At 47.0% G+C, this 60,948-nt stretch overlaps 2 protein-coding genes across 10 annotated transcripts; both read right to left on the reverse strand.

The window, feature by feature from the left end:
* Nucleotides 1-31,778: 31,778 nt before the first annotated feature.
* On the reverse strand, nt 31,779-54,275 carry LOC125511177 (pentatricopeptide repeat-containing protein At4g21065). 9 transcript variants are annotated; one of them, XM_087522104.1, is made up of 10 exons: nt 51,930-54,159; nt 51,652-51,831; nt 51,265-51,544; nt 50,523-50,797; nt 49,428-50,394; nt 37,595-37,664; nt 36,643-37,464; nt 34,033-34,274; nt 32,165-33,301; nt 31,779-32,082 (listed from the first exon to the last, which is right to left on the reverse strand). In XM_087522104.1, the coding sequence occupies exon 1, from the start codon at nt 54,105-54,107 to the stop codon at nt 52,281-52,283; it is 1,827 nt and encodes a 608-aa protein (XP_087378230.1). In that variant the 5' UTR covers nt 54,108-54,159; the 3' UTR covers nt 31,779-32,082; nt 32,165-33,301; nt 34,033-34,274; nt 36,643-37,464; nt 37,595-37,664; nt 49,428-50,394; nt 50,523-50,797; nt 51,265-51,544; nt 51,652-51,831; nt 51,930-52,280. The 9 variants fall into 9 exon arrangements, with proteins under 9 accessions (XP_087378230.1, XP_087378228.1, XP_087378227.1 ...); XM_087522102.1 differs by having other exon boundaries at nt 37,595-38,771; XM_087522101.1 differs by having other exon boundaries at nt 32,165-32,347; nt 33,048-33,301; nt 36,643-38,771.
* A 140-nt stretch (nt 54,276-54,415) lies between these two features.
* On the reverse strand, nt 54,416-57,623 carry LOC125511178 (Nucleotide-diphospho-sugar transferases superfamily protein). Its single transcript, XM_048676479.2, has 11 exons — nt 57,425-57,623; nt 57,253-57,323; nt 57,107-57,164; nt 56,914-57,020; nt 56,699-56,744; nt 55,710-55,844; nt 55,532-55,621; nt 55,323-55,436; nt 55,146-55,229; nt 54,970-55,034; nt 54,416-54,858 (listed from the first exon to the last, which is right to left on the reverse strand). The coding sequence occupies exons 1-11, from the start codon at nt 57,506-57,508 to the stop codon at nt 54,672-54,674; spliced, it is 1,041 nt and encodes a 346-aa protein (XP_048532436.1). The 5' UTR covers nt 57,509-57,623; the 3' UTR covers nt 54,416-54,671.
* Between the last annotated feature and the right edge of the window lie 3,325 nt (nt 57,624-60,948).

Genomic DNA, 60,948 nt, shown 5'->3' on the forward strand with positions numbered 1-60,948 from the left:
GTTTTGCTTCCTCTGGAATCATCCCAAGTCAGTCATGTATGCGCGAAGTATTCTATGGTTTGATAGGTTTGGCCACCTCCATTCCATATGTAATTCCTAGCACACTAAGCCACTGATTGATTTGTTCAAGATAAAGGAGTTTGTTCTAAGGTTATTACTTTAGACTTCCATGCAGAGACTTCGATATCATTAATGATGGTTCCCTACCAGAACTCGGTAGTATTTTGTTGTAAGACTACCATGTGATCATGCTTGTCTGGGACAACGTGTTCACATGGGTGTGGCAGAACCCGCTCATGTTTTGGGGCTTGCTATCGTAGTTCATCTCCCGAGAATCTTGCAACGTCATCTCGTCGATTTGTGTTGCAAAATTTCATTTTTCTCTCTAGACTTGATGAGTCTGGAATATCCTGACACCAGCCAAATCTGAATCTCAGGCGGATATGATGGTTGGAACGTGTCCCAAGAACTATAATATTGGTTTCTCTGTAACACGGTAAAGTGGATGTCGTGGCCAACACACCCAGCCGGAAGACCTATTATTGTAGTATCTTGATTGAGGAAGTTGGCCACCTCCCAATAAGGATCTCATAGGGTATACTCCAGAAGTTGCTCCTTATGGATTCTTGTGTTCCCGAAGTCTGACCTTTTACTTGATGTCCTAGCTAGATACCAAACCATATCAATAAATGGGTTATGCTAGCACATCAAGGAGAACATTAGAAGCAGAGTGCTAAATGTCTCTCGGTCGATCATCCAGATTCTGTTTCCTTGGCCTCGTTAAGGTGAAATCTGAGAAGGTGTTAGCTTCCTTTGCATCTGCATCATCCATCACCATTCATCATGGTAGTATGTTGTGTTGCCAGGATCCTTGACACAGATATTGGTAAAACCTTGATGAATATGGAAATGCTCAAGTTCTTGAGACCACGCGCAAGCACTAGCTTTTATCGTTGGTATTAATTGGGATTTGCTCCCAGTTTCCTTGGTTGTGTTATAACCTTTTCAAACATTGGACTCACTCTCTACTGTTGGGTTCCTCCCCGGTTACCAGAATCATTCCCAGCATTTGCATTTTATTCCCATCTTGCACCGCCATTGTGCCATCCTACCACGGGTTCCATCCATTTCCGATGATAGGCAAAAATCATCCATTGCGTTGTCTTCAACAAGGTAGTCCACATCATCCATCCTAGTCTGAGTATGTCATTTCTTCAAACTCTCCGAAACGATCAATTGTAATTTTCCTTAGGCTGGTATGAAGAGTTTCAATGATCTAGATATCAAAATTAATTCTTTTTGCCACTTAGGGGAATAATTTTACGAGTCACACCTCCTCGAAGGTGCCCTAGTATGGGATCATGGCAATTATTTCCTCGCTACTTTGAAACCTTGCACCATCTTACTCAAGCGTGGAATTGTTTCCTACCAACTTGAATCTTCGCCATCTAACTTCCATCACCCTGATGTGAGTGTTGTGTCTCAGCTCAAGAGATGTTCAACGTCTCATTCCGTGAGTTGATCGATCTTTAAGAAGATCGATTCCAATAGAGTTTTTTCCATCATCATCATGTTGGACAAAGATCTCGAAGGCAAAGACGTCAAGATCAATATGATGCAAAGAATCAATATCTTCAAGAATGCAATGGATTTTGGAGTTTGTGCCAGTTCCATGTCCCATCTGTCTTCTTACCTTACATCTTGAATCTTAGGGCGAGATTCTTGTTTAGTAGGAGTGAGTTGTCACAGCCCTAGCTTCAGCCTTGTTGTGGACTAGTCTTGGTTGTTGCATCATGTTTAAATTTTCTTAAACCTGAAATGGGGATGTTCAAACCCTAGCACCAAATGAAATGCAACTAGGATCAAAATAAAAATATTTTCTATGGATCCAAAATGCCCTTAAAAATGTTCATTATTTATGGAAAGAGGTTAAAACCTTTACCATAGGCCATGCACATTTTTCCAAGGCATTTATGGTCTTTGAATTAAATCATATTGTATTTGAAGTGGAGCTATAAATTCCTATAAAATATTTGGTAGCTCCAAATATTCTGAAACTTGGTGAGGGCCTCTGGTTTAAATCAGATAGTGGCCACAAAAGTTTTCATGATTTTATAAAGTGATTTAATATTTTTACTAAATCAGAAACAAGTTACAGAAAATAGAAAAAGAGAAATATTAGAGAGGGAGAGAGAACTTAACTGGCGCCCACCAACCGGCCCAGCACTGTAGCTGTCCAGCCCGGCCCACTAGCACACCCCTTGTCATCTTCCTCCTCTGCCAGAAGGACTGGGCCCGTGGTCGCCCCCCGCGCGCACGCTCTCCGTCAGCTCCTACTTGCCGTTTCCCCCGGGATGCCCTGGAGACGCCACACACCCCCTGACCCCCTCACTCACTCTCTTCCATCCTCATCTCCGCCTCTGTCGCTCTCTCTCTTTCGAAACCGAACGTCGCCGTCGCCGCCGTTCGCTGGCCACGCGCTCCCCGCCGTCCCCTCGATCGCCTGTCGTGTTTGAGAGCTCCGCCATGTCGTCTTCTTCGTCCTCGACGAGCCACGTGAGCCGGGAGGGCCTAGAACGTCACCACTGCCATCGTCTTCATCGTCGGCCGCCCGAGATCGCCGCCGTCATTTCGTCGTCACCAAGCCATCCCCGAACCCACTGAGACTGCCGTCAATGCCACCGTGAGCTCCTCTTCGATTCCCCTCTCTCCCCGCGCGTTTTTGCTCGCTCTAGACACTCCAATCGCCGGAGCCGTGAGCTTCCGGCCGCCGTCCATGTCACCGCCGCAGCCACAGTAGCTGGTGCTCGCATTCGAGCATGTCACCACACTCAGAGCGCCACCAGGAACCCGCAGACACCACCAGCTCGCCCGGAGACGCCCCGTAGCGTCGTTTCCGTCAAGTTCCGAACTCCGGCCGCTGCGGAACTCGACGTCGTCGACGTATCCGGCCACCCCACGACTAACTTATGGCACCTTTGGTTGCGGCGCACTGCCAGCAACCCATAGCCGCAAACGACGCTCGAAACCGTCCCCTGTAGCGCCTTCCCGCGGCGTCTCCATCGTCGGTTTTGGTCGCCGCCGGCCGAACTCCGGCGATGTCGATGTGGCCCATCATTAGCCACTAATTACCCTGCTAATTAACCCCCTGATCCACTTACATATGGGTCCCATGCCCTTAATTAACCATAGTTTAGTTTCTGATTAGTTTTAATTAATCACAGTGGCCCCACAAGTCAGAGTTGACCGTGTTGACATTGACGTTGACCGGACCCACCTGTCCATGACACTAATGACGCCGGGTCATTGACCACTGGTCAGCTTGGACCTGGGCTGGCGCTGTTGACCTGATGATGCCAGCATGATGTCATGCTGACACAGCTTTGATTTCCTGGATTTAAAATAATTCAAAAAATTCAGAAAATATCCCAAACTTCTAAAAAAAATGAATTAAAATAACTCCAAATGAAATAATTTATATATGAAAAATGATCAGAAAAATCCAAAGAATCTGTTTATGCCATGTTCATGCATGTTTGAGCAAGTTAACCTCACTGTTTAGGATGAAACATGATTAGGGCAAGTTTCATAATAGGCTTGGAGTTGGAATTTGATGTAGTTTTGAATTCCACTTCAATTAAAATGACTTTCTGTTGCATTAGTCCAAATCACAGCATATTGCCATGTCATATTCATGCATCATATTGTTGCATTGCATTGATTGTGTTCCTTCTCTATTGCCGATGGTTGTCCCTCTCGATAGACGTGTTCCGACAATGAGTTCGATGACACCGATGAAGAGCTATACTATCTTCAGAAGTGCCAGGCAAGCAAAACCCCCTTGTTCATTCCGATACAATCCCATTCTCTTGCTCCTACTCTCTTTTACTGCATTAGGACAACAACGATTCAACTGTTACATGCTGCGGTAGTTGAACCCCTTTCCTCTGCATGACCTGTCATTGCCACAGTAAATAGATGAAACCCACTAGCATGAGTAGGAGTTGTTTGAGCCCTGATGTGCCTACTCATCCATGTTTGTTTGTCATGCCTGCTACTGCTTAGAGTTGAGTCAGGTCTGATTCATCGGGGATGAATTGGAGGTGTGTGAACATGTCCTACTGTTGAGAGCTAAGTGTGTGAACACGATTTGGTAAAGGTATCGATGAGAGGCCATGTAGGAGTACATGGTGGGTTGTTTCATTGAAGCCATCCTTAGGAACTGAGTTCTGTGTTTGTGATCCATGAACAACTACTACCACGCATTGCGCCCGAAACCAATGGACCCTCTCGACTTATTAACCACCCTTGCCCTCTGTCCAGGAGTTGCAACTAGTTTTTGGTGTTTGTAGGATATGTGTTGGAGGCCGTGCGTAGCGCTGACCCTAGGGGTGGGCTATGATGCGGTAGATACACCGTGGCCGGGTATGCCGGGCGCCCGTTTGGTGTCGCGGAACCCTGTACACAACGTTTGGGGCTATGAGCGAAACCCCGGCCAGATCTCCTCGCGGATGGAAACCGAATAGGTGATAAACCTGGACTAGAGACTTGTGTGGTTAGTCAGGTCGTGGCCAACTCCCTCGCCAGGCTTCCTCTTGAAGGTTGCCGAGATACATGACGTGTACATGGTGGTAAGTGGTGAGAGCGTGTGTGAAGAAGTACACCCCTACAGGGTTAACATCATCTATTCGAATAGCCGTGTCTGCGGTAAAGGACTTCTAGGTTGCCTGTACAGTTCATAGACAAGCGGAAGTGGATACTCTAAAAAGCACAAGATAAGCGTGAGTGCTATGGATGGCGTTCTCGTAGGGAGACGGGAGCGGATCCATAGTGGTGTATTGATATGGTGAATATGTGGACTCGTGTGCGCCACCTCAAAAGAGTTACTTGCAGTCGTAGTTCAAGATAGCCACTGAGTCAAAGCTGGCTTGCTACTGTTAAACTCCACCACCCCCTTTGTTGATACCGATGCATATGTAGCTAGTTCTGGTGTAAGTCTTGCTGGGTACATCTGTACTCACGTTTGCTTAATTTATGTTTTTGCAGAGAGACTTCAGTCTCGCTAGTAGTTCCGTGTGGACTTCGATGTTTAGCTTGTTACCTCAGCTACGATCTTGTGCCCTCGGCAGGGTCTTGTAGATAGTCAAGCTTCTCGTCCTTTCCATTTGTAGTTGTCTGTACTCAGACAAGTTAAGCTTCCGCATGTGCTTGTTGCTTGTATGCTCTGTATGTTGGGTCATGAGACCCATTGAGGGAGTCCTGGATTAGGGGGTCTCCGGACAGCCGGACTATCTCCATTGGCCGGACTGTTAGACTATGAAGATACAAGATTGAAGACTTCGTCTCGTGTCCGGATGGGACTCTACTTGGCGTGGAAGGCAAGCTAGGCAGTACGGATATGGATATCTCCTCCTTTGTAACCGACCTTGTGTAACCCTAACCCTCTCCGGTGTCTATATAAACCTAAGGGTTCTAGTCCGTAGGACAACAAGCATAATATACAATCATACCATAGGCTGTGCCGTCGTCACCAGGAAGGATGTCTCGTCCCGTCTTTAAAGACGGCACTATCGCTGAGGGAGCTTTGGCTATCGGCCAAACTCTCTGGCTAGGGGGTTTTCTTATGACCGCCTGTTCGACCGCTACGCCGACGATGACTTCTCGGGTCATCGAAAGCAATCTTCACGTCAACTCGGCACTCGCCGAGCAGTTAGATCCAATGGAGCTCTCTTCCCTGAACGAGCTCTTGGATCGCATCGCCGCCCTGGGAGTCGCTACAGACTACGATCAGATTGGGCCTAAACCCGATCTGAGAGAGATTAACTCTCCCCAGGTCACCCATCATGTTGTAGTGGTGGAGGAACAATGCGGCAACCCTTCATCTATCTTAAGGACTAGCTATGTCCGGATTCTCGATCCCTCCAAGCCGGATACCTACGGAGGGGAGGACGTCACTCAAGGCCTGAACCTAGAATCAGGCAGCGGGCTAGATTTATTGGAAAACATCCAAGAATCCAAACTTTCGAGTTTGGAAACTCCTTGGCCCCTGAGTCTCAGATCGGGTGAGGATTCGGATTCAATTCCACCCACCCACCCAAACATATGCGATCTATCCCAAATTAGGCAAGAGCCCCAAGAAACAGTACACCATTACTGGGCCAGATTCCTCCTAGTCATGAATAGGATAAAGGACTGCTGCGAGGAAGACGCAATTTCATTCTTCTGCAATAATTGCACGGACAAGGGAATCCTCAATGCCATAAGTCGCCACAAAATTACACGCTTTGCCGATTTGGTGTACATAGTACGAAAGTACTGTGCGATGGAAAGCGCCTGGAAAACCGAAATAAAATTTTGGGTTAATCCGGCCCTGAATACAAACCCAGTCTGAAATAAAAGGGTGCATTATCACAATACACATGGGTTAACTACCAAAAAGCAAAAGCCCTCTACGGGGCAAGGAACCGTACTGGAGGGATGGCTCAACGGACCCTGCAAAATTCATAGTACAGCGGATGATACCAACGCACAGCCTTAGAGCATGTTGGATATCCGGCAGGTGGCCAAAAGTGGTGAGGATCTACTCCTCCCAAAAACCACAGCACCATCCTGTGGACAACAATACGGTGTTAACGGTCTTTGAGACCTTCGCGTCAAATACTAGACGCAAGCGAACACTCTGCAGCATGGCCGAAATCTGCCACATAGCAGAAATAAATCCTTGGAGTGACACGGCTATTACCTTCAATGCCAGTGACGAACCCAAATTCCGAACAGCCCGAGCACCAGCCGCACTGGTCCTCAGTCCAATCGTGGACGGCTTTCGACTCACCAAGGTACTCATGGACGGCGGCAGCGGATTAAACCTCATCTATGAGGAAACTCTTCAAAAGATGGAAATAGACAGGAGCCGCATTGAGCAAAGTAGCACAACCTTTAGAGGAATCATCCCCAGTCGGGAAGCACGTTGTGCTGGGAAAATCACACTAGATGTGGTATTCGGCACGCCGGATAATTACAGGTCCGAAGAAATTACATTCCAAGTGGCCCCGTTCAGCAGCGGATACCATGCTCTACTAGGGCGGGAGGCGTTTACAATCTTCCAAGCCATACCCCATTACGGGTATATGAAGCTGAAAATGCCCGGGCCCAACGGAATCATCACTCTTGCTAGTGATCCGGACATAGCACTCCACGCCGAAAATAAGACAGCCGCACTGGCCCTCGAGGCACTATCCGAAGCCCTAGCGGCCGAGGAACTAACTGCGCTGCGCTCCATGGTGAACAGGGACGATGTGATACTCGATAAAAGATCCAAGTCCACCTCCTTTAAACCGGCGGACGAAATAGTCAAATTCCAAGTCCATCCAACGGACCCTACAAAACAGCTTCCATCGGGGCACAATTAAACCCTGATGTCGACGCCGCACTGCGAGAGTTCCTACGCGAGAACTGGGACATTTTTGCCTGGCACCCTTCAGACATGCCAGGAATCCCATGCAGGCTGGCTGAGCACAGCCTAAATATCCTAAAAGGATTCAAGCCAGTCAAGCAGGCTCTTCGACGTTTCTCCGAGCCTAAGAGACAAGCCATGGGAGAGGAACTAGCCAAGCTATTGGAGGCCGGATTCATCAGAGACATAAAACATCGGAACTGGCTAGCAAACCTGGTGATGGTACCAAAGAAGGACAAATCCTAGCGCTTGTGCGTCGATTTTAAGGACCTTAACAAGGCCTGCCCAAAGGATCCCTTCCCCCTCCCCCGCATCGATAAAATCATCGATGCTACCGCAGGACACGATTCATTGTGTTTCCTCGACGCATACTCCGGCTACCATCAAATTAAAATGGCGGAGCCAGACCAAGCCGCAACGGCATTCATCACACCATACGACCCATTCTGCTTCAACACAATGCCCTTCGGGCTCAAAAACGCCAGCGCAACATATCAGCGCATGATTCAGACATGTCTAGCAAACCAGATCAGAAAAATAGTGGAGGCATACGTGGATGACGTGGTCGTTAAAACCAAGCATGTCGAAACTCTAGTAGACGACTTGAGGCTCACATTCGACAACCTCCGAACATATGACATCAAGCTCAATCCGAAAAAATGCGTTTTCGGCGTACCAGCCGGAAAGCTCCTGGGATTCACTGTCTCCAGTAGAGGTATTGAAGCTAATCCGGCCAAAATCCGAGCGTTGTCACAGTTGGCTACCCCAAAAGACCTCAAACAAATACAAAAATTGACTGGATGCGTGGCGGCTCTAAGCCGCTTATCTCCCGCTTGGGAGAAAAGGCATTACCCCTTTATCGCCTCCTCCGGCGCACCAAACACTTCGAGTGGACGGATGCCGCCTCGGCCGGACTCAACAAAATAAAAGCCATATTGGCAACAAACCTAGTCCTGGCCGCGCCAAACATTGGTGAACCAATGCTATTATACATTGCGGCAACTCATCAAGTAGTAAGCGCAGTGCTCGTCGTCGAGCGAGAAGCGGACGGACACAAATTCCCCCTTCAAAAGCCGGTTTACTATGTGTCCACTATCCTTACTCCATGCAAATCACGGTACCCGCATTATCAAAATATAGCGTACGCGGTATTTATGGCATCCCAGAAGCTGCGACACTACTTTCAAGAGTGTTCGATAACGGTAGCCTCGGAAGTAGCACTTAACGATATTATAAACAACCGCGACGCGACGGGCCGGATTGCCAAATGGGCCATTGAGCTCCCCCCGTTCGACATAACTTACAAGCCACGTTGAGCTATCAAGTTGCAAGTTTTGGCTGACTTCGTCGCTGAGTGGACGGAAGCCGAACTCCCTAAAGAGTACGACACATATTCAAACTGGATCACGCACTTCGACGGCTCCAAAATGTTGGCTGGTCTGGGGGCTGGCGTCGTTTTGACGTCCCCAACAGGAGATACTATTCAATACATACTACAGATAATGTATACGGACTCCAACAACGCAGCCGAATATGAGACCCTTCTACATGGTCTCCGGATGGCAATATCCATGGGCATTCAACGCCTAGAGGTGCGCGGGGATTCGAACCTCGCGATATCCCAGATAAATGGAGACTTCGATGCCAAGGATCCAAAAATGGCAGCTTATCACAATGCCGTCCTAAAAATGTCAGCTCGGTTCGAGGGGCTCGAATTTCACCATGTGGCTCGGGAAAACAATCAGGCGGTGGATATCCTCGCCCGCATCGGCGCAAAACGCGACGCGGTCCCGCCCAACATATTTCTGGAACGGCTCTTCAAGCCATCCATAGCATGGGAAGGGGACACCGGTAACAACAGTCCGGACTCGGCCAAAATACCCGATACCAAACTCTCTGACACAATCAGAGGCTCTGCCACCAAAATAACACAATCAGCCCACGAAATAATGGCCATTATTGCCCCGTGGACAGAACCATTCCTGGCCTACCTAACTAGACAGGAACTTCCGGAGGACCAAAATGAGGCACGCTGCATAGTGCGGCGATCCAAGGCCTACAGGGTCCATGAGGGAGAATTGTACAAAAAAAGCGCTACCGGAGTCCTTCAAAGGTGCATCTCCGAAGAGGAAGGGCGGAACCTTTTGGTAGAAATTCACGCCGGACTCAGCGGTCTACTGCCCGGGCTCTTGTAAGCAAGGCCTTCCGTACAGGATTCTATTGGCCAATGGCCCGGGCATATGCACAGGACTTGGTCCAACGTTGCGCCGGTTGCCAGCTCTTTGCAAATCAAAGCCACATGCCACCCACCGCCCTCCAAACAATCCCCATTACATGGCCCTTCGTGGTCTGGGGGCTTGACATGGTTGGACCCCTTAAAGGGGGAACCCACAAGAAAAAATACTTATTGGTCATGGTGGATAAATTCACCAAATGGATAGAGGCTAAACCTGTTAAAACAGTCGAATCCGGACCGGTGATAGATTTCATATCCGGGGTTGTACACCATTACAGCGTCCCCCACAGCATCATCACTGATAACGGCACGAACTTCACGGCCGACGAGGTAAAGCTCTGGTGTAGCAAAATGGGCATCAAGCTCGATTATGCTTCAGTTTATCACCCATAAACCAACGGTCAAGTCGAACGAGCAAATGGTCTTATAATGAGCGGCATTAAACCCAGATTAGTGCGCTCCTTAACGGAGTCTGACACGCACTGGGTAGAGGAGCTCGACTCCGTACTCTGGGGGCTGCGGACCATGCCGAATCGTAGTACCGGATATACACCGTTTTTTATGGTGTACGGCGCAGAGGCGGTCCTGCCCTGTGACATAATTCATGACTCACCTCGAGTGCGCATGTACGAAGAAAGAGAAGCCGAGATCGATCGGCAGGACAGTCTGGACACCTTGGAGGAAGAGCGCGACGTAGCCAAAGCCCGTTCCGCATTTTACCAGCAACAGGCTCGCAGATACCAAAGCAGAGAAGTACGGGCCAAAACTTATAACGTTGGTGAACTAGTTCTACGGCTACCGGATAAGAAAAAGAACAAACTTGAGCCCAAATGGGAAGGTCCCTTCATTATCGACCAAGTTCTGACCGGTGGAGCGTACCGACTGCGGGATGCATCGACTAGTCGACTCGAGCCGAACCCATGGAACGCAGCAAGGCTCCGAAGATTCTACGCCTAGCACCGGACTTTATGTTAGTCCCCTCCCTTTGTCCATTTTCTGCATATGCATCATTTGTCTTGTTTCCCTTTCTTTGTTTTATTTCTCTAGGCGTTCAAGGGTCACCTTGTGCCTCACTCATACATCACAGATGCGCTAGCCGCACTCTTCATACCTGGGGGCTTCTTTCACAGAAGCTTTAATTATTTCCCTGGGCCTCACGCCCAACACATGTGTTATACTTCCGCATGTACCTTTTTTCACCATTATATGCATCGATATGACTTAAGTTTTGGCCAAGCTGGGTTGCCTGGCTCTTGTATTTATGCCCTATGTTCCCATTAATTCTGCTAGGGCATAAGGGGAGCACCTCCGCGATTGTTACCGCCGGGTCAGCCGGACGTGTACCTCAGACTGGGTGAAGCCGAAAGCTAGCGTTCTTAAGGGAATATTCGGTCGGTGAACAAAAGATGACTTTTATTATTCATATCTGCCCCTAGATGATTTTTTTGCGCTTCTTATCGCAGTCCGGACATGCACTTTAGGGCATGCTTACCCAGGGAAAGGAACCGTTAACGGAACTATTCTCCCTGGAAGATGTTTCTTACTACCCATGTAATATAACATAACTAGTTGGGCACTTGTCTGATAAAGCACTAATGACCCCTACGCCTGGTCTCCACGCATGCCCCAGTTCCTACATAAGTGAGAGGGTATTCGGATACACTCCGGACTGTCGGGTCCCGAGGTTGAAGCGAAAAGGTCCGCCATGACAAACGATCTACAATCTGGCTAGAAGGTATTATACATGTCACTTTAAAATTACATAGTCAATTTGACTGGTTGAATTCCTCTTCAATACCATCTAATAGGCTGTCTAGTCTACAGTCCTGTTGGGAATACTTTGCGGCCAATTCTACTTGGCTGTACACTAAGCTCACAGGGATATCCTTCCCATCAGGCCCCACTGGTCCGACTTCGGCCATGTGGTTCGGGTCAGCCTTCGTGTACCGTGTCTTCACCATTGCCCAGGCTTCCCTGGCGCCCTGACGACAGGCCGATATCTTCCATAATCGGAAGCGCCGCCGTGCTCCCTTCAGCTTTTTTGCAAGCTCTCCAAGGCCTTCGGGTATGGAGACGGATGGCCAAAAGGCATGGGCGACGCCTTGCATCACCTTCCGAACTCGTTCATGCAGCTGTGAGAGCTCGGGAAGAAGATCACCCGTTGAACCGGGCATCTCCTTGGCAGGACGACCTGTTAGCATACCTACAGACATAACTTTGTCAGCCAGCTTCCTTGCCGAACTCTTTTTCAAAGTTCGTTCAAGCACTTACTAAATATGCCGCATCGAAGCCGCCGATTCTCCTTAACAGAGTCCGACAGTTGGGCCCGAACATCTTTTAGTTCCACGCCCAGCTTGGTGTTGGCATCTAGGAGATCATTCTTCTCCTGCCTCACCCTCGTAAGCACGCTCTCACCGGCCTTCAGCTGACGTATGAGCTGTTGCTTATCCGGATTCACTCCAGCGTCATCTGCAATTTTATCGTCAGATCTGCATATACGCCGCATTCTAATATGATACTTATCATTCGAAGGATATGTTACCAGGAGGGGTCTCTTTGGGCTCCCCTGTTGTGGCCAGTGCGGCCTGAAGTTGGGCTTTGCACTCTTCCAGCTCCTGGGATAGTTGAGTATTCTTTTCTGTAAGAACCTGCATAACAAATGATCCTTAAATCAGTTATCCTAACTGTTTCAAGTCTCAAGGGCTACTGATATATATAATCATCAAATTTTCTCACCCGTATGTCTTTTACATACTGCTCCGTGGCTCTGGCTAGACCATTTTGAGCGGCACGGAGGTGCGTGTCTCCCGAATTGAAGGCATCCAATGCCTCTTGGGAGAAACAAGCATCACGAAGAACAGTCCCGCGACGCCTGTGGTTCATGGCACTTTCCACCTCGGAATGGGTGGCGGACAGTTTATCCGCATCCTCTGTCGGAGGAGCACCCGGGGCACGCCTTGTATTCGTTCCCGCCTTTGAATCCGGCCTTGGAGCATGGCTTGTGGAGGCGTGATTGGTAGCCTCTCCGGGTATAGTCCGGTGAGCGCTCATTTTCCTGAAAAGAAGGCATGAGCGTTAATATGCCTCTAAGAATAATGTCTTGCAATAAAGACGGCGCGTCGTATCGCTGCGCCGGTGTCTCAATCCGGACTGCGGATCTTTTCAGCCTGCCTGGCCTCGCGGCCCCTTGTTGGCTAGTTGCCACAGGCTCGGCCTTCTGCCCCGGGGACCTCCCCTGCAAAACACGGCTGTTATACGGCAATCAAAAAAGCGCAAGGATGGATCCCTTTTTAAGTGTTGGGACTTCGGTCTCAGTCACCTGTGAGGCTGGAACTAGCCCAGGGTAATCGGCCGTAATGGCCACCAAAGCATTGTCATTACTCGATTGGCAAAATACCCCATCGATCAGCTCCACAGATATGTCCGGATCCTCCTGAGAGGTCGGATCAAGGGACCGTCCAGGGTCCTCGGGTTGTGGAGGAGGCCTATTTATCTCCTTTACAGCCTGGCGCAGCTCCTGCGATGAAATCGCTAGAATGAATACTTAACTACGGGAATACGAAATGGCTGGGCGATAAAAAGTTTCCGCTTACCCAGCTTGGAGGGTTGTACATAGAAAAACCACCCTGCGGGTTGACACGAAGGAATTCCTCCTCTTCTCCCTTGTACAAAGTGGATAAGATCTTTATTAGATCAGCAGCCGATCCCGGCCCTTTGCGGCCGTGGCGGGTGGCGTCATCCTCCCCATTGAAATCCCACATGGGGTGGCCTCTATACTGAAGCAGCTGCACCCCCCGCATGATACATGTGGCCATGACCTCGATCATGGTCAATCCAGATCGAGCTAAAAAACTTATCCGGCTCATCAGGTAAAGAATGTCCCTGTCATCTTACTCCAGGGGGCTCCGTGGATGCCAGCTCCGGCGCTTCTTCAAAGGGGCGTTGTCGAACTTAGGAAGGCCGATCCAAATAGGATCCGGGAGGGGGCGTCTTCTATATAAAACCATTCTGAAGGCTAGTCTTCGGACGTCTTCTTTGGGGTTCCGGACAGGTATCCGGTCCCGGCGACACGCCACACTTCGGCTCCGCCCACTTGATATATTGACCCCTTCTAAGAACGGGGCACAAGGCAGAACAACTTCTTCCACAGAGCGAAATGAGCTTCACAGCCCAAAAACAACTCTCAAAGGGCTACGAATCCCGCGATATGCAGCAGGGAGGCAGGCGTAAGATTGTGCAACTGGAGGCCATAGAACTCCAGGAGCCCCGGGAGAAACAGATGAATTGGAAATCCGAGCCCTCTTACCAAATAAGGGACAAGGCAAACCCGCTCTCCCTTGGAGGGATTGGGAAGGCTCTCCGCTTGCTCTCCTCCATTATAGGTGGCAAGCCCGGCTCGAACCGGGACCAGGTACGCTAGGGGAAGAAATCCCTTGGACTGAAGCATCACTAATTTGCTGTGCGGGACGGAACATCTCTCCCAATCTCCAGGCTTGGAGCTAGGGGTGCGAGAGGAGGAGCTGCGTCGACCGGCCATGATGGAATGGATCTCTATCGGGTGCGCTCCGATGAAGGCTCGCCAAGGGAGGATGGTGTGATTTGGATCTGAATCCTCGTCTTTTTAAATAGGCGGCTCATTCACACAGCTAGGGGGGTAAATGTGAAAACACCTTGGCCCTTCACATTCGCTCGACACGTGGAAAGTGGCCATTATTGGGCGTAGAAGCCAAGGAGTACAAACCTTCACAAGAAACCGGACATTATTTCGACAGGTACACAGAATTTGGAGAGGAACCCGCCTTGCAATGCCGAAGATGATACTGCGCGCCAGACTCATCGTCATTGAAGCCTGGTTCGGGGGCTACTGAGGGAGTCCTGGATTAGGGGGTCTCCGGACAGCCAGACTATCTCCATTGGCCGGACTGTTAGACTATGAAGATACAAGATTGAAGACTTCGTCTCGTGTCTGGATGGGACTCTACTTGGCGGGGAAGGCAAGCTAGGTAGTATGGATATGTATATCTCCTCCTTTGTAACCGACCTTGTGTAACCCTAACCCTCTCCGGTGTCTATATAAACCGAAGGGTTCTAGTCCGTAGGAGAACAACCATAACATACAATCATACCATAGGCTAGCTTCTAGGGTTTAGCCTCTCTGATCTCGTGGTAGATCTACTCTTGTACTACCCATATCATCAATATTAATCAAGCAGGACGTAGGGTTTTACCTCCATCAAGAGGGCCCGAACCTGGGTAAAACATCATGTCCCCTGCCTCCTGTTACCATCCGGCCTAGACGCACAGTTCGGGAGCCCCTACCCGAGATCCGCCGGTTTTGACACCGACACCCATGTTTGTAATATTTGGCTCTTCGGAGCCTAATGAATAAATACTTTGAGTTGTAGAGTTTTGTTGTGATGCCATGTTGTATTTACACATATCGGGCATATTGTGTGTATGATTGAAATGCTTGGTATGTGTGGGATTCGACAACCTAGTTGTTTATCCTTGGTAGCTTCTCTTATGGGGAAATGTAGTCTAGTGCTTCCACTTAGCCATGGTAGTCTGCTACAGCCCGGCTTACCGGAGTCCTACTAGCCCAGTTACTACTGCTCCGGAACAGTTAGACTGGCCGGCATGTGATCCACTTCGTTCCTGTGTCTGTCCCTTCGGAGAAATATCGCGCGGTGACTTCCGGAGTCCTGCTAGCCTTCCACAGCCCGGGTTCCCGGAGTCCTGTTAGCCCAGTTGCTACAGCTCGGATTCACACGCTGATGACCGACATGTTCAATGCTGGTTCATGTATGCATGTCCCTGTAAGTTAGTGCCACTTTGGGTTCACGACTAGTCATGTCGGCTCGGATTCTTTGTCATATGGATGCTAGCGACACTATCATATACATAAGCCAAAAGGCGCAAACGGTCCCGGGCCAGGTAAGGTGGCACCCGTGGGAATACCGTGCGTGAGGCCGCAAAGTGATATGATGTGTTACATGCTAGATCGATGTGACTAGGATCGGGTTCTGACATCCGAATTGGACTAGGGAGGGGGCGGCGCCCCCCTCTTTCCCTCCCCCTCTCCCCCCATCTTGGAAAAGGAAGGGGAGTCCAACTAGGATTGGGAATCCTAGTTGGACTCCCCCTATGGCGCGCCCCTCCTTGGCCGGCCTCCTCCTCCCCCCTCCTTTATATACGTGGGCAGGGGGCACCCCAAAGAACAACAGACAATCTCTTAGCCGTGTGCGGTGCCCCCTCCACAGTTTAACATCTCGATCATATCATCGTAGTGCTTAGGCGAAGCCCTGCGGCGGTAACTTCATCATCATCGTCGCCACGCCGCCATGCTAACGGAACTCACCCTCGTCCTCAACTGGATCAAGAGCTTGAGGGACGTCATCGTGTTGAACGTGTGCTAAACACGGAGGTACTATACGTTCGGTACTTGGATCGGTTGGATCATGAAGACGTTTGACTACATCAAATGCGTTACTAAACGCTTCCGGTTTGGATCTACGAGGGTACGTGGACACACTCTCCCGTCTCGTTGCTATGCATCTCATAGATAGATCTTGCGTGATCGTAGAATTTTTTTTGAAATATTGCGTTCCCTAACAAGCAGTGGCTCAAGTGGCTGCCCACGATAGAGTTCTGGTACAATACCACCTATCACTCATCACTAAACACAACACCGTTCCAGGCCCTCTACGGCAAAGAACCCAACCTGGGTGGTCTACCTACTTTGGCCACCAGGTTGCCCGCGGATGCAAGCACCAAGCTGGATTGGGAAACTCACAGTGGCTGGCTCCGTGATCAATTGGTGCGGGCTCAAAACAGGTGCAAGCAAAAGGCTTATCACAATCGTACAGAGCGGTCCTTCGAAGTGGGCGATTCAGTGCTACTCAAGCTTCAGCCATATACTCAGTCGACAGTGGCTAACCGCCCGTGCCCCAAATTGGCGTACAAGTTCTTTGGTCCATTTCAGATTCTGGAACGCATTGGTACTTTGGCTTACAAGCTCCAGTTGCTGGACGACAGTCGCATACACCTAGTCTTTCATGTCTTGCAGCTCAAGCCCTTCATGCCGGACTATAGTCCAGTTTTCTTAGAGCTACCCCATGCACCGGACCTCACAGTGGCACCGCTACAACCTATTGCCATTCTCGAACGTCGCATGGTGAAGAAAGGCAACAGCTCAATCGTGCAGGTCAAAGTTCAATGATCTTCTTTAGCTCTTGAATCCTCGACCTAGGAGGATTATTCAGTGCTCCGTCAGCGCTACCCGGAGGCAAGCTGTTGGGATGAAGACGCCCGCGCTCAAGGTGAGGCAAATGTCACACCTTTTTTTTGAAAAGGGGTTTACCCCAGCCTCTGCATCAGAACGATGCATACGGCTCATATTATTAAAAACATAATCCAGTAGAAAAGTCGCCAAGTATCGAGGTGCGAAAATAAACAAAAAGCTCGAAAGAGCTAAAACCCAAAGCCACAACCGGCTGGCAAACACAATAGGAGCACTACATGCCTATCCTATTACATGACCGCCATCCAAACCGGTTGAAAATATCCCGCGCTACCATCTCCCATCGAGTAGACGCAGTAACCAAACGCTCCCTGGCCTTCGTCGGAGTGAGTAGCGACCACATACGGATGAACACCGTGGCCCTGAAGATAACCTGCAAAAAGTGAATGTTTGTTGATCGGTTAAATACTTAAATGTCACACCTGATACATGAGTATCGGTGGACCTGGAAGGTGAAATAGATAGAAAGGGGTGAGCGTGTGTGTGCCAGTGGGTCACATGTGGCCAGGCGTGTGTGTGTGTGTGTGCAATTATAAGAGACCTACCTGTACTCTGTGGAGACTTATGAAATGAGAAAAGTCTAGTTGCTCTCATCCCCTTTCTCTCCTTCTCACCTACCCTGCTCCCTGCTCCTCTCCTCATCCCCTACCTCCTTCTCACCTACCCTGCTCCCTGCTCCTCTCCTCATCCCCTACCTCCTTCTCACCTACCCTGCTCCCTGCTCCTCTCCTCATCCCCTACCTCTGGCCGTGAGGCTGATCCCCTCTTCGGTCGTCACAATATGATGTTCTTATTGCATGTCTAGACCTGTATGTTTACTCCTGTCAGTGGTGGAGCTTGACATAGATTGTTGAGGGGGGCCAAAAGGACAAATGTTGCTCGGCCACTACTCCTATTTCTGCTTTGCTTCAGTGTAAATATTCCCGGAGTACCGTGGCTAGGTTGAAAATTATTGCTTGTAAGTTATTATTTGTGGGAGGGCAGGCCTCGCGCAGTGGTGAAGCCCTCCCCACTTGTGCCGGCTCCTCTACCGTGCTGTTAAGCACGGCACCCTGCCCTGCCTCCTTATGGCGCTAGTGGACGCAGGCATATGGGCCTTGTGAAAAACCAATGTAGCTACCCAGCCCATCCGTTCAATGCATCATACACCTGAACAGATTAACGAATAACTACCCCTCAAAAAAAAGATTAACGAATTAACTGTAATTAATACAGTACATGACTAACGAAAAGGAACTTGTTTTAAAAAAAGTAGTTTTACAAAATCTCAGTCTTATTTTAGTGGAGCGGAATATGTCATTTTCCTATCTTCTATTTATTATTTTAATCCATTCGATTGGTACTTTTATTTTTGTTTTTGTGTGCTTTTATTTTTACCCGCCGATCACACATAATTTTAGTTGCCTGCCAACCGATCATGCGAAACTGCAGTCGCATGCATGTGCACCGGCGATCTGCCCCTCAAGTTCATGAGGGTGGGAGATCTGTGGAGAGAGCTAGCGAATGAGCCGATGAGGGCGAGCCCTCAGGCGATCCAGAGGCCCGGGGTATTTCTCATGTTAAAGAAAAACATGCACCGGCGTGCATCTACAATTGCATGTCCATCTATCGCCGATGTCTTCGTGCACAGGCGACATCATTGGGAAGAGAACAAGTGTGTGCCTTGGTCGGCTGCATGGCCGCCTCTCTCACGATCTTCGACAAATATATTCATGTATTAAAAACATAAAACTAGAAAAAGAAGAACGAAAGAAAAGTGTGTTATTTAAAATCATATATTTGTAATACATGGATATATTTATTTTTTGCGGGTAATATATTTGTTGAAACTTGTGAGCGAGGCGGCCACACAGCCGAGCAGGAAACTCTAGCCGCAACCCAGTGGCGACCAAAGGGGGAACCGGCTCCTCTACCGTGTTGCCGTGCCTCCTTGGCGCTAGGGGTCGCACGCATATCGGCCTTGTCAAAAACTAAATTAGTTCGGATTTGCTACACTTACAGGATGTTACAGGGAAGAGAGGAAGAGGAGGTTACAGGATGATATTACAGTTTTTAATTGGTCATTAGGAGCAGCACGGACCCACCCACATTAAAATCAGGGAAGGGGGATGTTTAGAAAGTTTGGAAGGAGCCTATAGAACTCCTTTAAAAGCCTGCATGTCTAGCATTTTTGAAAGGACAACGCTAACGTCCACATGTGTGGTGGGAGCGAAACCCGCCCACGCACCCTGTAGTACACAGACTGCGCCACGTCACTGCATGCATGCATGCATGCGAGAATCTTTTTGGATTTCCTGTTTTTAAAATGTTTTATCTCTTAAATAAAAAATCCGATTGAAGATCCGTTTTCATCATTAAATCTCTTGCAATGAGATCTTCGAAACTAGATCTCATATCAATATATTTCGATGAATTTTTTTTGGTTAAAATTTGCCATGTCTATTGCATATGAATTGCCGTGGTGTTTACATTGAAGTTGCCATGATATATTTTAACAATTTTCTTTTACATTTAAAAGTAAATTTTGACATTTATAAAACAGGAAATTAAGAAAGTAAAATTTAACCATAAACTGATATTGCCATGATGCATGCACTTAAAATTGCCATGGTTCATACAAAAAATATTTTTCATGGTCAAAGTACTGCAGTTGCTATCATCAAAATACTAAAATTGCCATGCTCTACAAACTGAAATTGCCACATGGGAACTTTAGTTTAAGCACTATGTCAACTACAGTGAAAACATCATGGCAACTTCTGGGCAAAAAGAATTTTCGTCGAAACATATCAACATGGGGTCTAGTTTTGAAGATCTCGTCGAGACGGATTTAATGGTGAAAACAGATTTTTAATTCGACTTTTTAATTAGGAGATAAAACTTTTTAAGCCGAAAACCAAAAAAAAAATCCTGCTGATGTCATATATTTACATGTGGCAAAATGAGTAGTAAAGGAGACATGTGGGCGATGTGCAATATGCCACACGTGTGGGCGTTAGTTTTTCCGTTTTGAAATTAGTTATCCAGCCCAGCCAATAATGCTAAACATACAAAGAGTTACACGCAATTACACTCCAGCCCAGCCGTTCCATCCATTACACACCTGACACAGACACAGTGCAAGAAACCATCTCAGCACCTCCACCTTTTCTTTAATGGCTTCCGAGGTGACTTCGTTTATCCTGTCGCCTTCATTAGTTGCAGCGAGCCTAGTTTCCATCGTTGCACGTATGGACCTGCATTGTTTTGTACCGGCCGGCCGGCTAATGCCTGCACGAAAACTAAAACGGTAGCAGTTGTTCTGTTCGTAGGCTGTTTGGCCGGACAAACTGTAGACAGGCAAACCATTTTTACAGTAGAGGGCATCCTGTAGAGCACAAGCATCTTTGTTTTTAATGCATTGTCTCATCTTCCTCCATCGCGGCCGGTCCTGTGTAAGTCACCTCATAAATCATTCCCTAGTAGTAGCACGTAGGAAGCCACACCACCACGACATGTTTGACGAGAAGATCTAGCGTGAGCGGTTCGCGCGATCACCAACTCCTTCGGAGCTGAGCCATGGCAGAACATGTGACCTCGGCCGTGACTGGTGAGCTCACCAGCCGAGTGTTCTCAGTGCTGCTCCAGAGTTACGGCAAGGACCCGGCCACCAGCGAGAAGCTGCAGCGGCTGGAGATGCTGCTAATCATGATCAACAGCGCCCTCGAGGCGTCTGAGAAGCTCGCCATGAACCCGTGCCTGCTGCGGTTGCGCGACAAGCTCAAGGAAGCCGCCACACGAGGCCAGGAGGTGCTTGACAGCTTTCCACAGTCTGACAATGATGCCGGTGACACCAGCAACGCCAACGGCAACCAGCAGCAGGCAGGCGAAGCAGCTTCTTCTTCCGCCGCTGCTCCCCCTCCCGCTCCCACAACGGATGTAGGTCCTCTGTCTTTCACCAAGAAATCTCTGTCTGGTATGGTGCAGGGCATCCGCAATGCTGCAAATATGCTCTTCTCACGCGGCGTCAGCGAGGACATGGCAAGGCTGAACACGACATTGGTTAACTTAGAGAAGGGCTCGCCGGACATCCTTTTGTTCGTAAGGTTGCTTCAGATTGAGGTCTTGAAAAAGCCAGGTCGCCGAGCACCTTACAGTAGAGCATTATCACCTCAATTGCTTCCGATAGCAAAGAAGAGGCGAAGGAGGGTTAGCTTGACCACACGTAGTGAACCCTCGACGGTGGCGCCTAGAGTATCCCACAATCTGAAGATATTATCTTCGGTGAAGTTGTACCAACCTAAGCGCTCCCAAAAGCAACAGCGGCTCATAGCCCTGCGTCAAAGGCTGGAGGCAGCATCCGCTGAGATCTCCAAGGCCGTGGAGCTGGCTGACAGCCACAACTTGGAGGACCTGGAGTGGCTAGCATACTGGGCAGGCATCCTCAGGGAGGCCAAGGAACAAGGCCGGGACGTCCTGGGCGCCATCGCGAACGCAAAGTCGTCGATAGTGGAATGCGTCCAAGAAGATGAATTCAGCAGCTTTGTGCATAGGCTCGAGGGGTTAGCTACGGATGTGGAATATTTCGAGAAATTGATGCACGTCTGTTTGAAAGTGTTGTTGCGGAAGAAGTTAGTCATAGGTATTTACTTCATATCACAGTTGTGGTTGTTTTCTCTGCACTCTGCTTAATACTCTCCCTCTGTAAAAAATATAAGAGCGTAATTAATAAATGTAGTTTTTTTTAGCATCAGTACAGAGGAACGTTTCCTCCCATTGTCCACCTAACCAACTCAATCACAGATTGATTCGCTAATAAATGTAGTTGTGTGCATCTATCACATTTGCTATCTTTTCTTTTTCTTTTTTTTTTTGGTGATGGGTGCTAGCTTCTTGTTACATACGATTGTAGTTGAATCAATATGTATTGCCTTGCCTTTTCCTCAAAAAGATTCCGTGTGAACCTGCATGAAACTTCTTTTTTCCTTTTTCAGTTCATACAATTTGTTTTGTCCTATTACGACCATGTTTTCCTGTCTCAATACCAAAAAAAAAAATCCTGTCACTCTGAATCTAATGTAATTAGTGATGATAGTAGGACTGGGTTAATAGTGTCCTCTGCTCTAGGTAAGAGGCAGGATAGGGCTCTAGAGGGTGAGGCTTTGGGTAAGAAAAACTTCTCTGCAACTTATGTTAGCTGGAAGAAGATGTGTAGTGGACAGGGGGAGAGGCAGAACACTGGACAGGAAGGTGGAAAGACGGCTACCGATCCTGGGGCCATCGGTACTCTGACGGGCGTGAGTGACGTCGCTCGTCAGGAGCCATGAGTATCCTAAGCTGGAACTGCCAGGGTTTGAGGCAACCCCGGACAGTTCAAGAACTTGTGGGCTTGGTGCAAGCCCATCGCCCTGGGATCGTTTTCCTGTGTGAAACAAGGCAATGTGAGGAAAAGGTGAAGAGAATAAAATGAAGACTAGGTCTGAAGCACTGCCTTACTCATGATGGTAAGGGCATAGGTGTGGGCATTGCCTTGTACTGGGATGAATCAATAAAAATAAAGTGTTTGTCGTACGATCCCCGTTATTTTGACGTTTTGGTGACTGATGATTCCCATGGCCCTACGTGGCGTGCAACTTTTGTCTATGGCGAGCCAAGAGCGCAGGATAGGCACCATATGTGGTCCTTGTTGAGAAGGATCAAACCAAATGAAAGTGAACCTTGGATGGTTATCGGGGATTTTAACGAGACGATGTGGCAATCTGAACACTTCTCGTTAACTAGAAGATCTGAAGGTCAAATTGCAAGGTTTCGTAGTATGTTAAATTTCTGTAACTTGCATGATCTGGGGTTCAAAGGGAAGCCTTGGACCTATAATAACAAACAACAAGGCGATAAAAATGTCAAGGCTAGGATTGACCGTGTTGTGGCTTCCCCTTGTTGGCAGGATTGTTTCAAACAAGCTACTGTTACCCACATAACCACACAACGATCTGATCATTTTCCGCTTCTGCTAATCTATTATGGTCAGGCAAATGTGTGGGGTGGTCCGAAGCCCTTCATGTACGAGTATATGTGGGAGAGAGATCCTTCTCTGGTGGATGAAATAAAGAATGCCTGGAATAGCAACAATGGTCAGGGCCCTGGGCTGGTTAAGATAGTTCAGAAATTAAAAGGAGTTCAACAACATTTACAAGGATGGAGCAGGAGGAAGTTCAGATCGGTTAGGTACAAAATTAAAAGACTGCGACAGCAACTTGATAAACTTTGGGACTCGGCTCCTTCTTATAGTAGGGATGTTCAAATCCAAGAATGTTCGCGTGAGCTTGACGAATACTTGTACAGGGAGAAGATGCTTTGGCGCCAACGCTCGCGGGTTACTGGTATTCGTGAGGGAGAACAAAATACCTAGTACTTCCAGCGTAAGGCTTCTTGGCGGCAGAAGAAAAACAACATTAGCAAGCTAAAAAATCTAGATGGTCTTTGGGTTCATGATAAGTAGATAGCGTCAATGGCAACAAATTTCTTCAAGAAACTTTACGAGGCTGACAGTAATGTAGAACCAGAAGCCTTGCTCGATCTCTTTGACGAAAAAGTTTCTCTGGAGATTAATGAGGCCTTATGCAGGGAATTTACGGACTGAGAGATAAGTGATGCTTTATTTCAAATTGGTCCCCTAAAAGCACTGGGCAGGGACGGTTTTCCTGCAAGATTTTTCTAGAGGAACTGGGGCGAGCTGAAACAAGACGTGATTGCTGCGGTAAAAAACTTCTTTTCTAATGGCATCTTACCAGAGGGCATAAATGATACAATCATCGTCCTCATCCCAAAAGGAAAATCACCAGAGAAATTACAAGATTTCAGGCCTATTAGCCTCTGCAACGTGATTTATAAAATTATCTCAAAGTGTTTGGCGAATCGTCTCAGACCTTTCCTGGAGGAACTAATCTCGGAATCTCAAAGTGCTTTCATTCCTGGAAGGTTAATCTCGGATAATCCTTCAATTGCTTTTGAGTGTTTCCACAAGATCCAGCAGAGTAAGAATGCCAGGGACAATCATTGTGCTTATAAATTGGACCTGACAAAAGCTTACGACAGAGTGGAATGGAATTTTCTAGAAGGGGTCTTGCTAAAATTTGGTTTCTGCCAAAAATGTGTGTCATGGATTGACGTGTGTCCGTTTTGTTAGATACGCTGTCAAACTGAATGGTGAAATCCTGGAATCCTTCTACCCTTCCAGGGGGTTGAGACAGGGAGATCCTTTGAGCCCTTACCTTTTTTTTGTGGCTGAAGGACTGTCCCGAGCTCTTGAAGCTGACTGTTCTATCTCTAATATTATCCCTCTTAAGGTTGCGAGGGGCGCTCCGGGTATTTCTCATCTTCTGTTTGCGGACGATAGTTTACTGTTTTTCAAGGCTACTGGGGATCAAGCAAAGAGCGTGAAGTCAGCCCTCAATGTTTTCCAGAAAGGTACGGGACAATTGTTGAGCCCAAGCAAATGCTCCATCTTATTCAACAGTGTGTGTCCGATTCAGGTCCAGGAGGAGATTATGCATACCCTGGACCTTACCTCTTCGACCTTTGAGGAAAAGTATCTCGGTCTTCCAACCCCTGAAGGCCGAATGAAAGTTTCTCATTTCCAACCCATTTTCGAGAGGTTCACTAAAAGACTTACGGACTGGGCAGAAAGATACTTGTCCTATGGGGCAAAAGACATTTTGGTCAAATCTATTGCTCAAGCCCTCCCTACGCATACCATGAGCATCTTCAAGATGAGTGCAGGCTTTTGTGAAAAATATGAGAAGCTGGTGCGTGACTTCTGGTGGGGGGGGGGTGAAGAGAACAAAAGAAGAATGCACTGGATGTCATGGGAGAAGATGACTAAACCAAAGCGTGAGGGGAGGCTTGGGTTTCGAGATATGCGTATTTTCAATCAGGCTCTTCTCGCAAAACAAGCATGGCGACTTGTCCAAAGACCTGATAGTCTTTATGCTAGGGTTATAAAAGCTAAATACTACCCAAAAGGAGATTTGTTGGACACGGTCTTCACCTCTGATGGATCTCCTGTGTGGCATGGAATTGAATATGGGCTTGAACTCCTGAAAAAAGGTGTGGTCTGGAGAGTGGGAAATGGTAAGAGTATCCAAATCCTTCGTGACAACTGGATACCTCGGCAATCCGGCCTCTCCATACAATCCATGAAAACTAGAAGCCGGCTTAGATGGGTAAACCAGTTGTTGCTTCCCCATTCTAATGACTGGAACAAGCAGATCATTGCCAAGTTGTTCTACAATTTTGACTCGGAAGAAATATACAAGATCAAGCTTCCCCCAAAGCCAATGGGGAACATTCTAGCTTGGAACTATGAGAAGAACAGTACTTTCTCGGTTAGAAGTGCTTATCATCTTGGAGTTTCTTTGCAGGGGGGATCTAATGAAGGATCCTCAAAAAACCCCAGTATTGCTAGGGAGAGCTTATGGAATCTAGTCTGGAAAGCAAAGGTACCACATAAAGTCCGTATCTTCACCTGGAGGGCTGCCACTGATTCTCTCCCTACGAAGGACAACAAGCACAGGAGGACTCTTGAATTGGATGGTATATGCAACCTATGTGGAGCTACGGTTGAAAACGCACATCATGCTACTGTTGTATGCACAAAACAGAGAGCTCTTCGGGAGGAAATGAGTAAAATTTAGAAACTTCCGGAAGACAAATCAATCATGCCCTTCTCCCCGGATTGGCTTTTGCAAAGCTTGAGTATTTGCCACGGTGACATGAGGGAAAAACTTATGCTAGTTCTTTGGAGGGCTTGGCACCTGAGAGATGATGTCATTCACAACAAAGGTGAAGCTACTATACAAGATTCTGTGATTTTCTTGAGGAATTATTGGGAGTGCCTATCCAGCCCAAATCCGGTTGTCAACAATGTGAAGGGGAAGCAAAAGTTGCATGGAGGTAATTTGCAGTCTCCTAGCCTGCCTCCCCATGTTGAGGTGCTTGGCTGGACTAAGCCGCCTGCGGATCACATAAAGATCAATGTCGACGCTTCTTTCATTGCTGGCACGGGTTTGGCTGCGCTGGAAGAGGTTGGCAGGGACTATTTTGGTGATATTGTCTTCTCAGCTGGTTGCCGTTTTCATGGATGCTCGGATGCAGAGGAAGCCGAAGTCCAGGCCCTTTCTTTTGGCCTTAACCAGGCTCGTAAACTGAATTTGAACAAAGTGCAGATGGAGACGGATGCAGAGGAAGCCGAAATCCAGGCCCTTTCTTTCGGCCTTAACCAGGCTCGTAAACTGAATTTGAACAAAGTGCAGATGGAGACGGATTGCAACGTTGTTGTGACCGCTGTGAATGACGATAATAATGTTAGCAGGGCCAGCTGGTGGGCTTGTTATGAGAGTTCTAAGGATATGATCAAGGAGTTTGGAGCTTGTTCTGTTTCCAAAGTCCATAGGGAGAGCAATGTGGCCGCGCATGAGCTTGCTGTCTATGCTAGAGTGAATGGGGATTTCTTTCTATTAGCTGATGTGCCACAAGCTTCGAAACATGTAATAGCTTCTGATTGTATTTCACACTTATTGATATGAATGAAGCTCTCCCTTTCCTAAAAAAAATGTTTTGTACTTCCTCCGTCCGGTGAAGAGTGTACGTTTGCCTTTAAAACTTGTCCACAAAAGAGTGTACACCAATACACTTTAAAGTAGAAAAAATGCTTCTTTCTCATCACACGGTAATCAAAACCAATAACATTTTACAGATGGTCTCCTTAATTTCTACATGCACTTAGCTCATTGACGGTTGGGTAATTAAAAAGAGAGAGATGGTGGCTTGCCCCTTTTCATTTTACTCCACTCCATAATTTGTTTTAAAATTTCTATATGTATACTTTCACCGGACAGAGGGAGTATGCCCATTTCCTCTGTGAAATAGCACAAGGCCACAAGCTATTCCTCCATTCCGAGGATTCGTCGACATAAACACTTTGGGACATTGATTGCTACCAACCTGGCAAATGAGACTTACAAATAAACAGAGTTTAAAATAGCGTCAGCCTCAAAATACGCTTAATAGGCGCTAAATGGTGCTAAAGCCACTAAATCATACACAATGACGTTTAGCGTGATGCCTCTCCAGATGCTATAGCACCGAGATATATAGTGTGTTATTTAAAACTTTGAAATAAGCGTCAGTATAGCTCTCGAGTTCTTCCATGTCCCATGAGCTTTCACGGCATGTACTATTTTCGAAAGGAGAGACCGAGGCTAGCTCCAAATTTCGTTAAGAAATTGGCCAAGTTCCATGCCACACACTTCAAACAAACAAACAAACAAACAGGGGAATTAAGACAAACTACAAACTCAAAAACACGACCATATTCCTGAAATAATAGCTCTACAGAAGATCAGATAGACTACACTCCTAATAAGCAGCAGATTATACAGCACAAATGATGTGAACTCTTTAGATGTCGACATCACCGGCGGCAAGTCTCTGAGTAACGGGACCCTCACCATGTCGACCTCCAAAGAATTCTTGCACCATTAGAACCATCCTCCTGGCTCCCTGCTGTAGACGTTTTCATAGCCCTCCTTCCTGCAGATACCCGTTGCCCTCTTGGTGTCTTTCATTTTTAAGTTTTTATCCTTCTATATTTAAAGTGTTAATTTCGTTTTTATTACCTTAAAATTTCAGCGTAAAATCACCATACAAATAGCCATTGGAGAGTGATGATGCTACACCTCCAACACAACGCCTTTTGCTTTGAGCTGGCAGATGCCCATAGATATTTTCTTTTAGTAAGTGGAGTTCCACGTCACTTCTTTAGCAATACCAGAATCACTCAATCAGGTGGTTATGCTATATCTGCAGGGGTCAGTTATGGAGATAAATGCACCTGTCGGTGCACGAGGGGTCTAATCCTCAAGAAGTAGATCTTCCGTTGGATCAATGGATTTTTCTAATATGAAGTTCTTGTTAAACCTGGTTATAATGGGGAGTAATTTATACTAGTGCCATGCATATGACACTAGTCTAAATTACTACATTCATAGTGCAAAGTAACATAATAGTAGTGTCATAGATGACTTCATTTATTAGCTTGTAGACTCGTCTTTTCTCGGAAAACGCTTTGTTACAGTAACATATTATGTTACTCTAAACACCTCTCTCCTCATTGACTACATATCACATAAACAAAATTTTCTTAGAGTGTGCTATGTTACTATCTAAGTTACTCCCACTATGACTAGCCTAACATGTTATCTGGACGCTAATGGAACCGAACTCTGTCGTCGCAAGCAGTGGCGATGGTTCTCTGCAGTATATTTTTTTATTTCCAAACTTCTACACAAACAAATGTTTCTTCTACTATTTGACTGTTTCTTCAGGTATTTCCCACAAGGAAAGTGGTATTCACAACATCACAAATGCTAATCTGCAGTCTGCTGCTAAATGAGGACAAATACTTACTACCTCCGTCCCATAATATAAGAGTGTTTTTGGTACTAGTGTAGTGTCAAAAACGTTCTTATATTCTGGGACGGAGGGAGTAGATTTTTTTTAGAAACGAGGCTATCGCCCGGCCTTAGAATAAGGCTCTTAAGATAAGGTTTATAAAATAGACCAGAGGGAAGCTAAAGAAACGATTTAAAAGGCCAACAAAATGCGTGAACTGGATAGGAAGACAAACAAATGAGTACAACAAATTTAATGCACCAATTGTTTCACGTGGAATCTTCCTTTGCGAGGAAAAGGCTGGCAATACACCATATATATTCAACAATAATAACAAGAGGCTAGAATGCAGGGCAGAGGTCTACCAATTTCTTGAAGTATTCTGCATCCCAAACTAACCCCTCTAGTCTATGGACGAAACTGCTGAGTTCATCTTCTTGCTCGCATCGCTCCTGCTTATCTTTTGCATCGACGGTGGCGCCAAGGGCTTCCCGGACTTGTTCCTTCGCCTCCATGAGGATGCCAGCCCAATACGATAGCCACTCCAGGTCTTCGAAGTCGCGTCTGTCAGCCAGCTCGACGGCCTTGGAGATCTCGCCGAATGCTGCCTCAAGCTTGTGACGCAGGAGCACAAACTCTTGCTCCTTCTGGTAAAGTGCTAACTTCTTACACGCCAACTCGAAGATATGCTTGTTGTTGCGCTTCTGGGAGTATTTGTTGTCGAAGATATGCTTGTTGTCGCACTTCTGGGGGTATTTTTCTTCAGGTGACATTTCTTCTGTCTTGTCCGACTTTGTCGATAAACTAAATAAGCTAGGCTCCACTGAGGGATTTCTATGTCTGGTCGAGCTTCTCCTCTTCCTCGTCTTCCATGTCGACAATGATCCACCGTAATGTGTTTGAGCTGCCTTTGGCAAGGCCTCAAGGTGAAGCAAACTTATGAACTCACTGATGTCTGGTGACAGCATTTCTAAACTTCCCAATGTCTTGTTCAGCCTTACCATGTCGCCGCTGCCACTCGAGAACAGAATTGCTCTAGTGTTGCGAATCCCCTGCAACATACCGGACAGAGAATGCTTCCTGAAAGACGGGGGACCTACATCTGTAGCGGGAGCAGAAGCAGAAGAAGAAGCTGCTTCGCCTTGCTGCTGGTTAGGGTTATTGGTGTCGCTAGTCTCTTCAGCATCCTTGACCCGCTGTGTGAAACTGGCAAGAACCTCCATGCCTTGCAAGGCTGGCTTGTCGCGCCACTGGAGCAGCCACGAGTTCTTGATGGTGCGCTTCTGAGACGCCTCAACGGCGCTGTTGATCTTGATTAGCAGCATCTCTAGCCGCTGCAGCTTCTCCCTGGTGGCTGCATCCTTACCGTACCTCTGTATCAGGCCGGAGAACACTCTGCTGGTGAGCTCGCTAGTCACAGCCAAAACCACAGCGTTAACTGCCTCTCCTGCCATGTCTCCAAGGAGTTAGTGATCGCTGGAACTGCTAGATCTTCTCACTGTTGGATGTCAAACATGTCATTGTGCGACTTGCTGCCAGGGAAAGATTTTAGGTGATTAAATGTAACAGGAGTGGAGGAAAATAAGACAGAGCATTAGCAACAAGAATGCTCATGCTCATCGTATGCATCACCCTGATAAGGATGACCTGCAGTGTAAAACAAGGTTTGGCTGTGTACAGTTTGTCAGGTCAGACAGCCTATGAACAGCTGCTACCGGTTTGTTTTCATGCAGGCATAAGCCGGTACAAACAATGAAGGTTCCTATAGCGATAGAAACTAAGCTCGCAGCTCCAAAGGCCACAACACAAAGATAAAGGAGCACATCTTCCTCCTTTTACCCCACCAAATGCTGAAGCTGAACACGGGAATCAAGTAATGGAGCGGAGGGAGATTGATGGAATGCTTGGAGATTTGCTACTCCCTCCGTAAACTAATATAAGAGCATTTAGATCACTATTTTAGTTATCTAAACACTCTTATATTAGTTTACAGAGGGAGTACTTTGTATGGGCACATTGGGCAGGGCCGTCAAGATTCCAAGGGGTGGGGGGAGGGGGGCGAGAGACCCCCCTAACGATCAGGTTTTCTGTGTAGCGATTACCCACGTGCGTGCTGAAACCGTATGAATGTGTACCGTCGCCCCCCCCCCCCCCCCCCCCTATAGGCCGTCGGCTGTTGTTAAAGGCTTTAAAGATGAGCCCAATTGCATAAATAGAAAAATTAGCCAGCTATCTGGGCCTTGTCCAGTCATATTTGTCCCTCGCTGATCGTTATGTAGCCACGCAAGGTACTACAAAGTCACAACCGCGTTTCCCTAAATTTAGTCACAGCCGCCAAACAGATCGATAACTTCTTCTCTCCAAAAAAGGGCAGATCGATAACTTCCGCCCGCCCGCCCGCGTTGAGCTCTTACTCGGCACTTGCGGACGGCGAGTTGCGACGTACACATGCCGCCGGCCAGCCGGCCGGCCTAGAGTAATCGCAAAGGATTTCATCAAGAGGTGCATATACGGTTACCGTTAGTCTTGATTCCTCACTTCTTCTCTCTTAATCTTTAATTTGTTTGATTGATTGAATGTGTGGCTTCAAAACTGTTGAACTAGAAACTGCAATTATAAGAAATCAATCAGCAAATACTTGATTGTCTAATTATATGCTTACAGAGACATCAAGATGAACAGATTAATCGAGAACAATCCAATTGGAACTAGTAGCCATATTTACTTCCGAAAAAGTTGTTGAAACCTCTAATGGCGAGGTTGTATGAGGGCTGATCTTTACCCTTCCTTCTCTCTTTAATATAAAGTACTACACACAAAGGGTGTACAGTCAAATTCAAATTAATAAATATGTAATTTTATTCATATTGCATAGCAGTGATCATAATTTGCATATCAGTTATATTTACTATGCTATGCAATTATGTGTTAGACGATCAACGATGCCTCTAGACTCTTGTTCCCCCCTGCCCCCCTATCGTTATTTGCTGGCTCCGTCCCTGCCTGAAAGACGTTACATGACTATTGGCTACCACAATGGGCGGCCATCGTGTGGAAGGAATGGCAAAGGTGACAACAAGGCAGTGGATTGTTATGACGGTGAAGCAGCCTACAGTTCCGCATGTACTATGGACATGCCAGTCTTGGGATGTTCAATGTCATGCGGCTTCATATTCTTGTGTCTGTCTAATCACGTGCTTTTGTTTTTACAGTTTTGGTTGATCTGGCTTAGGGTCACCGACACCGACAATGTGCATACCTAGTTTGTCTCGCTGACTCTGGAATTTCTCTCACTGAAGGTACCCACTCAAAACAATCATTAATTTTATGCATGCAGCTCTGGTCAGTCACATACCTTGTTTGAGAGCTAGCTGTGGGCCCGTGGCTCAAGAAATGGTTGGTACAATCACCACCTGACAGGCCAGTGTCCAAATTTCCTGAAGAACCTCAACCAGCAGATGGCCGCTGGTGAGAAACTGCATCGGCTGTAGCTGCTCCCATCAGGATCCTTAGATTGAGGTGTCAGAGAACACAGGATCAAGAGCAACATGCTGGTCCAGTGCTAGGAGAAGCTCAAGAAGGCTCCCTCCCCATGGCAACCTAATATAGTAATATGGCATTTGCCTGTTGAAGCATGGCAGCACCCTCTTGGTTGGCAGCAACCTGCGAATCAAAAAATTCGACCAGATAAGCCCTCCTTAAAGCAACCGAGCCATTGGCCAAGCATCAAGCTCAAGATACTTACTGTTTCATACTGCATGTGCATGGAAACAGAACGTGTGGATTGAGATTCCGGCACTTGACGGCCGACACTGGTGCCAAATGTAATACTACTTGACTTGTAATACTGCCTTAGGAATATTTGCCCTGACTCTATGTTGGGAGGAAAAGAGAAGACCTTGATGGCTTGATTGGTTCTTGACATTTCCTGCAGAATTTAGTTTAACTAAGCTGTCTGTGCGAAGTTTCCAGCCTCATTTCATCCATACCCCTTAGCCGGTAAAAATAAAAACTAGCAGAGCAAAGGCCTTACTTACTATCAATTTTCAGTATCAGTGAATATCTCTAGGGGGGGGGTAAGTGGATGACACAAACCATGCCACGTATCACCTCTTTTTGTCCATCCACTTCGGTTTTCTCGTATCTGCTACAACTGGGCCATCTTAATTAAATTAAACCTTCAGGTGATGATTTAAACAGCTGGCTAGTGGCTACTGCTATAAATCCACTATCCAGTATAACCCCTTCTCATCCTTTAGAGTTTAGTCTGCTCTACGCTCTAGCTATCCATACAAGTTCAGTAAGCAATGGCAGGACTACTTGTGTCTGCAATGGTTAGCGAGATCATGAGGAGGGCCGTTTCCAAGGTAACAGGAATGGTCAACAAGCAGTCGGCTGTCGACGAGAAGCTGCGCAAGCTGGAGATGCTGTGCATAAAGATCGACAGCATGGTTGAGGCATCTGAGAAGCATAGTATCACTGGCAACTATCTACTCAAGTGGCAGGAGAAGCTAAGGGACGCTGGCACAATGGGTGACGAGGTACTTTTTGACTTCCGATGGAGAGCCTTGAACAAAGCGAGCAAGAGCATCAACTATAAGATAGACACACTCAGTGCTCTGACTTACACAAAGATTGTTGTGTCAAGTATTGCAGATTACTTCCACAATGCTGCCAAGATGCTACTCTCAAGCAATGACGATGTGCAGAAGTTGAACAGTACAGTGGAGATGTTGGAGAAACTATTGGCAGATATTGGTCAAGCTCTAGCAGGTGCCTGCGAAAGAGAAGAAACTAGAGATGACGAAGAAGCTATCGGTAGATAATCAGGCGTTCTCGAGATTGGTTGAGCTTGAAGTTTTCATGGTGGAGGACCACACACCTGCAAAATGGAAGAAACCATTTGCTATATGTAACCATCCATTGTTGTAAAAGGAAGCACATCAACATTAGAACATGAAGAGGGCACTTGACTCTATACTTGACTCCTGAATATGATAGGGAGTGTAAAAAGGGCAACACCTGTGAGATTGTTTTGTTCTGGACTGTGTAACTATTTCATGTTTTCAGAATAAAGTTGTTACAGCATATACATTCGGTACTGAAGCAATTTCTGTCCCTGTTAAAGTTCGATAGATTTGGGTCAAAATTTTATATGGATACCCAAATATGCACTCCCTGTCTATTTTAGAATTTTGCACGCTTATATACCCAATTTTCCCACATCTGGAAATTCTGTTGCATGTTTGACAATATTATTATCACCCTCAAATAACAGTTGCTGAGATCTCCATCATCAATAGGACTTACCTAGCAATCCTTTTTATTCTTGAGAATGTGTCATGCCAGTCTCTACAGTTCCACATGTACTATGGAGTATGGACATACCAGTCTAGGGATGTGCAATGTTTAAGCAGCTTGGTATTGTTGTGTCCGTCAAATCCATGTTTTCTTTTCTTCGTGCTGGCCGACATGGCTTAGGGTGACATAAACTATGTGCACGCCTAGTTTGTCTCGCTGACTCCCTAATTTATCTCACTTAAGATGGCCACTCAAAACAATTATTTAATTTTATGCATTCTGAGACTTGACAGGCTCTGGTCAGTAACGTACCTTGTTTGAGCTAGCCATGGCACAAGAAGTGGTTGGTACCATCACCGCATCAGTGACCGCTGTGATCTCGGACAGGGCAGTGTGGAAGTTCCTGGAGAACCTCGATCCGCATATGGCCACTGACAAGAAACTGCAGCAGCTGGAGCTGCTCCTGTCAGGATCTGCAGCGTAATCGAATCATCGGAGAAGCAGACGAACGAGAGCAACAGGCTGGTCCAGTGTCGGGAGAAGCTCAAGGAGGCCTGTAGTGCAAAACAAGGTTTGGTTTACAGTTTGTCAGGTCAGACAGCCTATGAAAAGCTGGTACCATTTTATTTTTCATGCAAGCACTAGACGGTACAAACAATGTTGATCGATCTACGTAAGAGTCAAACTAAGCTTGCAGCTCCAAAGGTGTGACAAGATAAAGGCATGGAGGTGTTTTTCATCTTCAAAAGGCGAGGAACTAGGTGGCAAGAGTAAATTGCCAAAAACCACCACAATTGCGTCACTCGGTGCGAAAAAACACCATTTTCATAAAAGTTGCCGAAAACACCGATTTTAAGTAATCGTGTTGCCGAAAGCACTAAACTGTTGATTGATCACGTTTTGACAGCGAACCTGACGTCCAGGCCCCACCCGTCAGGGCCACGTGGCAAGTGGGAGACGGTGACCACGGACGGTCGTTAAGTGGCTCGCATTGACTTGTTCGACCAGAGGGTGCGTTGGAGGTGTGCTCAATCCAGGGCAGCGGCGACGACCTGTACTCCGACGACAGCCCACATCACCCACGCGCCGACGTCCAGCTGCGCCTGCCCGCGCGCAGCGTCATGGGAGGTCCGTAGCCGCGCCATTGACGAGCTCGAGGTCCATGGCGGACAGCGGCGGTCGGAGCTCGGGGGCTGATGGCTAGGGGTCGAGGGCAAGCAGTAGAGGTCTAGAGGAGAGGGGAAAGGAAGAGGGCCTCGCCAAGGGGCAGTTGGAGAATATGGTGAGGTTGCAGGCGCTCTGGAGGCCACGGATCGAGCGATGGCTGTGGCGGCCGTAGTCGGAGAAGACAGTCTGATTCGCCCGGCACGGGGCAGCCGGGGCGATTCCTTCGGCAGGGATGCTTGCGGCATCGTTTGGAGCTTGAGGGACCTCGGGGCAGCGGCATGCGGTCGTTGGACACGCAGGCATTGAGCGGCGGTGCCCGGCGCGCTCTGAACGGACTCGTGGCCGAGCTCGAGCACGAGGTGGGGACGGCAACCCGGCACCGGTGAGCCCGCGTGGCGGCTAGTCTAGGCTAGTGCCGTGCTACCAGCAACAGCGGCGCAGAGCCAGCAACAGCAAGTAGCAGCGACGCTAGCAACAGCTAGTCCAGGTGCGGGTGGCCAGCGATCGCGCGTGGCTGTAGGGCCAGGCTCAGCGCGCGAGCAGCAAGCAGCGGCGGTGCTAGACCGGCAATCAGCAGCGGCGCTAGCAACAGGAAGCAGCAGCTCATCCAGCAAGCAGCGGCGGCGCTAGACCAGCAAGCAGCAATGGCGCCAGCAACGGCAAGCATCAGCTCGTCCAGCAACAGCAAGCAGCGCACACAGGGTGTTTGCGGGAATGCCTCTAGGAGAGAGAAGAGCAAATACGCTGACATGTGAGCCCTGCGTCTAGTTTAACGGTGTTGCCAAACAATGTAAAAATTTGGTGCCACGTGGGACCGATGACAGGGCCCCACTGTCAGATTTTCTGTCAAAACATGATCAATTGACCAATTAGTGCTTTCAGCAATACGATTACTCAAAATCAGTGTTTTTAGCAAACTTTTTATGAAAACGGTGGTTTTCCGCACTGAGGGACGCAATTGTGGTGGTTTTTGGCAATTTACTCAGGTGGCAAGGAACACAGAGGGAAATCCAAAGCAAGCATTAGTAACAGGAGCATGAGCAATGGGCAATCGTGGACTTGTTACTGCTGGAGCCCTCCACTCACATTTTGTACATGTGGTGGAGGTTCTTATATGGCCAGCCCTTCGACCTTTACCTCGCCAATTGCTGAACAGGGGAATCAAGTAATGGAGCAGAGAGAGGTCGACGGAATGCTTGGAGAAGTGCTACTTTGTATGGGCACATTGGGCAGGGCCTGCAAGATGACGAAGGAAAGGGACTTCAAACTTTCAAAGGCTTTGCATCACTATTCTCTCGCAATGGGCAGCCATCCAGTGGAAGGAATTGTTAAGGAGTATTAGCATTGGTCTAGGAGTCCTTATTAGGCAATGTTTCTTTCCTTGTACCCCAAATCTTCTGTAACAGGAACGACAGGTAACACCAAGGTGGTGGCTCGTGGTGACAGACTGACAGTGAAGCAGATATCTAGAGTTTTACATGTAATAATTTTTTTCATGGCAATTTGCACGTACTACTATGGACATGTCAGTCTTGGGGTGTGCAATATTTGAGCAGCTAGGTATTGTTGTGTCCGTCTAATCCATGTTCTTCTTTTCTTAGTGCTAGACGACCTGGCTTAGGGTGAATAAAACCAACTATGTGCATGCCTTGTTTGTGTCGCTGATCTAATTTTATTTCAGTTAAGATGGCCACTTCAAAAGAAACATTAATTTTATGTATATCGGGACATGAGAGGCTCTGGTCAGCGACTTACCCTGTTTGAGTGCTAGCCATGGCCCAGGAAGTGGTTGGTAGTACCATCACCGCTGTAGTTGAGCGATGTCCAAATTCCTGGAGAAGCTCAACCTGAAGATGGCAGCTGTTCCCATCAGGATTCGCAGATTGAGGTGTTGGAGAAGCACACGATCAAGAGCACCAGGCTGGTCCAATGACTGCAGAAGCTCAAGGAAGGCTGCCTCCCATGGTGACGAGGTGCTTCTCAGCTTCAAGCCTTGGATGTCAGAGAAGCCGCTCACTGGAACAGCGACACCCAGCATGGCGCCATAGTACGCCGCACCACTATGGTGTCATCCTTTTCCAGCGATGAGAGCATGAAGAAGCTCAACAGCACAATGGAAACGCTTGAGAAGGTGACGGACAATACTGCTCCAACAAGAGGTCATGTCGAACCTCAAGCAAAGATGTTGTATGGTTGTTAACACATCATATGTCAATTTGAGGATTAGCCCTATACATGCTGACATCGACAGATAAGCTTCAAGGTGCATATTTCCTTGGCTAAAACAGCAGGTGGTCAGGAGCTCCAGGAACTGACAAACCCCCGCTTAAAGGGCCTTGGCTAGGATCTGCATATGGCCATTAATATCGTTGAACTGTGCAATGGGTGGCGGAAGGCCGACGGATCCTCACCGTCGCTCAAGCCGCAGCCACTGATGGATTTCACGGCTTTGTGCATACCATAGAGCCTAGCAGCTGGGGACATGGAATGCTTCAGCCCATGAGCCGGTTGACTTCATTCTGTTAGCCTCACCAATTCCATCCCATGTTAAGCCAAACACGAGTCTTCCATATTAGCCTGTTCCAGAAGAGAGAAAGAAAAGCAATGAGGCGCCCTTGGTTCTCTAAGCATATATTTTCTGAAGAGAGTTCTCTAAATATTTCTGAAATAAATGTGGAGAAATGGGACGACCACTTTCTTCTTCAACCTCATGTTCCTAACGTGGCCTTTTTGCCCGCTGAAGCATGGCAGCAGCACCCTTCTTGGTTGAAACCAACCTGTGAATCACAGATTCCATGACCAGAAACCAACCTTAAAGAAACTGAGTCACACCGGTAAAGGACCATGCTAAAGATACTTCCTGTTTCATACTGCATATGCATTAGAAACTGAACATGTGGACTGGAATTCCGGCACTTGCCAAGGTGTTGGTGCCAAATGTAATACTTGACTTGTAATGCTGACTCTGGAATATTTTTGCCCTGACTCTATGTAGGGAATAGAAGAGAATACTTTGGTTGGTTCTTGACATTTCCTGCATAATCTAGTGTAACTAAGCTGTCTGCGCGAATTCCCCAACCCCATTTCATCCATTCCACCTTGGCCGACACAAACTATGCAAGCAAGGCCTCTTACTCCCAATCAATTTTCAGTCTCAGTGAATATCTCTAGGGTGGTAAGTGGATGGCAGAAACTATGCCACAGGTCACCTCTTTTTCTCCATTCATTTCTGTTTCCTTGTATCACTACAATTGGCTTATCATAAATTAAAACTCTAGGGGATTATTAAACAGCTGACCACTGCTATATATCCACTATCCAGTATAATCCCTTCTCATCCTTTAGTCTGATCTAGCTATACATACAAGCTCATTAAGCAATGGCAGGACAAGTTGGCTCTGTAGTGATCAACGAGATCACAAGAAGGGCCATCTCCAAGGTAATTGGAATGATCAACAAGCAGACAGCTATCGATGACAAGCTGCGCAAGCTGGACATGCTGTGCATAAAGATCAACAGTGCAGTTGAAGCATCTAAGAAGCACGAAATCACCGGGACCAATCTACTCAAGTGGCAGGAGAAACTGAAGGAAGCTGGCATAGAGGGTGATGAGGTACTTTTCGACTTCCGGTGGCGAGCCTTGACCAAAGCCAGCAAGAGCATCAACCATAATATAGGTACACTTGGTCCTCTAGCTTACACAAAGATTGCTGTGTCAAGTATTATAAAGTACTTCCACAGTGCTGCCAATATGCTGCTCTCAACCAACAAGGATGTGCAGAAATTAAACAGCACAGTGGAAATGTTGGAGAAGCTATCGGCAGATAATCAGGTGTTCTCAGTATTGGTTGAGCTTCAGGTTTTGACAGTAGAGAAGCATGCTCCTGCAAAAAGGAAGAAACTGGAGATGTTGGAGAAGCCATCAGCAGATAATCAGGTGTTCTTGAGATCGGTTGAGCTTGCAAAAGAGAAGAAAACAGAGATGTTGGAGAAGCTATCGGCAGATAATCAGTTCACGAGATCCATTAAGCTTGAGGTTTTGAATGGGGAGAAGAATGCTCCCGCATCACAAAAGGAAGCACATCAACATTCGAGCAGGAAGAGAACACATGACTGTATACTTGACTCCATGAAGGTTATAGTGAGCGTAAAAGGACAGGGCCTGTGAGACAGCAGCAATTCCATGTACAAGATGTAGATTTTGCTAAAAATACCTCCATCCTTTTGATACTTCAACAAAGTTTGAAGGGTTAGCTTGAGTTGACCCCACATAGTTTTGGGTGGCAGTGCCAATGCTGTGAGTTCTTTCCATTCTGGGTTGTGTAACTTTGTCTTGCTTTCTGATTACAGCTGTTACAGTTTACAAATTTGATACTGAAGCAATTTATGCTCCCTGTTAAATTTAATTGATTTTTGTTTTGAAATGGTATGTGGATACAAATATGCATTTTGTAGCTACTTTTAGAACTTTTAAATGTTTGTAACCCAACTTTCACGGATTTGCATCAACTGTGGCATGTTTAACCATATATTCCCTCCCTGAAACAACAGTTGCCAAGATCTCCAAATATCCAAATCTTGTGCTGAATCATCAAAAAGACCTACCTATGGTCCTTTTTATTCTTGAGAATGTGTAAACTGTAAAGATGCCTTTCAGTTTTAATGCAGATACCAACCATACGTAATTTGTTTGTTTCCAACTTTTGTCTCCAGCATTCAGCGCGATTAAAACAATGGTGACAGCAACTAAGTTGTCTTTTCTTTCTAACTTATCTCTTTGTTTGTAGTTCACAGAGTCTCATGGTCTCTTTTCTCCATATTCATTTTTAGCTGTCCTTTTCGTTTACTATTTCATTATCTCACCCTTTCCCATAAGATCACCACACAAATAGCCACCGAGGAGTGATCGCAAGCTACACCTCCAACACAGCACCTCTTCCTTTGAGCTGACAGGCGCCCATATATGTTCTCTTGAATAAATTCCATGCCATTTCTTGAGCCTGGTTCTTTAGTTCTGAGGTGATTGGTTATCAAGAGCAATGCAGCTGTCGACGCACGAGAAGTTACCGGCAGATTGCGGGGGTCTGGAGATAAAAATATCATTCCAAGAACACCCTGCCATCTGCCGATGACTTCTCGTAAGTCTTCAGCTGGATCAAAGGGTTTCTCTAATTTGTTTGTGCTGGAAAGCCTTGGTGAAAGTGAGGATCTTGGATCTAAATATCATATTAACATGATGTCTGAACTCAGATTGTGCTGACCTTTATTTGTGGTTTATCATCTTTGATAAGCAAAATGAGTTTGTGTTTTTATTACAGATTAATAGACCTTCTCGAGCACTTAGCATGCTATGATACTAGAGTTTATAACTCAGAACCATATTTTGGTTAATGAACTTCGTTCTGTAACTCCTGCATACTAAGTGCATATCATTGGACCTGTAACAAGAAAGGTATGAAGATGGTATAAAATAAGCGCAGCTAATCTTGCAAGCCTTTCTCTCTGAAGTCTAAACTATCTAGCCAAAACTTCTGTTACTTTTTTTTTATGTTTCTTGTACAGTAGGTCCTTGTAAGATTGATAAAATCTATGACATGAGTTTGTAGCCATCGCAGAACATACAGTTTAAGTTTATTTATGGCCTCTGCTGTAACCAGGGAGTTCACCAGCAGAGTGTTCTAGGGGCTGATACATATGTTCAGTAAGCAGGAAGTTGTCGGAGAGAAGCTGCAGCGGTTGGAGATGCTGCTAATCAAAGATCCACAGCGCAGTTGAGGCGTTTGGGAACCAAGATGGTAGGAAGCATCGAAAGGGAACACTTCTGAGATTTCTCCTTTTTTCTGGATTGTAACTTTGTAATATTTTCTGATTAAAGCTGTTACAGTATAGGTATTGAAAAAAATATATGTTCCCTATTAAAAGGTTGATTGATTTTGGTCTTGAAATTTTTATATGGATACACAATACGCATTCCCTAACTATTTTAGAACTTCTGCACGTTTATAAGCCCAATTTTCATGCATTTGCAAATCACGTTGCATGTTTGACTATATATTCCCGCTTCTACTGAGTCATCAATAGGGCTTACCTAACTATCCTTTCTATTGTTGAGAATGTGCAAGCTGTAAAGATTCCTTTCAATTCTAATACAGATATCAACCACACATCATTTGTTTGTTTCTAAAAAAAAAATTCTCTGGCCTCAGAGCGATTAAAACAATGGTGACAGCAACTAAGTTGCCTTTCATTTCTAACTTATCTCTTGATTTTTTTTCCTTGAATAAATACCTTGGTATGTTTTCTCCGTAGTCATTTTACATGTCCTTTTCATTTACAATTTATCATCTTACCTTCTCCTGTAAGATCACCACACAAATAACTACCAAGGAGTGGTTGCAAGCTACAACTCCAAAAACACATCTTTTTTTAGCTGAGAAATGCCCTTTTTTTCTTGAATAAATTACATGCATGCCATTTCCTGAGCCATATCAAGTGGTTCTTTCGTTCTGCAATGATTGGTTACCAAGGAGCAATGCAGCTATCGACGCACAAGAAGCTACCGGCAGATTGTGGGGTCCTATAGGTAAACAGCATTCTAAGAACGAACACCCTGCCATCTGCCGATAACTTCTCGTGAGTCTTCAGCTGGATCAAAAGGTCTGCCTACTATATCTGTGCGCCGCACAGCCTTGGAGAAGGTTAAGGTCTTGGATCTAAAGATCGCATTAACATGGTGTCTGAACTCAGATTGGTGCCGACATTTATTGTTGCGCATAGAACTGTTAATGTTGTGCTTCTGTGAATTCAGTGTCTCTGGCTGGTTCGATCACCTTTTACAACCAAAACGAGTTTGTGTTTTCATTACAGATTAATAAAACTTCTCAAGCTCTTGGCATGCTATGATACTCGAGTTTATACCTCAGAATTCATAGTTTATACCTCAGAATTCGTATTTTCATTAGCAAACTTTGTTCTGTAAAGTGTAATCCATTTGACCTGTAACAACGGTACATGGATGATACAAATTAAGTGCAAGCTAATCTTAGAGACCTTGCTGTTTGAGGACTGGCTGTGGTGCGCCGACAGGCTGATGCGGAGGGGATGGCCTAACTACTATCTTTGTCCCGTCTCAAGCTATTAGTAATTCTGGCAGTATGTGCATCAAAGGAAACAAGTCGCTTTTCATTCTCGTTTCATGGGAGCTCTGGCTTGAAATAATCGGAGGATTTTCAATGACAAGTAGCTCTCGTCGACTCAGGTTATCCTGGCCATTAGGTGATTGGCTGAGCTCTGGCGGCTGGCGGGTGGGCCTGATGCCGATCATCTGGGAGTTGCCCTGAACCAGACTTTCTCTGGGCTCTGTCCTTTTATTCAAAGTTTATTTCCTTTACTCTGATCTTTTATCCTTTTGCTATGTGCTAATACGTCAAAGCCAGCATTTGCCGGATCATTCAAAAAAAATATCTTGCAGGACTTTTTTTTCCGCCATGTAGGCCTCTAACCAGACAAACTATCCACAGCCAAAAATTCTGTTACTTTTTTTTTTGGTTTCTTGTACAGTACAGGTCCTTATAAAGGTGATACAACCTATGAGCACAAGTTAGCATTCTTGTTGCTAACACTTTCTCTCCTTTCCTCCATTTCCATGGCCATGGCAGAACAGACAGTTTACCCTATGGCCTCTGCTGTAACCGGGGAGCTCACCAGCAGAGTGTTGTCGGGGCTGATACAGATGTTTGGTAAGCAGGCAGCTGCCGGAGAGAAGCTGCAGCGGCTGGAGATGCTGCTAATCAAGATCCACAGCGCGGTTGAGGCGTCAGAGAAGCGCACCATCGAGAATTTGTGGCTCCTTCGATGGCGCGAAAAGCTAAAGGAAGCAGCCTCACAAGGCGACGAAGTGCTTGCCAGCTTCATACGCAAGGCGGAAGACGCTGAAGCCACAAGGGGCGTTGACACCAACCAGCAGCAAGGCTCATCCTCTTCTTCTAGTGCTGCTTCTGCTAGAGCTACAGGTGCTCTGTCTTTCACAAGTAAATCTATGTTGGGCATGGTGCAGGGCATCCGCGACGCAACCCAGGTGCTGTTTTCGAGTGACAAAGACATGGAAAAGCTGAACAGTACACTGGACATGTTAGAGCAGCTCTCCATAGAAATCAGAGAGTTCATAAGATTGTTTCAGCTTGAGGACTGGGCAAAGGTAGATCTAACATCTACCGAGAGTATGGAGGCTCCAACAACAGAGCATAGACCAAGAAAAAAGATGAGGATCACAAGAAATTCAGGGTGCAGATTATTTGGCCTCAAATTAGATGAGGAAGACACAAAAATTTCAGCTCCGTGCGTGGAGGATGCGGTAGTGAACAAATTGATCAATCTTTCGATCAATGAAACGGCAGCTATCCAGAAGGAACAGTGTGAAATGCTCCTTGACAAGCTTGAGGAAGGGTTTGCCAATATCTGCAAGACCGTCGAGCTGGCAGATAGCCACGACCTTGGGGACATGAAGTGGCTCGCATACTGGGCTGACATCCTAAGGGAGGCCAAGATAAAAGGCTGTGTCGTTCTTGGCACCATCAGCGCTCGCAAAACACTGAGAGCCAAAGATAACGAGCCAATGGTGAAATGTGATCAAGATCAAGAGAGAGATCAATTCAGCAGTTTCGTGCATAGTATGGAGGGCTTAGCCAGGGACGTGGAATGCTTCGGCAAATTGGTATACATGTGTTCAAGATGCTAACTTGTTGTTATCATGTCAAGGCGGCTCACCTCAATAATAAGACAGGAAGTCTAGATCCATTGTAAAAAGTATTTTCTCTTTAAATTAGAAGACATGCTAATAATGGAACAAAGGAAGCTTGTGGGAATGCTCAGAGAGGTGCTACTTGGAAGGCTTCGTATGGCCGTCACAGTGGGTGACCATCCAGTGGGAGGCTGTAGATAGTGGCAACAACAACGTTGTCTACACCTATCACTGGCACACGTCGAAGGTAAAGGTGGAAACTGTTAGAGTTATAATATAAGTCATGTACCCCTTTGTATTTATCCCGTTGTATAAGGGGTTTCCTGCATATGTTCCACACCTGTACATGTATATATATATCGGCCTATGGCCTCATGGGAATACAAGTTGCATATTCCTAACATGGTATTAGAGCTAGGGTACATTTTTTTCTGCACGTTGCAACTCGTGCTATCGATTCCCAGCCGCCTGTCTCATCTCGCTCGAAGCCCCCGTCCTCGATCTCCTGAGTCTCCTGATCGAAGCCGGCCCTCCCGATCGGATCTCCCTCCCGATCGGATCTCCCCAGCCAGCTCCGGCGCGACTTCCACGCTGGGATGCAACTGCTCTCGGGACGCCTCCCTCCCCTACGGCGGAATCGGCGGCCGCCGCCAGGATCCGCGCCCGGTTCCCGATCGATTCCTGCCCGGCTCCGCTCGTGCTTCAGCCACGAGGTCCCGCCCGCGATCCAGCTGAGCTGCCCAAGATAGCCGGGTCCCAACTGCCCTCTTTCCCGATCGACGGGCCGGCCTCGATCCCCCAGCGCTCTCTCTTCCGCTAGGATCCCATCGCTAGCGTCCTCTGCTGTCGCTGGTGCTCTCGTTGGTTCCTAAAAAAAAAATGTCTGCTGCATCGGGCTATGTTGCTGTCCCTCGCTGTCCGGTGATCTTTGATGGTACTAACTACACTGAGTTTACTGGCTTCATGCGCATTCACATGCGTGGCATCCGTCTTTGGGGTGTTCTTTCTGGCGAGGTCTGCTGTCCGCCACGTCCAGTTCCTCCGGTGGCTCCTACTCCGCCAACTCCATCGGTTCTTCCTACGGATGCTAATCAGGCCGCCAAGGATGCGGCTAAGGTTGCTGATGAGGCTGCTAATCGTGCTTATGATGAGACGGTTTTGGCTTATGAGGAGGCTCTTCAGACATATCATGGTGCTCTGTCTGTTTACACCCAGTGGCTTGATGATGATGCTCGTGCTGCAGCTGTTCTCACTGCTAGTGTTCTACCTCAGTTTGCTTCTGAATTTCTGGGTCTTTCTACTGTCTTTGAGATGTGGACCCGTCTTCGTGAGCGCTATCAGCCCTCTGGTGATGCCTTATACCTCTCTGTGATCCGTCAGGAGCATGCTCTTCAGCAGGGTGACTCCACTGTTGATGACTTCTATGCACAAAGTTCTGCTATCTGGCGCCAGCTTGATTCTCTCCGTAGTGCTGGGTGTCGTACCTGCCCCTGTTGCCAGGCTGTCCAGGCCAATTTGGAGTTTCATCGCGTCTATGAGTTCTTGTCTCGGCTCCGTAAGGAGTTTGAGCCCCGGCGTGCTCAGTTGTTTGCTCGTGGCCGTATTTCTCTCATGGAGGCGCTTTCTGAGATTCGTGCTGAGGAGACTCACTTACGTGGTGCTGGTTTGCTGGAGGTTCCCTCTGTGCTTGCTACTCGTGCTCCTACGCCACTTGCTCCACCGACCCCTTCTCGCTCGAGTGCTCCGCCGCTCTTGCCCACTCCTTCTGGAGGTTCAGGTCGCCCCCGTCCACATTGCGCCTATTGCAACAATGATGGTCATCTTGAGTCTCAGTGCTACATGAAGAAGAAACACATGCGCAAGGCTCGATCATCATCTTCCGGGACTTCGTCATCTACCTCGACAGCTTCAGCCATTGCTTTGACTGAGCAGGATATTCTGAGACTTAAGCGTCTGCTCGCGGCTTCAGGTTCTTCCTCGACGGGTACTGCTGGTTCTGTGACTGATGCTTCCCGCACTGAGCAATCACCCTCTACACAGTCAGGTACATCCCCCTGGGTTCTGGACTCTGGAGCTTCTTTTCATATGTCTTCTCATTCTTCCATTTTGTCCTCTCTTCGATCACTGGATTCCCCTATTCATGTCTTCACTGCTGATGGTACTCCACTTTCTGTTGCTAGTAGAGGCAATCTTACTACTACTCCTTATTCTGTTTCTGATGTTGCTCATGTTCCTTGCCTTACCATGAATTTGTTTTCTGCTGGTCAACTTACGGATTCTGGTTGTCGCGTCATCCTTGACGCTGACTCTTGTTCTGTCCAGGACCGTCACACGCACACTCTGGTTGGGGCTGGCCCTCGCCGCCGTGATTCTCAGGGTCTTTGGGAGTTGGACTGGCTTCATGTTCCTTCTGCTGCCACCACCATCGCCAGTTCTTCCGCTTCTGTCGCCTCCGTCACTGGTTCCTTCCAGCAGTGGCATCATCGACTTGGTCATCTGTGTGGTTCTCGGTTGTCTTCTTTAGTTCGTCGAGGCCTTCTGGGGTCTGTCTCAGGAGATGTCTCTTTAGAGTGTCAGGGTTGTCATCTTGGCAAGCAGATTCAGTTACCATATTCACATAGTGAGTCAGTGTCTAAGCGTCCTTTCGATTTAGTCCATTCTGATGTATGGGGTCCGGCCCCTTTCGCTTCGAAAGGTGGTCATAAATACTATATTATTTTCATAGATGATTTCTCTCGTTACACATGGCTTTATTTCATGACTTCTCGTTCTGAGGTGTTGTCTATTTATAAGCGTTTTGCTGCCATGGTTCATACTCAGTTCTCTTCACCCATTCGTGTTTTTCGTGCTGACTCCGCTGGCGAGTATATCTCTAAGATGTTGCGTGGTGTTCTTGCTGAGCACGGGACTCTCTCTCAATTCTCTTGTCCTGGTGCTCATGCTCAGAATGGTGTAGCTGAGCGAAAGCATCGACATCTTCTTGAGACGGCTCGTGCATTGATGATTGCTGCCTCTCTCCCGCCTCATTTTTGGGCTGAGGCCGTCTCCACATCCACCTATCTTATCAATATACAGCCTTCCGCTGCTCTACAGGGTGGTGTTCCTTTTGAGCGACTTTTTGATCGTTCTCCCGATTATTCGATGCTTCGCTCGTTTGGTTGTGTTTGCTATGTCCTTCTTGCCCCTCGCGAACGCACCAAACTGACCGCTCAGTCTGTTGAGTGTGTCTTCTTAGGCTACAGTGATGAGCATAAGGGCTATCGTTGTTGGGATCCTATTGGTCGTCGGATGCGTATCTCTCGAGATGTGACTTTTGAAGAGTCTCGTCCCTTCTACCCACGCCCATCTTCCTCGACTTTTTCAGTGCAGGATATCTCTTTCCTCACTTTTCCTGACTCACCTATCACCTCCGCCGAGACTGTACCTCTTCGTTTCACTTCCTCTTCTTCTCCCCATCTAGTTGATTTGCAGCCACCATCCTCCCCGGTCTCCTCGCCTCGCATGTCACCGGGTTCTCCACCTTCATCTCCGGTGACTTCCTCCCCGGTCTCCTCTCCCAGCCTGTCACCGGATTCTACACCTTCATCTCCGGTGACTTCTTCGTCGCCACCCCCTGATTCTACCTTGCCGAATCCTCCTTCGATTATCCCATCTTTTCCTCAGCATTACACTCGTCGTCCACGACCAGTCGATGCCTCTGTGGATGGGTCGTCATCTTCCTCCCAGCCTACTTATGGCTTGCGTTCTCGTCCTCGTCCGCCTGTTGATCGCTTTGGATTTCCCACCGCTGGTGCTGCTGTTCTTGAGCCGACTTCTTACCGTCAGGCTGTTGTTCATCCTGAATGGCAGTTTGCGATGGCAGAGGAGATTGCTGCTCTTGAACGCACTGGTACCTGGGATCTTTTTTCTCTTCCTCCCGGAGTCCGTCCGATCACTTGTAAGTGGGTCTACAAGGTTAAGACTCGCTCCGATGGTTCTCTTGAGCGTCACAAAGCTCGTCTTGTGGCTCGTGGTTTTCAGCAGGAGCATGGTCGTGATTATGACGAGACTTTTGCTCCTGTGGCTCATATGACCACTGTTCGTACACTTCTTGCCGTTGCCTCTGCACGCCACTGGTCTATATCTCAGCTTGATGTTAAGAATGCCTTTCTTAATGGTGAGCTGCGTGAGGAGGTGTATATGCAGCCACCACCTGGGTATTCTGTTCCTGATGGCATGGTATGTCGTCTTCGTCGCTCTCTCTATGGTCTTAAGCAAGCCCCCCGCGCCTGGTTTGAGCGCTTTGCTTCTGTGATCACTGCTGCTGGTTTTTTAGCCAGTGCTCATGATCCAGCATTGTTTATTCACCTTTCTCCTCGTGGTCGGACTCTTCTTCTTCTTTATGTTGATGACATGATCATCACGGGGGATGATCCCGAGTATATTGCCTTTGTAAAGGCCCGTCTTAGTGAGCAGTTTCTTATGTCTGATCTTGGACCTCTTCGCTACTTTCTTGGGATTGAAGTCTCTTCTACCTCTGATGGCTTTTTTATATCCCAGGAAAAGTATATCCAGGATCTTCTTGCTCGTGCTGCTCTTACTGACGAGCGCATTGTTGAGACTCCTATGGAGCTCAATGTTCACCTTCGTGCTACTGATGGTGATCCTCTCCCTGACCCGACGCGTTATCGTCATCTTGTTGGCAGTCTTGTCTATCTAGCTGTCACTCGTCCGGACATCTCTTATCCGGTTCATATTCTGAGTCAGTTTGTCTCTGCCCCCACCTCGGTTCACTATAGTCATCTCCTTCGTGTTCTTCGATATCTTCGAGGCACGATATCTCACCGTCTATTCTTTCCTCGCTCCAGTTCTTTACAGCTCCAGGCCTATTCGGATGCTACGTGGGCTAGTGATCCTTCCGATCGCCGTTCACTTTCTGCTTACTGTGTTTTTCTTGGTGGTTCTCTCATTGCCTGGAAGACGAAGAAACAGCTTGCAGTTTCCCGTTCGAGTGCCGAGGCTGAGTTGCGAGCAATGGCTCTTTTGACGGCAGAGGTGACTTGGTTACGGTGGTTACTTCAGGATTTTGGTGTTTCTGTCACTACACCAACTCTGCTTTTATCTGACAGTACGGGTGCTATCAGCATTGCACGCGATCCTGTGAAGCATGAGCTCACCAAGCATATTGGTGTTGATGCGTTCTATGTGCGTGCTGCTGTGCAGGATCAGGTTATTGCTCTTCAGTATGTGCCTTCCGAGTTACAGTTGGCGGATTTCCTGACGAAGGCTCAGACTAGAGCACAACATGGCTTTTATCTCTCCAAACTCAGTGTTGTTCATCCACCATGAGTTTGAGGGGGGGTGTTAGAGTTATAATATAAGTCATGTACCCCTTTGTATTTATCCCGTTGTATAAGGGGTTTCCTACATATGTTCCACACCTGTACATGTATATATATATCGGCCTATGGCCTCATGGGAATACAAGTTGCATATTCCTAACAGAAACGAGACAGCGGCTTGCTCTGATAATGAAGCAGATGATCTCTGCAGTTTCATGCGTACTGGGGACAGGCTGTCTTGGGATGTGCAATACTTTGACAGCTTGGTGTTGCTGTGTCCGTCGAACAAATTCCATGTTTTTTTTCTTAGTGTCGGTCGACCTTAGGGTGGCTGACACCAACTATGTCCATAACTTGTTGTTTCCACAGTCTCATACACTCACTGACTACTTAATTTTACATTTTGCGATGGGGGACACTCAGAACAATCCTTAATTATATGTATTTATAGATTTGAGAGACTCTAGTTAGTCACATACCTTGTTTGAGAGCTAGCCATGGCACAAGTGGTTGCCACCATTGCCGCAGCAGTGGCCGCCGTGGTGACAGGACAGGGCAGTGTCCAAGTTCATGTAGAACTTCAACTGGCAGATGGCCGCTGATGAGAAGCTGCTCCTCGTGAGGATTCGCAGCGCGGTCGAGGTGTGAGCGAAGCAGACCATAAAAAGTACCACGCTGGTCCAGTGGCTGGAGAAGCTCAAGGAGGCTGCCGCCCATGGTGACGAGGTGCTTCTCAGGTTCAAACATCATGCAACAGACAAAGCCACTCACTGGAACAATGATGACCAGCATGGTGCTGGTATTACCACTGTATTTCACGAGAAATGTGTGGTCCAGCATGGCATGATGCATCCGCACCGCTTCGGTGGCGCTCTTCTCTAGCGCTGAGGACAAGCTGGAGAGCACAGTGGAAGCACTTGAAAAGGCGTCGAAGAACATCAGGGAGTTCATAGGATTACTCAGACTAGAAGCCTCATTGATCCTCAATGGAGGCGACGTGTGGTTACCACCAATCGTCAGGTCAGTTTGGAGATTCACCACATGTGTTGACATCACCAGAGGAGCTTCTTGTCAAAGTGGATGTTTTCTTGGCTGAAACGGCAGCTGATCAAGAGCTCCAGGAACTGATTAAGCTTGTGCAAAGGCTAAGCCTTGGCTAAGATTAGCATAGCCATTGACATCACAAAACTGCGAGACATCAAATCCTATCATGCTAGCGCACTTTGCTGACACCATCCAGAAAGTTAGGAACAAGGCTGCGTCACCCTCACCGCCATCAGAACCGGCAAATAGACTGCGCAATATGACTTTGAAGTTGACAAGGTCCTCTGCTTCTTGTGCATATTGTGGAGAGCCTAGCTGGAGACATGGATGCTTCGGCCCGTCAGCTGGTTGTAATTTCCTTCCCATGTTTAAGCCAAACATGAGTGGTCCATGCTAGCATGTCTGAAAAAAAGAAAGAAAGCAATGAGACTCCATAGGTTTTCTAAATAGAAAGAAAATGGAATAGAATTCTCTAAATAATTCTCAAATAAATCTGATAAATGAGACAAAGTCTTTCTTCCAGTTTTTACCAACATAGCATTTTGTGCATTGAAGCATGGCAGCACCCTTCTTGATTGGCAGCAACTCTGTGAATCGTAAATTTCCATGACCAGAAAGGCAGAAACCATTCTTAAAAAAAAAACGAGCCACACCGCCCAAGCGCCATGCTCAAGATACTTTCCGCTTCATACTGCATGGGCATGGAAAGTGAAAACGTGCAGTTGAATTCCGGCACTTGCCAATTGCCATCGTGCCAAATGTAAGCTGGACTTGTAATACTGCTTCAGGTATATTTAAGCCAACTCTATGGAAGGGAAAAAAGAGAAGACCTTGATTGGATTTTTTTTATATTTCATGCAGAATCATTAAGTGTCAATATGTATAAGATTCTGTAATCCCATGAATATCAGAGTTAAAAAAAATTATAGAGAAACTCAAGTGTCAACATAAAAACAGAGTAACTACTGACCACGGGTCCACAGTACACTAGACCTGTAGATTAACATATGTTTACTTCTGACTCCACCCATGCAGGCAAATAAGATACACATCATGCTATATCGAAAAGGTTTGATCTAACAGCAGATACAGGGAGGTTCATAAGATTGGCTGTGTGGGAGGTTCTGGCAGAGCTAGACACAGAAGAGGCGAACAAGAAAATACAGGCTTAAATGTGTTTGATCCATGCAGTGGAAACAAATTTCTTGGCTATTGAAAGCAGAATCCTATAAAATGAGAGACTCTACAAAGGGAAGTACAGAGAAATATTACCCATGTAGTCCCTGTAGTGAATGATGATGTGATCACTTGCGCAAGGAGGCTGAGATTGACTTAACAGATCCCTGCAATAATGAGAAGGCAAGGGCGTACAAGAACAGGGAAAGCTTCAAAGCATTGGTGGCAGACAGTTCATAGATGCATAGTAAGTTACAAACTCACTGCATGAATGAAGAAGCAATGGGGAATGAGATAGTTGAGGAAAGGCTTAGAATAGTGCCAAAGAAACTCAGGGAGGCCACTGAGAGAGCAGAAGACATGCATTTATCTGCCCCTGCATGAACACAAGGCATCATACTATTATCATATATACATGTCATGAAGTTTGTCTATGCATAGAACGGTATCTTCAAAAGTTTGGATTAATTAGATGATTCGTACATGATGCAAGCTGGGGTACACATTAGAAATGTTCTCACGATGGTCTAGGTTTTTGTAGGAAATCTTAGTCCTTGAATGTGTGCTGATGAGACATTCAGTACACAAGGCTTAGAACAGTGCCAAAGAAACTCAGAGAGGCCACTGAGAGAGCACAAGATTTGGAGACACATTTATCTGCCCCTGCATGAACAAAAGGCATCATACTGTTATCATATATACATGTCATGAAGTTTGTCTATGCATAGAGAATGGTATCTTCAAAAGTTTAGATTGGTTACATGATTCGAACAAGATGCAAACTCGGGACGCATTAGATATGTTTGCAAAATGGTCTAGGTTCTTGTAAGAAATCTTAGCCCTTAAATGTGTACTGGTGAGACATTCAGTACACAAGATAAAGTGTCTGAATGTTTATATGTTTCAGTGCTACTTCCAGTAATCTTCAGTAAACATCAGTTTTTGGCCACTGAAAGCTTTGTATTACATATAAATTGGCAAACCTCGAGGACTTGCAGAAGTTCCTCGAAAATACATCATGAGTTCACGATCGCCTGCACGTGCCGTTGAAGTTCAATCCACCCTTCACTGCACCATCAGAAACAGGATAACCTGGTGAAACACAATTGCAATCACCAGAAATCCTTGCACGAGCAGGAACCATCCTTGAAGCGATGGAAACGGCTCCTATCACGCACTATGATCTCCCGGTTATAAACCTGCGATATGCACTTAATCGCCGCATGACAATCGGAGCATACACGTAGGTTTTTTACCACCCGGACCTGTGTTCCAGGAGGAGTCCTCAGGAGCACAAATGCAATCGCCAGCTTCTCGCTGTGCCACTGAAGCGCACCCTCCTTGTCCTCCTCATCGAGGTCAAGGAGGACCTCTGATGTAGCTGCAATATGCCCAATGCGCCTTAGCTCTCTTGACATCTCCTCAACCATCCTGTATATCTCCTTGTACTGCGGATGCGACTCATCTCCTGCTATGAACTCATGGACCTCACCATCAAGCTCAACAATGCTGCAGCCTGGCACCTTCGTAATTCCTCTCTTACTCATCTCTCTCCTAATCTCTGACTTCTCCTTCCATCTCTGCGTCAACGCGAACACGTTGGAGAGCATGACGTAGTTGGCCTCATCAGCTGGGTACTCGTTGAGAAGGTCCCTGCTGATACTTTCGCCAAGCTCGAGCCGACCATGAGCACGACAAGCAGCAACCAGAGTCCGCCAAATTATTAGGTTTGGTTTCATGGGCATCGCACGGACAAACTCCAACCCCTTCTCGACCATGCCAGCACGACCAAACATGTCAACCATACAACCATAATGCTCAATCTTAGGCTCAATACCATGCTCTGTCTTCATTGAGTGAAAGTAGCCACGGCCTTCATCAACCATTCCAGCATGGCTACATGCAGTGAGCACCCCAATGAATGCGACATCATCAGGTGGCACTCCAACAGCCTTCATTTCTTCGAACACCGCCACAGCCTCTTTCCCACGACCCTCCATCGCAAGCGCATCAATCACCGACGTCCATGACACAACAGTCCGCTCCTCCATCCCCTCGAACACAGCCACTGCCCCATCGACATCCCCGCACTTGGCGAGCGTGTCGATCAGCGCATTGCAAAGCGTCACAGACCTCCCAATTCCCTCCATCTCCACAAACCGCTCAACCCAGCGCGTGAGCTCGAGCGCGCCCAAATCAGCGGCGGCCGAAAGGACCCCAATCACCGTCACCTCATCGGGTCGCACACCACTGGCCTGCATCTCCCGGAACAGCACGACGGCATCACTCGACAGCCCGCCACGCACGTACCCCCCCATCATGGCGCTCCAGGTGACGGCGCTGTCCTTGGGCGTTCTGTCGAACACGTTCCGAGCGTCCCCGAGGAACCCGGCCCCGAAGCAGGAGTACATGTGTATGAGCGTGTTGGAGACGTAGTGGTCGGCGGCGAACCCGAACTTGAGGGCGGCGGCGTGGGCCTGGAGGCCGGCGTCCGGGGACCCCGGCGTCGCGGCGCAGGACTTGAGGAGGAACGGGAAGGTGAACTTGTTGGGGGCGACGCCGCGGCGGAGCATGAGCGGAAAGAAGGCCGCGGCGCTGCGGCGCGCGGAGGGGAGCGAGGACGCGACGTGGGCGCGGATGAGGGTGTTGAGGAGGAAGGCATCGAGCGGGAGGCCCGGGCGGAGGAGCGCCGCGACGAGGGGCTCGAGGAGCGCGGGCGCGGCGGAGGCCGCGGCCGCGAAGAGCCTGGTGAGGACGAGCGGGTTGGAGTGGAGGCCGCACTTGAGGAGGAATGCCAGGGGCTGGAGGAGCGACGCCGGCGTCGTGGCGCGCTTCAGGAGGCGGAGGCAGTGCTGCTCGGCCGCGCGCGGCGGCGACGGCGGCGCGGTGGTGTAAGGGCCGCGGCTCGGAGGCGAGCGGAGCGGGGGCCGGGGCGGCATTTGCTCGAACGCATTGCAGGCGAGCCGTGGGTCCTGCGGGTTTTGACCTTCGCTGCTTGCGCTCGAGCTCAAACTGGTTCCTCTACGGCGCAAACATGTGCGTTCTGAAGCGAAGCCGTGCACAATGCAAGCAGAACTGGCAACTTTCGAAATTTAGCCAGGCAAATTGCGATATTTTGCACAGAAACCACCATAATCTTCTCTGGTCGTTTTGATTAATAAGTTTACAATTTTGTCAGACTGTCTGAAGAGACAAGCTGCTTTTCTTCAGTTAAGAGAAACATGTGCCATTTGTGATAAAAACAAAAGACAGCAAAAATATCAGAGAATTTATCAGAAGGAGCAAAAATACATGTGAGCTGTGAGCATATGTCAAGATCTTGCTATGATCAAACACCAACATACACTTCGAACTGGATTCTTCTCTCCAGTCAAAAATCTCAAAAAGTTTTACAATGCTCCTTGAACTAATTTGGTAGCTGTGTTTCAAAGTGACGAACTAAGTTTGGTGTATACGCTGAAGCGATCGAGACCTAAGCTCTAATGAGTTACCCAGGACAGGGTCTATGAGTAAATTTTCCATATGCCCAGCCCATAGCCTACTCTGATCAGCAGGAGCTCAAACACCATGTGCAGGATGCTTGTCATGCGCACTTTGGACCCAGGTATCTCCGTCCAGCTGACAGATACTTCTGCCATCGGGATCCTCAGGTGCTTGCATAGGTACACAATCTCAACATCAAAACACCACCTGGCCATGCAGTAAGTAGGGCAGAATGAACATCCAGATTTATTCCTTGCAAGATTATTGTATTATATACTAGATAGTATCGTGGGATTTTCCCTTTCAGAAAAAAAATACCTCTTAAGTCTGATGTTTGTAAAGAGTTTCCTTGCAGCAGATCGAGTGAACATCTTGAAGCCACACTGGGATTTGTAATAATCAAGCAAATGAAGCGAATAAATAGCATGCCTCCCGAGAAGAAGAAAAAACGCAAATAGGAATCATCAGCGCATCTTATGTTGGCCAAAGCATACCTGTGTATCTCTGATTCCAGGACCAGCGGTCAACAGTACTACCAAGTGGAAACCTTTCATAAGGAAGTTCCGGTACCATTTCCTCTGCAGTAAGCCAGGAAAAGCATATACAGCATAAGGGAGGAACCTAAGAGACTAGGAAACAGAATCAAAAATGATGGATTTCAGGAGATGTACCGTGGCAAGAGCCTGCTTCTCCAGATGAGCACGGGAACCAAAAACAGCAATTTCAACATCAGATAGCCTCTGGGATGAACTAGCAGAGAGTGCTTTCCCCGCCAATGCAAGAACCTAACAGCAAAAAAAAAATCAAAAATCAAGATATTATGCTCATCACAATCAAAACAAGCCCAACAACATGGTATTGGATTGAGCGTCTGACGGACCTCAGCTTCAAGCTTTGCCAAATCAGTGACCTTAGTTGCACCATCAGCATCAAGCATGAGTAGGAGTTGACCCCTGGAATGGAGCATCCCCTAGACAATGCTTCCACAAATAATTGGAAAGCATCAATTAGAGTTGATTTGTTGAAACTAGTGTGTGGGTGGGTAGTTCAACACTCACTTTTCTGACGGCTTCACCTTTCCCATGGTTCCTTCCAAGTAGAAGAACTCGAACATTGTCAATGTTGTGCTTCTTTACATACTCAAAGGCAACTTTTGAGGTACGGTCAGTACTTCCATCATCGACAATCAATACCTGAATAAGACCAAGAAAATAACATATATTAAACCTTCAAATTGTGCTAAACAGATACAGGATTATATAAGACGTGCCACAAAATGCTAAATATCAGCCTAGGTCAATACAAAACGATGCAAATGACAATGATAACAAGATTTCGAATAGCACGTGTAGTAGATAGGTATGCTTGACTGAATTCTGCACCATTGCAAAGGCAGCTCAGATTCTATTTAGGTCTCATCAACCCATCTACTGGATTCAGTGAGGCGTTATTCATAACTTACATTTTTAATGTGAATTAGTTGTGGATCTCACAAAGGCATAGCTACCAAGATCAGAGGTGCATAGAGCATAATTATGAATATCACATGGGACAATATATAAAGGACAAGTGATGAATATTCAGAAGCTAATACGATGTAGCTCTGGGAAAATTTATGCAGCTTTGTCAGGGCCTTTCTAAACACTAACAGCGGATGTAAATCTAACTCTGTAATCCTAGATCCAGGTCTTTAGTTTGGTTTTACAACCAAATGAATAGTTCATCAGAAAAAAACTATAGCAATTCAAGTTCTGCAATACAGTCATATTCTACTCACTATACTAAAGATCGGGTCAAACTCCATTGCAGGCAATTTTCATATCTGGAGAGGGGAGGGGGCTATAGGTATCCAGAATTTAGGAGCGGAAATGACATTCGTGTTTAGACCAAAACAAAACAAAACAAACTAAGTACAAATGAAGAACGTGATACTAAAATGCATAATCTTCTAAATAAATCCAAGTTAGTTCCGCTTGCAGAAGTAGCTTGCACCATCCAAATTTATCATATCAAATAAAGATGATGAACATGTTCAATTCTCACATACCTCATAAGTAAATGACTTGTCGGCAGATGAGCGTTGTTTCAGGTAGCTAATGGAGAAAGAAAGAAAAGAAATACAGTGATTAACATAGCGTATCAAGCAATCGCCTATCAGATGAAGCTGCAGTTACATACAGGCAACTGGTTGTACAAACTGCACAGTACTGTTCAAAGATAAGAAACTTGACAGAGCAACGAATGCTGGTATCAGGGCCTTACTTGAGCGTCTCTGTAAGAGCCTCCGGGAGCCGACACTCCTCGTTGTAAGCAGGAACGATCAACGAAATGTACTTCTCGGCAGGGTCAAAAATCGACGGGCAGGGAACCTACGACAGGCAGCACAAGCAAATGAGCAAACACCTAGCGTGCACACCGTGCCACAGCACAAACAATTCGTACGAGCAATCAGCACCTTCTTGAGCGAGCCAGGGTCCTCGAAGAAGGCGTCCGAGACGGCGGTCCTCTCAATCCTGCGGCCGAATCCGAACGGCGGACCAGTCAACGACGGAGAGGGCCAGATCCCAAGAGAGAGAAGAGGGGAGTGCAGAGGAGGCTTACGAGTGCATGCATCCGATCTTGCGGATGTGCTCGAGGAATACCGCGGCGACGCCCAGCACGAGCACGACGACCTGCGCACATGAGGAGAAGAGAGGGCGTCAGCGGCGGGAGGAGGGGGAGGGGAGCCGAAGGGGGGGGGGGGGGGGGGGGGGGGGGGGAGGGAGGGCAGTACGAGGGAGCCGAGGAGGAGGGTCAGCGAAAGGGAGGCGGGGAGGAGGCCCGCGGCGGCGGAGAGCGGCCAGGCGGCGCCGGCCATCGCGACGGCCGGTGGGCGTCGTGGGTAGACCCAAACCCCACCTACTGCTCCCCTCGCGTGCACTCCAGGTTCCCGGAGCCGGGTCGGGCAGATCTGCGGGAGCCGGCAGGTTTGTGTGCTACCCGTATAGACGTATAGTATCGTGGGAAGTGGTGACACATTGGGCATTTTCGATTCAAATGATTTTCAAAATGGTTGGAGAGTTAGCAAAAAAGTTCTCCGAAAACTTAGGAGCCTCCCGATAGGCGACTAGGGTTTCAAGGGGAAGCGGTGGCGCGCGCCTGATCTCGATCGGCGAGGCACACTCGGGCGGCGCTAAGATGAGTTCATCCGGCGCCGGCAAAGAAGATGAAGGAACGCTCTCGCCGCGCGCGGCAAGGGCGAGGCTGGAGGAGGCGATGGGCAAGTTAGATCTAACTGAGGAAGAAGCCACGCCATTAGTGATTGACGACGTCAAGGAGGGGGAACCGACGAAGTGGTCGCTGGCGGGCAAGGTACTACACCGGCATACACTCCATATTCAGACGATCTCCAATGCCCTTCGGCTTGCATGGGGTAACCCCTAAGGGCTTGAGCTTCAACTCTGTGGGAGAAAACACGTCTGTGGCGGAGTTCTCTAACAAGCGCGATCGCGACCGCGTTTGGGACGGCGGTCCGTGGCACATCAGTAAACATGCAGCCATTCTCTCAGAATTCTCCGAGTGCATGCACCCACACACTTCTTCTTCCTCCCAAAAAAATCACCAACCAGCTCAAACTCGAGTTCTAGCTCATTTTGCTGCGATTTTCGATCTCCTTGCTCAAAGCACCTCTCACAAAACTGCTTTGGGGGATTGTTCCTTGGTATGTGACTCCTTCAATGGTCCAATTAGTTTTTGTTCTAGTGCTTTATTCATTGCATTTTTTGCTGCTTAGGTAACCATGTTCTTGAGCTTGCATGTCAAATTTATATGGTCAAAAGTAGTTTTGATGCATGATATAGGCTCTAGGAACTTGTAGGAGTAGTTGCTACCAATTTTGTTGAGTTTGGTTTTCTTTTATTTGAAGTTACTAAAAATTTCAGAAATTTTTCAAAGGAAGAAATATGTTTAGGAAAATGTACCAAGGTGGTTCTTCAAGGAAACAAGGACCCAGGCTTGCAATGCGTGATGCTGATGATGAGCCACCAAGGGACGCTCCAATGCGGCCTTGTGAATGGCCTTCAGAGGACTTCATGGATCGAGCAGGAATTAAGGAAGAATTTAGCGCATATTTGCGTAATGCTGATCTTGTGAGCTTTGAGGCAGAAAAATGCCGTCAGTACCACTATCTCACTAGTTCCTTTGTGGGGAGGTTTGAATTTTCATCTTCACGTAATTCTCAAACTATCCTGTTTGATCTTTATGAAAATTCTTATACTATGGAATTAGAGGACTTTACCACTGCTTGCAAACTTCCCCAATGGGGTAGTGCTAGTGAACCTCGCAAATCTGAATTTAAAGATTTTCTTGCTAGTATAACTATGGGGGAATCTAGAGATATAGCACAAGCTACCATAGGGAGCATTCATTTTCCTGCTATATATTATTTTGCTCTCTTCATAGGTAGGTGCATAAATGGTAAAGATGAAGCATGTCATATGTGTGTCCCTAACCTCAGTATTCTTAGGAGTGCTGTGTTAGGAGATAAATCTTATAATTTGGGAGCCATTGTTGCACGTAGATTGCATCATAATAGATTTAATGGAGATTTCTTTGGTGGAATTTATGCAACCCGTATAGCTAATTTTCTTGGTATAACCATACGTGAGGATGATTTTGAGTTGCCTCCTGCTTATTTGGATTATGAGGCTATGGTTCGCCATCATTTTGTTGAGAGGAACGATCAGTTCCTCTAGTACCGACTAATCTTTGACAGACGACGCACCTATCATGTCGCTCTCCCTGCTTCTACTTTCTTTGACTTTTAGACAAAAGGGAGATATTTTATAACCAGAGAGGAGGTGGAAGAGTATAAGAGGAGGGCTGAGATAGCTCGCCTCCAAGCTGCAGCCCACGATGCAATGACTGATGCATCTCAATACGACCCCAACTACAACTTTTGATATCCGCCAGGCCATCCGTGGCATTAGACCAACTTAGGCCAAAAGCCTAAGCTTGGGGGAGTACGTATTTCCCACTGACATTACATTCATGTTCACACGGTCATTGCTAGTTGTCGGTGCTCATACTTTTTCATTGTAATATCCATGCTAGTTTATTTCCTTTTTATGCTTTCTTCTTGTGTGTTTGATAAACCTTAAGAAAAACAAAAAAAATAGTTGTAGCTTTTAGCTAGTTTTAATTTCCATGCTTGTAGTAGTAATTAAAAAAAAAACTCAAAAAGATTTCCTGTTCTTCTTTTACTTGTTGGGAGCTTTACCGTGTAAATAGTTTTATTTCTTTTCTTTTCTTTGGAGGTCGATAGGAGAATACCATGATTAAATTGTTGAAGTGACTCCTATATGCATTATTGTTGATTTAACCAAGAGTCCATATTGCATTGTCTTCTCCTGTTTATTGAATGCTTGCAGATTCCAACTTAGTCCAATGCACGTGCACTGTTATTATTATCAACACTATTCGGTCATGCAAGTGAAAGGTAATAATGATGATTATATGATGAACTTATTGAGATGGGAGAAGCTGGTATGAACTCGACCTCTCTTGTTTTTGTAAATATGATTAGTTCATCGTTCCTGATTCAGCTTATTATGGATAAACATGTTTGCAATGACAATTAGAGATTATAGTTGCTTATGCCATGCTTAATTAGCTAGGAGCTTATAATGGTTTACCTTGCGTGCCAACATGCTATTAAAATGGTTGTGATGTGGTATGATAGGTTGGTATCCTCTTTTGAACGATTCGAGTGGCTTGACTTGGCACATGTTCACGCATGTAGTTGAAACAAAATCAACATAGCCTCTACGATATTTATGTTCATGGTGCATTATATCCTACTCATGCTTGCATTCGGTGTTGATTAATTTTAATGCATGTTCATGGCTGTTGTCGCTCTCTAGCTGGTCGCTTCCCAGTCTTTTTCTAGCCTTTACCTGTACTAAGCGGGAATACTACTTGTGCATCCAATCCCATAAACCCCAAAGTTGTTCCATATGAGTCCACCATACCTACCTATATACGGTATCTACCTGCCGTTCCAAGTAAATTTGTATATGCCAAACTCTAAACCTTCAAATAAACATTCTGTTTTGTATGCTCGAATAGCTCATGTATCAACTAGGGTTGTCCATATCTTCCATGTTAGGCGGGTTATTCTCAAGAGGAGTGTACTTCGCTCCCTACTCACTAGAAAATGGCTGGTCACCGGGATGCCCAGTCCCATGCTTTATGCAAATCAAATCAAAATTGTTGGAAATATGCCCTAGAGGCAATAATAAAAGAATTATTATTATATTT

This window comes from Triticum urartu, chromosome 5A (genome assembly GCF_056163025.1).
Source record: "Triticum urartu cultivar PI428250 chromosome 5A, HENAU_Tu73, whole genome shotgun sequence".
Classification (NCBI taxonomy): Eukaryota; Viridiplantae; Streptophyta; class Magnoliopsida; order Poales; family Poaceae; genus Triticum; species Triticum urartu.

Bases quoted from the DNA above. Each gene is read 5' to 3' on its own strand.
- LOC125511177 (XM_087522108.1), bottom strand. From the start codon at position 54,107: ATGCCGCCCCGGCCCCCGCTCCGCTCGCCTCCGAGCCGCGGCCCTTAC.
- LOC125511178 (XM_048676479.2), bottom strand. From the start codon at position 57,508: ATGGCCGGCGCCGCCTGGCCGCTCTCCGCCGCCGCGGGCCTCCTCCCC. The intron at 57,165-57,252 runs GTAAGCCTCCTC...ATTCGGCCGCAG, and splicing joins AAGATCGGATGCATGCACTC to GATTGAGAGGACCGCCGTCT. The intron at 56,745-56,913 runs GTAAGGCCCTGA...TTTCTCCATTAG, and splicing joins GCTCTTACAGAGACGCTCAA to CTACCTGAAACAACGCTCAT.